Source organism: Anabrus simplex, chromosome 1, assembly GCF_040414725.1.
Source record: "Anabrus simplex isolate iqAnaSimp1 chromosome 1, ASM4041472v1, whole genome shotgun sequence".
Classification (NCBI taxonomy): domain Eukaryota; kingdom Metazoa; phylum Arthropoda; class Insecta; order Orthoptera; family Tettigoniidae; genus Anabrus; species Anabrus simplex.
The window spans coordinates 883,091,098-883,163,186 of NC_090265.1; the positions used below are offsets into that span (position 1 = coordinate 883,091,098).

Below are 72,089 nucleotides of genomic sequence, written 5' to 3' on the forward strand. Positions count from 1 at the left end.
GCACTCTTTTAAATACACACGGGCTATCCGCCATCATCTCAATATCACCAGCAATATAACAAATCTTATTTCCGCCTCCAATGGGCTCAACCTTGATAATACAAAGGCACAAATCAGTAAGCAATAATCACATGGCCATAATAAGGCATCTCAAATGCATCCAATACACTCTTAAACTGTGCTGGGCTTTCTCATATCAATTCATACAGTCAGCTACATTCATAATGCTCACATCTCTCAAACATTCGGACTCGCTCGCCCTGTCAGTAAAGCTAGGTGAATTACGGGGTAAATCCTGGTCTCAACTATACAGCCTACGTCTGCAGAGACAAATGCCTAAACGCGACACAATAAATAGTGCCGGCCTGTTTGACTAACCTACCATGACCAAGGGAGTTCGACCGGACCCATGAAGATAACACGTACGCTAATATAATACTATCGAAATGAAATATAAACACACCAACAAGGAATCTACAAACTATCATCTACCCTAATGTGCGGGGTTCGAGCTTGAGGCCTAGCTCTTTATTACCCAGAATTTTCCTACCATAAACTAACATGCTGGCTGACGGCCCCCTATTCCTATCTAAATTTAAATGACATGCTTGAAACAGAATTGGAAAGCTCTGACCTTATATGATTGATGACATGACGGAGCGGCCCTTCCTGTGGACCACTGAATTTACCGCATCATGACAAACTGCGACGCTTGCAGCAGATACTGGTGAACAATTGGAGACATTCTGTCTTGCGTGAGTCCTTCGTACAGCTCCTTAGATGGTTGGAAGATGTCCCCTTCGACGTCGCGCTGATCAGGTACGCCCGACGTTCCTGGATCGATTCCCGATGTCGTGCCGGCTTCAGCTCCCGTTGTGGCTTCCTCGCAATGATGATGTAGAAGCTCGTTCTGGCTTGATGCAGGGGTAACTGAAAACAAATTCATTTATTACAGACTGTCCAGACTCGATGCTTGTTTCCACTACTATCGTGCCTCACACGTTACATTGACCAAGTCTTGTTCTGAATTTTAAACCTGGTACACTATAGTTTCTTCACCACTCTTAGTAACACTGTTATTCCATCCTTTCACTCGGACATCATGTAGTGCTATAAGAACTACCCTGTGCCTATGTTTATTCTAGCAGTTACAACTTGACCTCACAGAAATATGAAGCTACTAGTTCATCAGTCTATTATAGGCAGTACCTCATCTCACCACAGCATATCAACACAGGTAATATCAAGAATTTAGCTGAATATGCAAGTTGATTACTTACTTCCTCGCAGATTCAGTAGTACTAGTTGTATGTGCAGCTCGAAGATAAAACGTTGTTCGCGGTGCAGACTTGTAGCATGACGACTCCTTTCAGCAGCCTTACGGTCAAAGAATGAGGCTGATGAGCCAGGCGGCCTTGCATTTAAAATCAGGTTAGCGTAGCCACGCCGCTTGATCGCGTGCAGGATACGCGCGCCCTCGACTCGAAGTTTTCCCGCACAAAGCACGTCAAGTACCCTACTTAACGAATGCATTTGTGATTGCAGCCCTAATGCATATCAAAATTTAGCAGAAATTATGCAGGTTGCAATTCTTGCATCAGATCCAATGCATCTCTTCCTTAACCAAAAATATTAATTTAATTCTTTCTTCCCTCCGAAGGTTAATTTTTCCGGGATCCGGGAAGCGTCCCCAATCTTCATTAACAGGCTTGGCTTGGGACATAACTCCCTTAAATGAGGTTCTGGAGATTTTCATAATGACGCTCTAGCTCTCTTCACACGAGAACACTTCTTCTGGAATCTTTTATGAAATAGACTATAAGACAATGACTTCATGGGTGGTCTTATGTAATCCCAATATCCAATACTAAAATCTATACTATTGGTCCATGAACACAATGGTTCATAGCCCTCCGTGAACGACAAAATAAAATGTTGTCAAACATTTTATTTTCCTCAATGTCGAGATCGTCTTCTCATCGCAATCATTTATGCTGTAAATTTTCAAAACCTCATGGCACGGGACTCTCTTCGGCTACAGACATAATAGCCTCCCTATCCTTCCTAACTTGGTAATAGGCATCTAGCAGGGCTAGAAATCTCCGGTGGTTACTTTCGCAGCCTTGACATTCCGTTTCTTCTCGCTGCTCAGATAGCTGTTTATGACGGTTTCTTGAAGAAATCATATTTACTTCTTCTTCTTCTTCTTCTTCTTCTTCTTCTTGTCCTTCACCACTGGGTACCTCTGGTTGTTCTTCTCCGCCGTCATGTTCATCTTCTTCCGGAATGACAACCTCCTCTCCTGCAACATCTTCGGTGTCTTCCTCCCCAAGTTCTTCTTCCTCTTCTTCGTCTCCTTCTTCTTCTTCTCCTTCCTCTCCCTCATTGTTTAATTGGTATTGGCCGGGTCTGAAAAATGGCTTAAGATTTTGCCGAGTTAAAGACCTTAGTCACCGTAGCGTCCAAGCTTTGTACCTTGTATGAGTTATTTTCATAACTATGAATTATTCTATACGGTCCAGTATATAGCTCAGCAAACTTGTGGTAGTATATCTCTGTAGGGTTGGAGACAGTGGGTGTCTTAACTAAAACCAACTCGTCCACTTGTAGTGGTCTATGAAACCTCTTGTTCCTTGTTCTTCGCAGCCGTTTTTCAGCCTGTGTTTTCAAGTGATCTGCAACGTTTCTAATACACATCTCTCGTGCTAGTTGAGGATCCCTAGGGCAAGGAATTACATTCTCCCAAGGACGTTTGGGCAGCACATTATTGTGAAGCCATGCCGGAATCATACCGGTGGATTCATGTCTGGTTGAGTTAATACACTCAGTAATAATGGGCACTACAGTGTTCCACTTATAATGTTCTCTGGGGCAGTATATCCTACAATACTTGGATATTTCCCTCATGACACGTTCACTCGGGTTAGCTTGCGGATGTCTGATACTGGATAAGACATGCTTAATTCCTAGTCTTTCTAATTCACGCTTAAACCCTGCAGCAGTGAATTGGCTCCCATGATCACTTAAGATGCTCTCTCGCTTACCCATAATGGGTATTATCTTCTTCTTGATCTGCGATAGTGCCGATCGAGTATTTGCCTTCTGAATAGGGCATAACGTTACAAATTTACTAAACACGTCCATACAGACAAGGATGTACTTTAAGCCCCTAGTAGCAGAGGGCAAGGGACCGAAGAAGTCTATTGCATATAATTTACGTGGTCCTGTGGGTATCAGTGGTCGGGGTGGTTGCTTCAGAAGGTAAGGATTTGGTTTCACCCTCTGACAGATGTCACAGGTACGCAGTATGCTTTGTGATCTGTGCTAATCACTACTGGGTACCCGTACACATATTTTCTCCAGTGTGCTAAGGCCGTAACTATGGCTAACATCTCCAACTCGGTGGTAGTGTATTTCAACTCGTGTCCTCGTAATTTTCTACTCATGAAAACCAAATAGGATATTTTATGCTCCCTCTCGGGTGTTTCCTGGTAAAGCACTGCTCCGACTCCTACTGCAGAAGCGTCCGTCTGTATTATGAATTTTCTATCGAAGCCAGGGTACCCCAATTTTACGGAATTCTCTAAAAGTACTTTAGTATTTACGAAAGCTTTTTCTTGCTCTTCTCCCCATTTCCATCTGTTATTAGTCTTCAACATGTCTTGAAGTGGTGCCACGGTTTCCGTGTAACCGGGACAATGATTGGAGAAAAAGTTCGTTAGGCCCAAGAACTGCCTAACGTGTTTAACCTTGACTGGCCTAGGAAAATTCTGTATTGCTGCAATTTTAGCTGGGTTAGGCCGAATGCCCTGACCGTCAACAACATGTCCCAGGAACAGTACCCTGCGCTGACAGAAGTGCGATTTCTCAAAATTCACCTTGAAATTGCATCGCTCGAGGACCTGAAAGAGTAAATTCAATTTTTCCAGGTGTTATTCTAGTGTTTTAGTGCAAATTAAAATATCGTCAATGTATCTAATCGTAAACTCTTTTACCTCGGGACTGAGGTTCGATTCCAGTGTCTGTATCAAAGCGGCACAATTTGAAGCCAGGCCAAAGGGAAGCCGTAAGAAAATATACGTCTGGTTATCAAATAAGAATCCGGTTAGCATATTAGTACTTGGATCCAAGACGATATGGTGAAAGCTTGAGGTCATGTCTACCGTGCTGAAGAATTCCATACCTCCGAACTTCTTAAGAATGTCTTTAAGGTTAGGAGGTCTCTCATACTCGGGGACTAGGCGTTGGTTCAAAGCACGTGCGTCCAGGCACACGCGGACAGTCCCGTTTGCTTTGGGCACTGCACACAATGGGTTTAAAAACGGACTCGGGGACTTGGCAATTATCCCGTTCCTCTCCATATCTTCGATTACCTCCCGGACCTGGGGTAGCATTTTCTCTGGAATAGGATAAGGTCTCTGTTTGAAAGGCTCCCAGTTATTCACACACAATTTGTACTGGTAATTAGGGATCTTTCCGGGCCTCGAACCAAAGACCGTCTCATGCTTCTTCAATAATTCCTGCAGCCGCCCCTTGTCTTCCGGACTAATCTTCGCTTCTTCGATTTTGCCCGGCAACAGATCTAAAAAATTTTCTCTCTCTCGTTGTTCTTCCAGTTCGGATAACATGATTTCAAACTCCGGTATTATTTCTTCATGACCCTGTAGCCACCCTTCTGAACCAAGGTCTTCCGTCTGCATGTCCATTGTCCAAATACGTTCACCGGGATGGTAATCCTGGTTCTTATTTAACTCTACTCGTTCCTGGTTACCATTCAATTTTAACAGGATAGAGTTTGTACCCATGTCAATAACAGCTTCGTATTCTCTTAAGAAATCGGCTCCTAATATAAGATTATATTCCATTCTGGGAAGCACAATACATGGATGGGACACCAGAAAGTCTCCAGTGGTTCCAGTGTATGGGACCCTCACCAGGAATACCTGATTCAAGAACTGGAAAAATCCAAAGAAAAGCAGCCTAAGTGGTATGTTCCGAGCTGTCAGCGGAGAGATGGCGTGGAATGACATTAGTAGACGAATAAATGAGAGTGGCGTTTATAAAAGTAGGAAAGATCACAATATGAAGATAAAGTTGGAATTCAAGAGGACAAACTGGGGCAAATATTCATATATAGGAAGGGGAGTTAGGGATTGGATTAACTTACCAAGGGAGACGTTCAATAAATTTCCAATTACTTTGAAATCATTTAGGAAAACAACAGATAGGGAATCTGCCACCTGGGCGACTGCCCTAAATGCAGATCAGTATTGATTGATTGATTGATTGATTGATTGATTGATTGATTGATTGATTGATTGATTGATTGATTGATTGATTGATTGATTGATTGATTGATTGATTGATTGATTGATTGATTGATTGATTGATTGATTGATTGATTGATTGATTGATTGATTGATTGAAATCCCACTCTGAATGGCAGACCTTGTTATCTCTTATCATAAAGAGAAAGCTGCATTTCTTCGGGAGTTAGTTACGGCTGTAGTTTTCTGTCATTTTCAGCTGTGTAGCAGTATCAACACAACTAAGCTATGTTGAGTATTATTACAAGGCCATAGAAGTCAATCATCTAGACTGCCGCCGTTGCAACTTCAGAAAGGCTGCTACCCTCCCTTTCGATTAACCATTCGTCAGTCTAAACTCTCGACAGGTATCCTTTCGGAATGGTTGCACCTGCGGCTCGGCTATCTGCTTTGTTGGAACGTGCAAGCCTCCCCGACGCAGCAAGGCATATGTTCATATAATAATAATAATAATAATAATAATAATAATAATAATAATAATAATAATAATAATAATAATAATAATAATAATAATTGTAACAAGAGTATGTCCTTTCCCTAGTTTCAGGAAAAAGGTTTAATGCCTGAAAGTAGTGAAATGTCACGGAGACAAGCTGAACTCTACTATCTCCATGTAATTTTAGGTGTATCACAAAATATCACTACTGCTGTGTTTACTTATTTGGGTATTGTTTCTATATTAGGTGATTAATCCTGAGCGATTGTCTTTTGTTTCTACGTTGCCACTGCAATCTTATCATGTAATAGTAACCCAGCCAGCTTACTGCCTTGTGATGTCAGGATATACCAATCAGAATACTGTGTATTTACGTCATTTTCTACCAGACCGCACCAAGCCCGTCCCTTTACCAAGAGCTAGTTTGAGCTTTAGAGGGCGGTCTTGATAGAGGAGGTCTTCTCCTTGGAGACGAGGTAACGGAGGCTGGGGTAACGGTAAGGTAGTGACAGCTAGGTATGAAAGAATCTTCCCTAATATAAACTTTATCTACATGTGGCAAAAGGAAGAAACCAGCGCTCCTCTTTAGCATGTGACAGATGGGAACTGCTGCTATTACCTTCAATTTTAATGTAGGACTTTTTGTTTATTATGTAGGTTTTTCATACTGTTTACCGACATGATGTAAATCCCCTCATGGAGACTACGTACATTTAAGAACGTACGAGCGTGTACCCTCGTGCCCCTTATTTCACTTTGATTTCTGGTGACTATGTTTTCATCTGTAAATTTCTATCCTGCGTTTAGAACTTTAACCTAAACTTCATTCTGGTCTTAGTAACCTGGTAGTATGGCTTATCGTCTGTGTCACCGGACGTTCAGTTACTTCACCGAAACCTAGAAAATCAGGAACTAGTATATGAAAATGATAATGGATTATGAGGATTCGTTGTCTACGAAGCGAGTTTTTTTTTGGTGTGATTGAGATCCTGTCGTATGTTAACATTTTGATGGCAGGCAGATCTACTACTTTTCGCGACCCATGGTATTTCGAAATCATTCAAGCGGTAAAAGAATTAAAAGAGTATGGCTAATGTATTCTCCGTTCACAAGCAATGTGCATTGATTCCCGTGGGTCCTCTTTGGTGGAGCAGTTAAAGTCAGCATTCAATTTTAGATGGATTATCCAACTGGAAGGACGCTTTGGAGCGATTTAAGGAGCACGATGACAGTACAACGCATCACACATAATAAATGTACTAACACCGATCAGACATGGTCGCATCGAATCCTCTTTGGGAGTTCAGTTCAATTAAGAGATAGAATACTGGTTAAACATTCTGCAATGAATAGCAGCAGTGATCACGTTCGTCTCATCATGTTGTTTAGCTGTCGGTGGTCATACAGAATATTTTTGTTCTTATCATAATGGCAACTACTTTGGTATATTAAAGTAGAGCGCAGAGTATGGCCTCATTAAGTCCTCACTCTTCGAAATATGGTAACCAGTCTCGAAAGAAACCCCTTCATATGCTTTCCACTATTAGTCTAGTGCAAATCGAAATAACGGGTGATGAGGTTAGAATGATTTTGCAGAACAAGGATGCCAAATAATTTTTCCTGAGTGTTGATTTAACACCAGACATATTTCATATTGACCAGCTGACGGTAGTTATTAGGTATTGCGGAGTAGCAGACGGTGAAGCAGTAGAGCGATTTCTCAATTTCATCCCAGTAACAAACCACACCTAGGAAGCGGTCACCATGTTTGTTTTAGCGTGTTAAAAGGATTGCGACATTGGCATCAACAAGCCCGACAGGACAGTCATTTGACAATGCTGCAAAGAAGACTGGGTGCTACAAAGGTGTGCAAGCATTTATTGACAAGGTAAATATTTTTTACATATTACATACCCTGCGCAACACACTCGGTCAAATTAACAGGAGTATGCTGTACACGATTGCGTTGGTGAAATCCCATTTTTCAAACTAGTACAGGCAGTGTTAGATATTTCCTCGGCATCAGCACCGTTCTGGATATAATTCTCGAATTTCTTAGTGACAACGTTGGAGAGTTCCGTCAAGGCTCGACCCTCCTTTGAAAGGGGTTAGTGGCAAAAACATGGTGTGCAAGAGCCGAAGCAACAAAAGATATTTCCCAAGGCTACGCCTACTTCCAGAATTCTCTGCATGTTTTGCTGAAGTTGGGAACCAAAAGCGAAGTACAAAGGTGAAAGCAGGCGCATTCACATTAGAGAAAGACCCTACGACAATGGTAACCCGGAAGATGTACTTCGCGGAAGAGGAAAAGCTGGAGTTGTAAACATATCAAAAAGGACTCAAGAGTTTTCACATCATATAGAAGTATATATTAAATTCTGTATTTGGATTCATGATTGAATTCATAATGAAGGAATATGCCGAGATTGTAAGAGCTGCACAAAGATTCAGAGAGTTTTATTCTGATGACGTAGAATTAGATGTTTTTTAACATTTAAAACAGGTTTATTCACGGTCAATATCATATACATACAGGGGTATTAAGAGATACAGTGTGAATCCCACATAAGGTAAACTTGTGTGTAGGCTCCTCGAATACAGCAGCTAGGATGTCGGGTGGAAAATTTTGTAACCTGATTGGTCACCTGTGATTGCACGATTTCCGGCTTCGTGCTCATCGTGAGAGCGAAGCAAGCTTTCCGCGTCTTTGACTTCTGATCGGCCTAGAGTGCAGGCGCACTCGTCGTCTATCCAGTCATAAGGATACCTGCCCCTGGGGTAAATGCTATTTCTATATTAGAACTTTAAATGTAAAATATTCTTAGTTCATGGGAGTTTACACTCGTTACCCATATTCGCCAAAATATTCGTTGTAAAGATTTAGCTTTACAGTTAGTCATTAACCTTTTGGTTTTGGGGGCAATTACCCTTTTTCTTTTGGTTATACGAACTGTGTAATTAATATGTCAATTTTAATTTCTTCCGGGATTGCCTCCCGTAATTCTGTACCCCTCGATTTATACTCAATTATCCTCTGCTCCATACTAGAAGTGTTTTTGGTTTGGGTGCAAGTATACTTGGCCCCTGCATCGAGTTTTATAATTTTTCATTTTTCTTCTTAATGTAGTATGCAAACATGTAAGCCCCTTTAATTTTCATCTTGTAATTTAATTTCTTTGATGCGTGTATTTTTTCCTTTTTCAGGTCTAATTTTCGCTTTCGTTTAATGTGTATTTTCAAATTACTTTCGCTGGTAATACATACCTGCCAACTCATGTTATTGTGAATGAATTTATTTATTTCATAATTCCGTTCATTTATTTTATTTGTCAGTAAAATGTTGAATACAAGGGTGAGATGACATATGGCTTTTAGTGCCGGGAGTGTCCAAGGACATGTTCGGCTCGCCAGGTGCAGGTCTTTTGATTTGACACCCGTAGGTGACTCAGCCTCTGTACCAGCGAAAATAACGAATGATGGTTAATCCCCGTCTACATTTCTTACCACAACGCCAAGTAATCATTCACTCTCTTAGGGACCCTAGCCACTTCCCATCACTGAGCTCTAATATATACTGGAGGTAGCACTGCATGATGGAAAACCGTGACGACAGAGTTAGCGGTCCGCCATGACAGTGAACGTATGTCTGTCTCTCTCTTACTCGTGTCCTGTGTATAGTCATGCAAACATTACTGGAATCATAGAAAAATATTGGCCTTTTTAAACCACTATTATGAACAATATTTTCAAATTTAAATGACTTGATGTTTTTAATGCAAGTTGTGACGAAAATTGTAATACCAAAGCGGTTTGTTAACATTATTCGTGTAATCTGAATCTGGTGTGAATGTACCTTGAAGGTAAACGGTAGTAAATAGTCGCATTTAAAAAAGCGGAAAATAGCTTTTCATTACAAACTTTGTGATATTACACTTTTCTTGGGCACTAATAATTTAATTATCTTGAAGCTGTCTTAAGATTCTTTAGCCCTTTACATGTGTTAAGTACTTGCAACCAACCTTATGTGATCGCCCAACTAGGCAGGTTCGATCCTGGCTGTCCGGTGATATTTAAAGGTGTCGAAAGTGTCAGCAGATTTACTGGCACGTTAAGGAACTCCTGCGGGACTAAATTCCGACACCTCGACGTCTCCGAAAACCGTCGAAGTAGTTAGTGGGATGTAAAATCAATAACCTTATGTGATCAGCACACTTTTGGTAATGACTATAAAAAATGGTTGTTTGTTCTATTATTATTTACACTGACTGACAGAGCAAATGAAACACCAAGAAGGAGTGGTCAGAACTTTATGCCAATTGCAGGGTAGACTGACGTCACTGAGGTATGCTCATGATGTGAAATGCGCCGCTGTGCTGCGCACGTAGCGAACAATAAATGGGACACGGCGTTGGCGAATGGCCCACTTCGTACCGTGATTTCTCAGCCGACAGTCATTGTAGAACGTGTTGTCGTGTGCCACAGGACACGTGTATAGCTAAGAATGCCAGGCCGCCGTCAACGGAGGCATTTCCAGCAGACAGACGACTTTACGAGGGGTATGGTGATCGGGCTGAGAAGGGCAGGTTGGTCGCTTCGTCAAATCGCAGCCGATACCCATAGGGATGTGTCCACGGTGCAGCGCCTGTGGCGAAGATGGTTGGCGCAGGGACATGTGGCACGTGCGAGGGGTCCAGGCGCAGCCCGAGTGACGTCAGCACGCGAGGATCGGCGCATCCGGTACAAGCGGTGGCAGCCCCACACGCCACGTCAACCGCCATTCTTCAGCATGTGCAAGACACCCTGGCTGTTCCAATATCGACCAGAACAATTTCCCGTCGATTGGTTGAAGGAGGCCTGCACTCCCGGCGTCCGCTCAGAAGACTACCATTGACTCCACAGCATAGACGTGCACGCCTGGCATGGTGCCGGGCTAGAGCGACTTGGATGAGGGAATGGCGGAACGTCGTGTTCTCCGATGAGTCACGCTTCTGTTCTGTCAGTGATAGTCACCGCAGACGAGAAAGGTCAAATCCGGCAGTAACTGTGGAGCGCCCTACCGCTAGACAACGCGGCATCATGGTTTGGGGCGCTATTGCGTATGATTCCACGTCACCTCTAGTGCGTATTCAAGGCACGTTAAATGCCCACCGCTACGTGCAGCGTTTGCTGCGGCCGGTGGCACTCCCGTACCTTCAGGGGCTGTCCAATGCTCTGTTTCAGCAGGATAATGCCCGCCCACACACTGCTCGCATCTCCCAACAGGCTCTACGAGGTGTACAGATGCTTCCGTGGCCAGCGTACTCTCCGGATCTCTCACCAATCGAACACGTGTGGGATCTCATTGGACGCCGTTTGCAAACTCTGCCCCAGCCTCGTACGGACGACCAACAGTGGCAAATGGTTGACAGAGAATGGAGAACCATCCCTTAGGACACCATCCGCACTCTTATTGACTCTGTACCTCGACGTGTTTCTGCGTGCATCGCCACTCGCGGTGGTCCTACATCCTACTGAGTCGATGCCGTGCGCATTGTGTAACCTGCATATCGGTTTGAAATAAACATCAATTATTCGTCCGTGCCGTCTCTGTTTTTTCCCCAACTTTCATCCCTTTCGAACCACTCCTTCTTGGTGTTGCATTTGCTCTGTCAGTCAGTGTAAATTTAAATCTTCCAGTAAAGAAGGGAACATTTTAATCTTCATATGTTTTAATAATAATAATAATAATAATAATAATAATAATAATAATAATAATAATAATAATAATAATAATAATAATAATAATAATAATAATAATAATAATAATAACAAAATTATTGGCTTTCGTCCCACTAATTACTTTTACGGTTTTCGGAGACGTCAAGGTGCCGGAATTTAGTCCCGCAGGAGTTCTTTTACATGTCAATAAATCTATCGACACGAGGCTAATTTATTTGTGCACCTTCAAATATCACCATACTGAGCAAGGATTGAACCTGCCAAGGAGGGGTCAGAAGGTCAGCGCTTCAATCGCGTGAGTCACTCAGTCCGGCAATCATAATATGTAATGTTGCTTCACATTACATTACACTCCCAATGTTCGTGGCCCTTGATATTTCACAAACCCTACCTTCCTACGGTTAAATGCCCTTGTCCAATATAAGCATGTCATATCTGAAAGAAATATATGAGAAAAGTATTTTCTATACGGTATGGATCAGGGATTTAAAACATAGATTGACGTACCTACATAATTGTGGATATGTAGGATCTGGCTATGACAGCAGAGGAGAAGGTACAGATTTATTCCCTGAAATATATGTCCTAAATGAGTAAATTCATAATTCCAATATAAATGGTCCGTTATTGGAAATGATAAGTTTTCCAGCAAAGTCATTCTTGGTTGCGAGCATTTCACCCCAGTGTGCCAATTTGGGCCCATCAGTTGGTAACTAGCACACCTACCAATATACATGGCTAATGCATGTAGTGGAGGCTATCTATTCAAGCTTTAATTCTTCCCCTACAGGGTGAGACAGGCCACCTAGTACGGGGGGTTTAAGGTGATCTGTTAGATGTGGAGGAGGGTAAATAGAGATGATAGGAGTGGGAGAATGGATTGTTTGCGTCTTAGGTAGGGAGTCTTGCGGTATACATATTTTTCTGTACGATAGTCTTTCTATTTTTCTCTCTCGCTCTCTCGCTCTCTTCTGGTTTGTTAATTTTTATTTTTACTGAATTAGTTTTGTTGTCTTCTACCATCTACATGTGAACAAAAGATTTTGCTTGATTACACATATCAAGAAACAATAATACAATAATACAGGCTTATTTCTGCAACCTCCTAAGAAAATATTGAATGTGAAAAAGTACTTAAACATAACATGAAGGCCATTGCTTAGACTACCTGGAGCTACAGGAAGTGCCAATGCACTATGAGAGTCTTGATCTCTCTTACAAAAATTAATGCCTGCTAGGCCATCATATGATACAGATTTTGATTACCATGTAAGTATATTGAGTATTCAGCCCAAAGGCTGGTCCGATCCCGAATAGCTCCACCATCAGCTGTCGTAGATGTTGTAGGAGTCACTGAAGAGGTATTCTACAGAAATGAGGAGTGAGGTCGTTTCCTGTTCTTTTTCTCACCGGGCCAAAAGTTGCTATTACATATTAGCCTGCCAAGACAACTGAAATGCATGAACCAACCGACTATATGAGTAACATTTTTACACCATTCATAGCAGGGACTGGCTGCGTAAGGAATGGCATTACCAGCATCACTCATACCTCAGTCACTTTCATATTGTCAAAGGCAAGGATGAGACTGAGACAGATCAATGAAAGTAAAATTTGTTCTAGCCCATACCAGATGACACAGTGCACTGTAAACGCTAGGTCTCACCAGCAAGAACATTAGTTCCCGTCGGGAACCTGAAAGAATTGTCCTGAATGAGTAAATTCATAATTCAAATATCAATGGTCCATTATAGCAAAATATAAATTTTCCAGCTAATTAATTCTTGGTTGACATAATCTGATGGCCTACCAGGCATCAATTTTTGTAAGAGACAAATTCTCTCATAATCCATTGGCACTGCAGGTGCCTCAAAAAAGCCTGCGCAGTGGCCTCCACTAATTGCACTAGTCATGCGTCTTGGTGGTGTGCTAGTTATCAACTAATGATCCCAAATTGGCACCCTGGACACAAATGTTGGCAACCAAGAATGAGTTAACTGGAGAATTTATAATTTTCAATAATGGACCACTTATATTGAAAACACAGAAGAAGTTAAATAAAAAAGAAAACTGCATAATACAAGAGCAAAACAGTGGTGATGACAAAAGGAGAAAGAGGAGGAAAGGTATCGTTCGTATCACAGGACAATATCTTGAGTCTGTTGAATGCTTCAAATATTTGAGAGGTGAAAGAATGCAAGATGCAAGGTTGGATAAGATGATCAGCAGAAAGGTACAAGTGGGAAATATCTTCTACCAGAATGTAAGGAACTAGGTATGAAATGTAAAGAGATAATGTGCAAGATGTATTAAACTCCTATATTACTGTATACATCAGAGACTTGGACACTGGCAGCAAGAGATGAGAGTAAAATTCAGGTCGATGAGATGAAGTTCCTGAGAAGTATGCTAGGGAAGACGAGGAGAGACAGAGTAAGAAATGTTGAGGTCAGAAAAGAAATAGGGTAGAAGAACAGAGGATGGAGAAGAATAAATTGAGACATGTTATGAGGATGGAGGAGGGAAGAAATAATAATAATAATGTTAATGGCTTTACGTTCCACTAACTAATTTTGCGGTTTTCAGAGATGCCAAGATGCTGGAAATTCATCCCACAGGAGTTCCTTTATGTGCCAGTAAATCTACCGACATGAGGCTGACTTATCTGAGCACCTTCAAATACCACCGAACTGAGCCAAGATCGAACCTGCCGAGTTGGGGCCAGAAGGCCGCGCCTCAACCGTCTGAGCCACTCAGCCCGGCTGGAGGAGGAGGAGGGAAGGATATCAAAACAAGCGTTGGCGGCTAAGATAGAGGGCAAGAGGGAGGCCCAAAGAAAGCTGGATATACTCTGTCAAGAACAATATATCAAAATGTAGACTGGAATGGAATACAATTACTGAAGAGTAGTAGTGGAAAGAGAGGCAACGGTGGAGAAGTACCACCATCATCCTGACCTGGCAAGAGCTGGACAAGGGAAAATGAAAATTATGATGAATAAAAGTTCACATTTTATACCATACCTATTGTACATTACTATAGCAAAACTGAAAAATTTAACAAATATTTAGAATTTCAGAAAGAAAAATTACATATTACAGGAGTGGCATACATTATTCAGCTGTAAACTACACATTAGAAACTAAGATGAGCTTTGTCAGCTTTCGTCGTACAGTAGCATTTGTATCACTGTTACTGCTCTTGAATGTGCTCTTAACCTAACTGAAATATACTGTATGTAGAGACAATGTCTTTCAATACCTTGGTCTCATGTAAATCTTCAACATCAATAGCAGAATTAATTGTGTGGTTAATCTGAACAATATTTGGGCAATGAAGAGCAAAATAGTGACACACAGAATAAAAAAAAGTGAGCATGCATATATGGTTGCTCCAATCTGAAAACATCATAAGAGAGCGGAACCACTTCTCTGAATACTGTATTATTTTAAACACTGGTTCTGAAGCAAATTAAGACCACCTCTGGAAACTTGCTGTGTGAAGGCAGTTGGATCTGATGTAGGAGTTTTAAAATAAGTATGATCTATGGTCTGGTTAATAAACACTGTCAACATTGCAGTTCATTCACAGCATTGTATGGTCTATTTTTGCAATTGTCTTTACGTGGCACCGACACTGATAGGTCTTATGGCAACGATGGGATAGGAAAGGCTTAGGAGTGGGAAGAAAGCGGCCGTGGCCTTAATTAAGGTACAGCCCCAGCATTTGCCTGGTGTGAAAATGGGAAACCACGGAAAACCATCTTCAGGGCTGCCGAAAATGGGGTTCGAACCCACTATCACCCGGATGCAAGCTCACAGCTACGCGCCCCTAACCGCACGGCCAACTCGCCCGGTATTGTATGGTCTTCAATAATTTTTTAACAACAAAGCCAGCTATATAATAAACAATGTTGTTTACATAATCACTCAGTTCTCCTGCATCAGTGCATTACAATAAACTAAACATTCTGAATCCAAATAGTTATCATTATTTGATTCTGATTGCACCTTACGAGACATGAACTGCGCAACAGAGATTTCACAGTTTGATTCTAAATTAATCACTTTGGCATTTGAACAAGCTCAACAGTGATTTGAGAGCTGACAAACTCAGTGGCGTATACTGAGGGTTACCAAGGCTATCGGTGAAGCCCACACCCCAAATGAGAACGATGGAAATCTAAAGCACATTATAATGTAAGCATCTGATACGGTGTTCCGTTGACAAAATATCAAAGCAACTGAAAAAAAAGCCGCACGTATTTCTGAGAGCAAGGCATCGGAGGCAGATATTGCAGCCCAGGCTCTGCGTCCCTTTCCCCTCGACCAACCACGCTCGGCTTGCTGATGTATGCCCGATAGGTGCAGGGACTGGGGGGAAGGGGGTAATAGCTGTTCTAGGCTTCGGTCCATCAGATCGTCACTGCTTACTAACAGCCATGCTTTCCTAAAAAGAAATGCAATCTTTCAGGTTTAGTGTTCTCTTTTGTTGGTTAGAATCGAACCCGTGATCATGGGTTGGACACCACCACTTATCTCCCGATGAAGCTAATAAACCAATGAATGATGTGTACTATCTCTGGTAATGCTGTAAGATTCAACATTTGTATTTAATAATAATAATAATAATAATAATAATAATAATAATAATAATAATAATAATAATAATAATAATAATAATAATGGTCCATGGCATCTGTATAGGATTGCAGGTAACCTAATGAAGATGAAATGAATGGCAAAGACGTCATAAACACTCCGTCCCCAAGCCAGGGGAATTAGCGGTACAATGGGTTTGAATCTGAGAAATGACCCGGGGCCATTAGACCAAAGGCATGCATTCTATCCATTTAGCCACAAAGCCGGACTTTAATTTGCTAAACCTTAAGCTACCATCTCCACTGATCAGGCGTTGAGTATTGACACTAGCAGAGGCCAGGACAGTAGCTTGTGAAGGAGCCTAGACAACACAGTAGGCTACAGGTCAAAACTCTTAAAAAGGCATGAAATTCACTAAATCAACCATCGAAAAGGGGTAACGTAAGTAGGGAGTGGTAGCCCCGTCTTGGACTCAGCATATGCTACTGCTGAAACTGTGGTGTGCTTGGATTATTATTCCAACTACCGCACCTCTATCTCGAGTACAGAGAAAAAACCAATTCAGTATGATCTTGTAATACCTTGTATGTCAAAAAAATATTTGAATGTGTCACTCTCTCTGAAAAGAAATTCTGGTACCAACATGCCTGTACTTTTCATACAGAACAGGAAACCCAATGCGAATGTTTTACGGGGGTGTAACAAAATAGGAGTATCATCAATAGTCACTGACTTCAAGAAACTTTCCATTTTATCAAAATAATTTTGATAGAAGTTCACATTTTCTAACCATCCTACGTTGTTTGAATCCTTGACTGAAGACATTTCGGAATTAAGGATGTCAAACAACCTAACTTATCTATTTTCCTTATGAAAGAAACTGTTGCAGCTGAACTTTGAAAATCAGGACGCTTATGCGCCTCAAGGAATTCAAGTGCATCTGCAACACTTGAACTCAAAGTCTGAGCAGCAAAGGACACATTCATTTTTTTGTTATAAGATTGAAAATGCAGTTTAATAATGAATTGTCAAACTTTAAGCAGTCACTCTCCTGTAATCAATGACATTTGACAATATAGTCCTATTTCATATCTCCACCCACAGTTTTAATTATTTTCCTATATGCTAGAGTATTTCTTGCTAATTTCAGCATATGACATGGATCCAGTACGGTATTGCATAAAAATTACAATAAGTTGATGGGTGTTTAAAATTAGTACAGCCCGTAGACCGGCGTAATTTGTAATGTTACAAGTGAGTGGAATTATTGAAATCTTACTTTGAGAGCGTCTCAGAGGAGAGATGTGTTCTTAGCGATGTCCAGGAACCCACCATCCCGCCCCAAGAAGCACATTTAATTTTATAACCTAATAAAGATTATTACACGCCATGTTCATTTCTGAAGTAGGTACTTGTATTCTTATTGGCCAATGTAAAGTGGCACGTGATCACCTTCCCATCAAGTATGTTGATGATAATCCGTTACCAGCCGCAGCACAATAAAAGCGCAAGTCGTATACGAAACTAGGGGCCTAACGCCGCTTCTAACCGTCCAGACGAATGGTCTTGTCCACGGCAAGAATCCTAACCGTCGAGACCAATGGTCTTGCCTAGATCCTATCCTAACCGTATACGAAACTAGGGGCCTAACGCCGCTTCGCGGCTTCTAACCACCCAGACCAATGGTTTTGTCCACGGCAAGAATCCTAACCGTCCAGACCAATGGTCTTATCCACGGCAAGAATCCTAACCGTCCAGACCAATGGTCTTGCCAAGATCCTGTCCTAACCGTATACGAAACTAGGGGCCTAATTCGGCCGCGGAACAATTCGAAGCATAGTTCCTAAGTACAGAGGTTGGCAGCACTGAGCACTGCTGCAGAACATCCTTTCCAAGAAGGCCGCGAGCGAGAAAACAAACGACAGTCGTTACGCGTCTGTGTGAATAGCGGGCCACGGGCTGGACTAATGATGTTTAAAATGAGATATACAACACACTCACCTTCATAACAGCATCCCAAGTTTTTCAGAGGTTGAACATTAACAAAAGGCCCATCACACGTAACAATGCGTATCACAACACCAACTTCATACAATTTAATATGACAAGTTTTTATTAACTGTGCCAGTAGATCAGCAGGAAACTTATTTACAAAAAAATAGGCCACTGGTCACTTACACTTTTTCCAGTGTGTCATAATTTGAAAAACTAGAGGTTCCCTAGCCAAATCATCTACCTCTGTTGAAACCATCTGACCAAAATTAACATAACCTCTTTTAAGTTTATTACTATCATCACATAGTAACTGTTTCTAATCAACATACTGTCAAACACTAAAGCACATTCTTTTAAATGTGATAACTTATCACTTCTTTCAAAAATTCAAACACATCAGAAACAAATCCTGGTTCACAATTCACTGATGAAATCCATGACCTAATGCGGTTAGGGTGTATCAATGGAAACAGTGTTCTCGCATATTTTTATGCTCTTGGGGAATGAAAGTGCAATGTTAAATCAAATTGTTTCATGCTTTCACTGTATATTCTTGCTGGTTCACCTACTTCAGAATTCTTAAACTGGTTCATTATGAAGTGCAACAGAAAGCCACTGAAATGAAATTTCAAAATGCTTTCTAAGTCAGTACTTAGATGTCCCTTCTTTTTCATAATTGAAATTAATTCTGCCATGTTAATTATCTTTTTATCCTGCTATAAACAATCATCTGAAGCCTTCTGATCTTCTTTATCAATTCTTTTTTTCACAGGGGATTTTGGGAGACTAGCTGTTTAGTCTGTTTGTCTATTTTCATATTATCAGGAAACTCTTCATCTTGTACGGAAACACCTGCCACTTCCTCTTATTTCTGCAATGAAAAACATCAAACATTTACATGCATAAGAATAATACGTTTGCAAAATGTATTTTTCTATACAAAATGTATAGGTCTCATACTAACCAGATTAAGGACCGGTCCTTTCAGAACCAGCTGTCTCCTTGTAACAATCTTTCTTTGAAGATGGCCTGGAAAATTGAAGATTAACGGCACAACATCTTACGTCAGTAATTTTACAGGTGCGCAGGTCTTGACTGATAACTATTAGGCCTAGGTGTAAAATGTTTGCTGCATAATGTATTTTTCTAAAATCCTGGATGCTATGGGTAACCAATATCCTCTGCGTATTGCTTGAATCTACTTTTTTCAGAATATCAGGCCGAGAAAATGGAAACCTGTATAAACAAGAAAATCATACAAATAAATAAATAGTCTTGGCCATGTACCGCTTGAGGTTATGTCCGACATTAACCAGTTTCCTCCTTTGTTACGTACTAAAATAACTTACCTGTGAAACTGAACTCCACATCCTTTTCTCTGGAGCTCTTTACAACCATACGCCACGCAATATTTCACTATTTTATCATTCAAAAATGACGAAAACTCATGTAGAAATATATTTTCCAATAAGAATCACAAATGACAAATTCGCATTCAGTACGTACATAGTTGCCAACGTAACCAAAAACGAACGTCACGATTTTTGCCATTCCAAAGCATAGCTGTTGTATATCCTGTTTATATATTGAGATCACTGCTTCCCATGTCCTTCTGTAGCTGTCATGTTGGTTAACCTGTTTTTCACCATTCAAACTACTTGAGTCTCCGAAAACTTGCGAGTGTTGTAACTGTTGTTTTTTTATTAATCTCATCCGCTTCATTCTTATTACTATTCTATAATTATGTATTGTTTTATTTAATGTTAACCTGTAAACAAGGTTACGAATTGTTTTATACAAGCAATGTTAAGGAGAATATTGCACCTAAAGCGCTAATTTTTGTTTTACGAACAAACTGGTTTAACGACAATATGTTGTATTATTTAAGTAACTATGTAATCTGGTTTTAATGCATTTCTCTAGTAAATTTTGAAAGGTGGGTTGAGAGAGAAATTGGAAGATAATTGTTTACCACTGTCTTATCGACTGATTTTTGGATTGAGATTATGATAGCAATTTTGAATGACCTGGAAATTATCCATAACACGTTAGAGGAGAGATCCTCACTTGGACTATGTGCAAGTAGGGTAGGATCCTGCTTCATGAATTTACCGAGCTCAGAACATTTTAAGCAAGCCTCGGACCTATGGGAGTAACGGAGTCCCACTACCATTTGATAGGCGAGGGACTCCTTGGAAATAACTTGGCGAATGAAATGGAATTCGATGGGGAGCTATCAATATTAATGGGGCTTATGGAAGAAAGAAAGTAGAACTGGCTGAGTCAGCAAAGAGGATGCATCCGGATGTGTTAGAAGTAAATGATATTCGGGTAAGGGGAGATAACGAGGAAGAGATAGGAGATTATAAAGTGTACTTGACGGGTGTTAGAAAGGGAACGGCAGAGTCTGGGGTAGAGCTCTTTATAGGAATACCATTGCACGCAACATAGTTTCTGTTAGGCAAGTAAATGAGCGAATGATGTGGGAAGATTTGTCAGTTGGAGGAATTAGGACTAGAATTGTCTCCGTGTATTCACCATGTGAGGGTGCAGATGAGGATGAAGTCGACAATTTTTATGAAGCATTGAGTGACATCGTGGTCAGGGTCAACAGCAAGGATAGAATAGTGCTAATGGGCGATTTCAATGCGAGAGTTGGGAATAAAACTGAAGGATACGAAAGGGTGATTGGTAAATGTGGGGAAGATATGAAAGCTAAAGGAAATAGGAAGCGTTTGCTGGTCTTCTGTGCTAGTATGGATTTAGCAGTTACGAATACTTTCCTCAAGCATAAATCTATTCACCGCTACACATGGGAGGCTAGGGGTACCAGATCCATAATAGACTATATCTTAAACGACTTTAAATTCAGGAAATCTGTTAGGAATGTACGAGTTTTCCGGGGATTTTTCGATGATACAGACCACTATCTGATCTATAGTGAAGTAAATTTCTCTAGGCCTATGCTAGAGAAAGTGAAATATGTCTGCAAACGAATAAGGGTAGAAAATCTCCAGGACGAGAAAATTAGACAGAAGTACATGGATATGATCAGTGAGAAGTTTCGAACAGTAGACAGTAAGCTGGTTCAGGATATAGAAAGTGAATGGGTGACATACATGGATGCTGTAGTAGAAACAGCAAGGGAATGCCTAGGAAAAACTGTGTGTAAAGATGGGAAAAGGCGAACACCTCGGTAGAATGATGAAGTGAGAGCAGCTTGTAAACGTAAAAAGAAGGCTTATCAGAAATGGCTCCAAACAAAGGCCGAGGCAGACAGGGATTTGTACGTAGATGAAAGAAACAAAGCGAATCAAATAGTTGTTGAATCCAAAATGAAGTCGTGGGAAGATTTTGGTAATAACCTGGAAAGGCTAGGTCAAGCAGCAGGGAAACATTTCTGGACTGTATAAAGAATCTTAGGAAGGGGCGGAAAAGGAAATGAACAGTGTTTTGAGTAATTCAGGCGAACTCATAATAGATCCCAGGGAATCACTGCAGAGGTGGAGGGAATACTTTGAACATCTTCTCAATGTTAAAGGAAATCATCCTAGTGGTGTTACGAACAGCCAAGCTCATGGGGTAGGAGGGAAATTATGTTGGTGGAATTACGCTTGAGGAAGTGGAAAGGATGGTAAATAAACTCCATTGTCATAAAGCAGCAGGAATAGATGAAATTAGACCTGAAATGGGGAAGTATAGTGGGAAGGCAGGGATGAAATTGCTTCCTAGAGTAGTAAGATTAGCATGGAGTGTTGGTAAAGTACCTTCAGATTGGACAAAAGCAGTAATTGCACATATCTTTAAGCAAGGGAACAGGAAGGATTGCAACAACTAGCGAGGTATCTCATTGATTAGTATACCAGGCAAAGAATTCACTGGCATCTTGGAAGGTAGGGTGCGATCAGTCGTTGAGAGGAAGTTGGATGAAAACCAGTGTGGTTTCAGACCACAGAGAGGCTGTCAGGATCAGATTTTCAGTATGTGCCAGGTAAATGAAAAATGCTATTAGAGGAATAGGAAGTTGTGTTTATGTTTCGTAGATCTAGAGAAAGCATATGACAGGGTACCGAGGGAAAAGATGTTCGCTATATTGGGGGACTATGGAATTAAATGTAGATTATTAAAATCAATCGAAGGCATTTATGTTGACAATTGGGCTTCAGTAAGAACTGATGGTAGAATGAGTTCTTGGTTCAGGATACTTACAGGGGTCAGACAAGGCTGTAACCTTTCACCTTTGCTGTTCGTAGTTTACATGGATCATTTGCTGAAAGGTATAAAATGGCAGGGAGGGATTCAGTTAGGTGGAAATGTAGTAAGCAGTCTGGCCTATAATGACGACTTGGTCTTAATGGCAGATTGTGCCGAAAGCCTGCAGTCTAATATCTTGGAACTTGAAAATAGGTATAATGAGTATGGTATGAAAATTAGCCTCTCGAAGACTAAATTGATGTCAGTAGGTAAGAAATTCAACAGAATTGAATGTCAGATTGGTGATACAAAGCTAGAACAGGTAGATCATTTCAAGTATTTAGGTTGTGTGTTCTCCCAGGATGGTAATATAGTAAGTGATATTGGATCAAGGTGTCGTAAAGCTAATGCAGTGAGCTCACAGTTGCGATCAACAGTATTCTGTAAGAAGGAAGTCAGCTCCCACACAAAACTATGTTTATATCGGTCTGTTTTCAGACCAAATTTGCTTTACGGGAGCGAGAGCTGGGTGGACTCAGGATATCTTATTCATAAGTTGGAAGTAACAGACATGAAAGTAGCAAGAATGATTGCTGGTACAAACAGGTGAGAACAATGGCAGGAGGGTACTCGGAATGAGGAGATCAAGACTAATTTATGAATGAACTCTATGGATGAAGCTGTCCGCATAAACCGGATTGGTGGGTGGGGTCATGTGAGGCGAATGGAGGAGTATAGGTTACCTAGGAGATAAATGGACTCTGTTATGGAGGGTAAGAGAAGTAGAGGTAAACCAATGCGACGATGGTTAGACTCAGTTTCTAACGATTTAAAGATAAGAGGTATAGAATTAAATGAGGCCACAACACTAGTTGTAAATCGAGGGTTGTGGCGACGTTTAGTAAATTCACAGAGGCTTGCAGACTGAACGCTGAAAGGCATAACAGTCTATAATGATAATGTATGTATGTATGTATGTATGTATGTATGTATGTATGTATGTATGTATGTATGTATGTATGTATGTATGTATGTATGTATGTACTGATGGATTAAACGTGTATTGCACGGGCTGTAGTATATATGAACTAATTGTCTTAAGTGTTTTACAGTACTAGAGATGTTGTCATAGCCACTGGCTAAGTTATCTTCTAGTGCAGCTATATGATATTTTATTTCTGTCATGGTTGAGGTATTGCATGGCTGTCATATGTATATGTGTTATTAGGTTCTTTACTGGTATTGATCATTTTTCAGCGAGTTCTAAACCTATACTACTGAAATAATCCACGATTTTGTCTGCAGTGGTAGTTGGTTGTGTTGTTTCTTGTGAATCTGTATGATTTATGCTGTCCATAGCTGAATTTCTGTTCGTTTTCTACATGTTATATCATTCATGTTTATCTATACGACTTTAAAATTGTTGGAGCTTAATATATTTTTTTAGATCAGTACTTCCCTTTTGCTACTTCAATGAGCCTCTTTATTAAGTTTCGGTATGTTTTTATGTTTCTTAATAGTGTTTGTGATCTCGTCGTTGTTTGAGGATCCCATCTTTTGTTTTACTATTTTCTGGTATAATTTGCCCCTTATTATAATGGAAGTTAAGATTCCAGTTGTGATCCACGGTGTTAGCTTTTTGAATTTTGTTCTTGTGTTAGTAGTGTTCAGAGATATATTGATTTAATAGCCCAGTAAAACTACTGGCAGCTTTGTCGAAATCGTGTTCAGTCAGGACAGATTCCCAATTTCCCTTTTCTAAGCGTTTATTTAAATCTTCATACTTTATTCTAGCATCATGAATGTATTTTCTCCCATTTGTAGAACGGTTTATGATATTTCTGGGATTAATTTTGTACGAGAAATATAGGACTGTGATCTGTGATACTGGGATGTTATTGTTATTCCTATGGGATTTAACATGTATGTGATCTATGCATGTTCTACAATTTGGGGTTATTCTGGTTGCAGAGTTGATGTATGAATTGGAACCATTACCACTTAAGCTAATCGCGCTACCAGATAGGTTTCCAGTCACATTTCAGTGGTAGCATAAAATCCTCTTGAGCACAGCACAGGAAACAGCCGCGCGAGGGGTCTTCACCTCCAGCAATAGAGCTTCCCGCTCCTAAGACTGCAGCTCGATCTTGAAACTTCAAAACTCGCCAGATGAGCTACACCAACCACCATAGAAACGCGCAATTGAGAATACAACTCCTCAATATACGGTTGACATCAGGAAGGGCATTCAGCCGTAAAGCTGGGATTAATTCACATTACTATTTATCCCAGAGAATTGGGAAAAGGCCAGAGAATAAGCAGGAAGAAAGATGTCCAAGAAGATGGCTACTGACTCCATCAAACTTGTCGCAAGATTAAATAAGGTAAACCTTTCTTTGTTGAGATCAAATTTAATTCCTGGTAGCGTCCAACAGAGATGGCAGATTGAGCTAAGTAACATTTCCTTTCAGAGCCATTAAATTTTCCAACTTTGTCCATCATTTCCCTCTCTCAGGGGCGTGAAATTAAACCAACATAATTACCATAATTAATGAATAGAAGCCAGGATTTTATGCAGTAATAGGTTAGGTCCAAATATATTTAAGCGAATAGCAAGTATTTTCTAGCCTACATAGCGGTTCTTTTAAACATCAGTTAAACAGGTTCCCTACAAGTTATGCAAATCTTTCTGTATAATAGTACAGTAGGTTAGACGACACTTGCTATTTCCATCTTAAGATAGAATAAGAATTCGGGTAGAAATACGTTTGTCTTTATATTTAACAAAAATAATGCCAATTTTACAATTATATACTACTTGATTCGAAGACTAATATTCTCGAATAATTTGCTGTCCCATAAAAATTTTACTTACTCTCCATCCCAGAGATATTAAGACATAATTAAGTGGGGAAAGAGGCACAGAGGAAGAGGGTTAAATGGATTTTCTGAAAAACATATACTCTCAAGACAGAAAATGTACAGGTTAGTTATGTTTGATGTGGTTGTTACTGAATACAAATAATATACAGAAGATTTGTATTAATAATAATCACGGTGTATGTATTTAAGCAACTCCTCTGTAGATGAATGGTAAAGAGTTGTCCTTCGGAGCCCAATATCGTGGGTTCAAACTTGGCAGAGGCAGGCCGATTTGAAGAAAATTAATTCGAAACTTCATGTCGTACGATGTCGGTATGTAAAATATATCTAGTGACAAGTTAGATGTTTACCCACCAAAGTGAATTACAACTCAGCCATAAGTAACCCAGCAGAAATACGGTTTAGCCTGCCACCTGGTAGAGTAAGACAGAACGTCGAGATTGACGCGCTGGCAGCTTAAATAGCGTCAGATTGAAATGCATACAAAGGATACGCGACGCAATCCAATTATCATTACACATTAAGATTGTTCTTTCGCGTTTATTAATTTATTCATGTTTAGGCCCTTTCAATCTGAAATTATGAGCGTTTCCTGAGTGTTCAGCGGGATTTAGGATTGTACAGTCACAATTGTGTGAAACGCTGGTAGTTTCACGATGTTTGTATGTGACAACTCCGGCCGTATAGACAACGCATTCCACGTCCTGTTTTAAAATATATAATTCTGCGGTCACTTTAATAATACAAATATACGTTTAGGGCCTACTAACCAGTGCTAGTATTGGGGCTATTCCAGCGTCCCCGTCTTTTCCTTTTGCATAATATATCTATGGGTAGGTAATCTGCAGAGAAAACTTTTGGTTATAAAGTCACTGTGTGAGATTGTTATTTACGTTTTTTTGTTATTGTATTAGCCTGTTTATTTATGCACACATTGAACCCGGAATTGCTCCGATCACATAAGCCCTTATTTACGAGTTATTTATTTATTTATTTATTTATTTATTTATTTATTTATTTATTTATTTATTTATTTATTTATTTATTTATTTATTTATTTATTTATTTATTTATTTATTTATTTATTTATTTATTTATTTATTAGAACTAACTTACCTGACTGTTCACCTAGGAACACGGATGGCAAATTATACTGCCGAACTGCAATAGAAATCATTCCGTACTGATCAGCACGAGTGATCATGTAAGTCGAAAACCATGTAACTTCTGCTCTGATTGTCCTAGGACTACTGCACTTGTACCGTTATGTCGGGTGAAACAATAATTGTTCAAAGACACACCCACTGAGTGTCGGAATTTAAATTCAGAAGTCAACATAATGCAAATTAGAAAAATGACCACATCTTCCATATATTTGTCCCTAAGGGTCGTAGAGCAATCGTTTTGATACCCTCATGTCGGCTATATAAGCAGCTTTCTAACAGTGCTCCACGTGGGTGGTCAGAATTGATAAAGCGAGCTACCCGAGGAACAGAATTGTGACACTCACTTTCCGAACATGGGTGGTTGAGTTGTAAGACACTGTCGCCTGAAAATTGGGTTAAATAGCATATTTTTGTTAGTTTTTATCTCAAATTTATTTTGTAAATAGAAATTTAATGTTGTGTAGCGCAGTAATAAACGAGGTAGCAAATATTTTCTCAATAGTCAGTAGTGCCATATGCACGTGCTAATGCTGTAACTATACTGAGTCTCAAGATCTCTGAGATGAACAGAAGTTATAATAGTGTTCAGATGAGAATTCCCCTTCTATCCACGCTCATTTTTAAATATACGTGTTTTACAGTGTCGTAATGCAAAATTATTCTACACTTAAACTACAACATGCAGCTTGAAATGCATAATCTGTTCATCATTTTGCAATGGTTACGATTATTTTTATGCATACCAAAATGCTTTCCTAGTACTGAGCACATTTACTTGAAACTGCTCTGAATTTTTTACTGTAACAGTTTATTACTACCAGTGGCATCTTCTTTGGCCCTAAGGGTCGTAGGGCAATCGTTTAGATACCCTCATGTCGGTTTTATAAACAGTTTTATAAACAGTGCTCCACGTCGGAGGTCAGAATTGATAAAGCGAGCTACCCGAGTAACAGAATTGTGACACTCACGTTCCGAACATGGGTGGCTGAGTTGTAAGACATTGTCATCTGAAAATTGGGTTAAATGGCATATATTTTAGGTTTATTATCTCATAATTATTTTGTAAAGAGTAATTTAATGTTGTGTAGCGCGGAACTAAATGAGGTAGCAAATATTTTCTCAATAGTCAGTAGTGCCATGTGCACGTGGTAATGCTGTAATTATGCTGAGTCTCAAGATCTCTGAGATAGACAGTAGTTATAATAGTGTTCAGATTAGAATTCCCCTTCTATCCACGCACACTTTAAAACATAAGTGTTTTACAGTGTCATAATTCAAAATTGCTCAACACTTAAACTACAAGATGCAATATGAAATATAGAATCTGTTAATTTCTTTGCAATGGCTGCGATTATTTTATGTATACCAAAATGCTTTCCTAGTAGTGAGCACATTTACTTGAAACTATCCCGAATTTATTACTTTACCATCTTCCTACCAGCAGCATTTTCTGGACATACAATAAGCAGAAAATCGGGCCTGTCTGCTACAGGATAAATGTCTTCTTTATCCCCTGGAACATCTACACCCAACAAACGTCACTTTGATTACAGAATACTGTGTAAGTTGTGCTACATTGAATTGCGTCTTGCTTTCCTGATATCTATATAGTAGAGCGGATGGCTATTCTGAGGCACTGCCTATAGGATGAATCGTGTCATTTCTTTACTAAGAAAGATCAACCTTGTGGACAAATTTACTGTATCCACCTTTTAGATTTAACTGCCAGTCAACAAGTCCGACGTGTGCACTAAAGTTAAACAGTAGTTTTACAAGTAATTTACATAGATTAGAAAGTCACTGACTAAAAATATCAAATAGTAAGAGCAGAGTTAACAGTGGCATTCATAACAGGGTATTGACGAGGATTGTGATCATTCAGTTATTACCCTTGTGGCTGATTGTGAGCTGATCTTTCATGATTTGGTGACTTTCCACTTCCTACTTCGGTTGTCATAGTGCACTCTTGCTCGCTGTCATCCGATTCATAGCTATAATGGCTATTATAATGGTGATGTTTCAGAATCACGAATTTTATTAGCCGTCTTGTTAGAAATACTATGCCGATAAGTAGAGCCATGGCCCCGAACGGAATAAAACACCTTATCGCTAAGAGAATTAGAGATGATTCCTCAGTAACTTCGACTGAAGTTTTTTTAATATTTTCAGAATCACTAAATTTGAGATAACGAACCATATTCCAGTCCCCCTGCGGACTCCTACACTCAGCTGAACACACAATATAATTTCTTTCGCACCATTTCCAAACCATACGCAGCATTCTGTTGCACTTCAATGGATTATCAGACATGTTCAAATACTTCAACGATTTGAGAATATCCAAAGCATCTACGTCGACGTCTTCAAGATTATTACTAGCCAAACTGAGACTACGAAGATTACCAATTCCTACAAATATGGCACTATGGTTGAGGTTGCCAATATTACATGAAGATAAGGACAATTTCGTCAAGGAAGGTAATTCAAGGAAAGGAGTTCCACCCAAAGATAGATGGTTACCACTAAGATCTATCTGACTGAGACGTACATTAGTTTTAAAAATGTGTGGTTCAAGATACCTGATTTTGTTGTATCTGAGACTTAATACACGAACATTTTCTAAATAAAGGAAGGAGTCATTTCTTATTACAGTCAAAAAATTCCAATCCATATACAGTTCCTCCACGTTCGTAAGATTCAAAAAATGTTTTGCTGTTATTTCTACAATACCACACTTATTCAAATACAAATATTGAAGTGAATTACTATAAACGATTGGCTCATGTTTTACCATGCTCAGAACATTACCACTGAGATCTAGAAATACGATGTCTGTGTTAGAATGAAACGTATGTTGGTTAAGAGAGCTAATTCGGTTGTAATCTACTTCAAGTCTGCGTAGATTTTTGAACTCTTCAGTATTCAAATTTATTAATTTATTACTGCTCAGTTTCAGTAACTGTAGTTTACTACTATCCAGGAGGAGAGCCTTCGGAAGAACATTTAAATTACAGTCGGAGAGATCCAGAGTTTCTAGACCTCGAATATTGAGAAAATGCTCGCTATCAGGAATTTGGATTGGATTGCCTCGTAGTCCCAAGTGTCGTAACTTAGAGCAATCCTTGAGAATATTTGGACTGAGTGATGTGATGCCATTGTTGTCCAAACTGAGAATCTCTAAATCTACAAGTCCCTGAAAGGCTGATTCTTGCACATATTTTATGTCATTATCCCTCAAATCAAGGGTGAGAAGTCCAGTTAAATGTAAATATTCGAAAATGCTATTATTTAATTTGCCAATGTTATTGGACGAAATTAGAAGATGCTTCGTGTCAGGATCCAGATATTTTGGAATTGATTCCAGAGATCTTCCCCTACAATCGGTGGTAAGTGTATTTTGGTAGTTATATACCATAATCAACTGTTCATCATAGTAGCGGTCGCAAAAAGATGCATGGACAGAAGTTACTAACTGTAGTACAACCACAAGCACCAAGATGAACGAATCCTTTCTCCATCGCATTATTTCTTTTCTTCTCCGTCTGAAAGAAAAAATCATATTTAGATTATTTACACGCTGATAATTCTCTACTAAATTACTCAGATCATACCATATCATTTACAGTATATCATACAATATTTCCAAGTGAATTGGCTACGTGGTTTGAATCACGAAGCTACCAGGTTGCATTCGAGAAATAATGAATTTCAACCCCATCGTCGGCAACCCTGAATATGTGTCTACGTTGCGTTCTCTTTTAACGCCAGAAAAATGCTGGGGCTGTATCTGAATGACGGTCACTGTCACTTCCTCCTCAGTCCTACACCTTTCCTATCCCATCGTCGCCATAAAACCTGTCTATGTCGTTTCGAGACATACATACATACATACATACATACATACATACATACATACATACATACATACATACATACATACATACATACATACATACATACATACATACATACATACTCATAATCTGTCATGGCTTTCAGTGTCCTTTTTACAAGCCTCTGTGAATTAAATAAACTCCTCCACAATCGTATATTTGTAACCCTGTGACTTCAACTAGTTCCAAACCTTTTATCCTTAAATCATTAGAAAATGAGTCTAACTAACGTCGCCTTGGTCTCCTTCTAGTTCTCTAACCCTTCATGGCCAAGAGTATAATTCACGTAAGTAATCTTTTTTTTCTCCGTATCACAACGAACAACATATAGGTAGTTAAAAAAAGAAAAAGAAAGAATTCATGTGTCATATCATAGTGGCCAGTAATTTAACATAACTCTAGCACATGCAGATTTTGGGACGTAGAGAAGAGAAAGGAGTACACCATGAAAGGTAGAGGCCGCCGTTACCTTGGTTAACCCCCTAACAAATCATTAAAAGAAAAAGACGTTGGGGAGAAAATTCCATTTATCTTGTTGAAATTTCATACGTATTATAAACACACAATAAATTTTGGAGAATTATAATTTTAAACAATTCCACGAAGAATGTATTTAGACATTTAAATAGAACATGTATCAAAAGCCCGAATGAAGTGGCTGGTCTTAAAAATAAGAGCAAATTTTGTGACGATGAAATACCTTCAGCAGTGAAGATTTTATAAGCAATTACCGTTTCAAAAATCAGTGACTGTGCTAAAACAAATGTCAATGAAAGAAGGCAAGGAAAAACAAGTCTCATTATATTGAAAAATATCGATGAAAAACAAGACGTACAATATCTTAAAGTTGAAGCTTCCACGGTGTGTAAAATTTAGTTTATTTTCCGGGTTGAACCATGTTGCTGTTGTTATCTGTACATCACGTACAGTTTGCCGACGTTTCGAATACAATGCAATATTCTTTTTCAAGGCGCACCTTTTAGCGATATTTCTTTGTACGGATAGGAGGAGTAAGGAGGAAGCTCTCCCGGTTCCATTAATACTGCCAACTGAAAGGAAATGAAATCTGAATTGAATCGATAATATGATCGATCGATATGAATATTCGAAACCTTTATTTTCTTAAGCCAATAACTGGGTCATACACACATTATATAACATTATATAACATTTCTCGATGCGAATCTTGTTCCCAGCATGAATTCTATAGCTTGGATTTGCTGTGTAAACAACAACAGTACTAGTACGCAAAGTGTACGCCAGATGTCGCACAGCGATGCATAAGTGATTCTTAGTTTGTGTTTCAAAGGTTGCCAATACGAATCTCGAAGATACCCGAGGCCGACCTATTCAGCACTAGGGTGTCCATGTATCGCTAAAAGGTGCGCGCACGGTATCTAGATTTCTTTCCTGTCGTCTTCTCCTTTGCAATTTGACGGAAATTTGTCCAAGAATTCGAATTAATCAATCACTACAGATCTGCATTTAGGGCAGTCGCCCAGGTGGCAGATTCCCTATCTGTTGTTTTCCTAGCCTTTTATTAAGTGATTGCAAAGAAATTGAAAATTTATTGAACATCTCCCTGTGTAAGTTACTCCAATCCCTAACTCTCCTTCCTATAAACGAATATTTTTCCCAATCTTTCCTCTTGAATTCCTGATCTTTCCTTCTTTTAAAGGTACCACTCAAACTTATTCGTTTACTAATGTCATTCCACATCATCTCTCCACTGACACCTCGGAACATACCACATAGTCGAGCAGCTCGTCTCCTTTCTTCCAAGTCTTCCCAGCCCGAACTTTGCAATATTTTTGTAACGCTACACTTTTGTTGGAAATCACACAGATCAAATCGAGCTGCTTTTCTTTGGATTTTTTCCCAGTACTTCAATCGAGTAATCCTGTATTCGACGTAATAACTCGCCCTGGCCAGTTCTGAGTTTCACAGTTCTGACGACACCATCCTTATCTGGTGTAACTTCAACTATGTGTCCCAATGACAAGTCTATACGCTTGAGATTATCACATCCAATCAACACAACGTCCCCGCAGCTACAGTACGCGTGCCCTCTTTTTCACGATGTGACACTAACTGCCCCAAATATGACTTCTGAATCTTTTCCTCAAATCCCGTTTCCAAATTTGTCGGTACTTAAACCTCCTTTTGAGGCTCTGTATGTATATCGTAACGAGATCAGGAACACCAATCTCCTTCATATCTTGCAGGAATAAAGAAGGGGAGAGAGGCACTAGTTCAGAAGCTTCTTCCATTATATAAGTCAAAGGTTGAGAATTAATCAAACTCTCACAGTCATATAATGAATTCATAATCTCCTCGTAAGTAAGACATGACCTACCCAATATCCTCTTCAATAAATCTTTGAGAAGACACATCATGCGCCCCCACCATCCACCCCACCAAGGTGCAATGGGGGGGGGGATTAAAACGCCATTCAATGCGCCTAGCAGTGCTGTACTTATCTATATCCTCCAAGTTCAGAGTTCGAAGCAAATTAAGAGCCCCGGTGAAGTTCGTCCCGTTGTCACTGTTGATAACAGAACATCTTCTTCTGCGAGCCACAAATCGACGGAGTGCTTGCAAGAATGCTTCTGTCGAGGCTGACGATACCAATTCAAGATGGACAGCTCTAAACACCGCGCAAGTAAAGAGGCACACCCACATTTTAATTCCACCTTGTAGATATAACGGCCCGGTTAAATCCAGCCAAATAATCTCGAACTCGGCATTATTCCGTACTCGACTGGATGGAAGTGGAGGTGAAATAACTTCAAGATGTTTTTCACTGTGTCTCTTGCACTTGGACAAAACTTACCTTATAGCTTTCCGACCGTTTAAAATCCGATAGCGTTCCCTGAGGTTATTTAGCAGCATTTGCAACCCTACGTGTTCTTGTATCTTGTGTTACGTCATGATTAACCTCTTCACTACCTCGTGTTGTGATGGAAGTACTGCACGCTGACGAATGAAGGCGATCTTCGTTTTCAGCCTAATTATTCCTTCATGCTCTTGAAACACTCTGAGCGTTCACAGTCTGTCGTCCCTCAATCCAGAAAAGGAGTCCTCTTGTATAAACCGAACAACTTTTCTCTCTGCAATGGCATACACTTCCACAGTTAAACAATTAATTCCATTCTCTGACGCAGTTCTGTAGGTAAACGGCTATTATGAGTAAACCTTAGCAATATCCCAACATGCGGACAATTCTTACAAAATTAGAGATGTATTTTGAAATACCAGTCCTCTTGATTCTACGAACCAAACAGTTAACATTCCCAACACCTGAGGATCTAACATTTGTCCATGTTGAAGCAACTAATTGTTCAGTTTTACAGTCACTGGAAAGTAAATCAGCAGGGCTAAGTTCCCCTGGAATATACTTCCAAGAATCAGAGTAAGTGATGTTCCTAATTTCATCAACTTGATTTATGACAAAGACCGGCCATTTGTCTCCCCCTGGTAATCCACGCAATTACTGTAGTAGAATCGCTCCAGAACAATGTCTTCACATTTTTCCATCCTAATCCGTCCAGAACTGACTTCGCAAGCCTTGCTCCTACAGTTGCAGCCATAAGCTCAAAACGAGGCACAGAAATCGTCTTTATAGGAGAGACTCGTATCTTGGCCGCCAACAGATGAATTTGAACATTGTCGCTTATCTCTTCTCTGAGGAAAACTACTGCTGCACATGCCTTTTGACTGGCATCACAAAAGGTGTGTACAGCGCTTTCGTCTATATTCACTGGTTTCTGTACCCATCGGGCGGTGGCATTTTTTCTAATTGAGGGAGTTCTTCATACCACAACAGAAATTATTTCTTGATAGTATCGTCAACTTCTGTATCCCAATCAAGTTCCATCTTCCACATTTTCTGCAGAAGCAATTTAGGACACACCATAACAGGACAGCTAAAACCTATAGGGTCAAAGACTTTGTCAGAGATCGACATGATTGTTCTCTTGGTACTGGTGTCAAAATGGTAATCTCTAATCCAACTCATGTTAACTTTGAGTTCATCACTTTCTCGATTCCACAACAAACCAAATACTGCAGAATAAGTGTTATCATGGGCACTCTGACATTTTTCACTTGACCATTCCCAATCCCTAAGCTCGAATTTGGCCTTTGCCATGACTTTGACCGATTCTGACATGAATGCATTGAGTTCGGCTTCAGTGTCCACACTAGAAACAACATTATCGACATAAAAGCTGTGCAGTAACTTTTCTTTAAGACAATGATTTGAGTTCTCTTCTTTCAATAAGTGGTGTTAGATTACAGATCCTAAGAGGAAAGGACTACATTTTACACCAAAAACCACACTTGCATGCCGGAATACCCTAACCTCCAGTTTTTCGTAACAGTTCCACCATAAAAGGGAAAGTTCCTGTCTTAAGGGTGAATACCAATCTGTAAAAATTCCCGTTTAATATCAGCTACCATTCCTATCTTCTATTCTCTAAATCTTAACAGCACATTCGGGATGAGTGCAATCTGATTTGAACCAGTTTCAAAACATTGATTTGAAGATGGAGAACTGCCTCGTTTTTCCGAAGCATCAAAAACATGTCTGATGCTTGTAGTTGCACTGTTTTCTTTTACAAATGGTCTATACAATAAGTAGTGACAACAATGAACACGATAAGATTCAGGCACACCTTCTATAATTCCATCCTTCAAACACTTCATTGCAATCTCGAAAAAGATCTTCAGATAACTTCTTCCTCATCAAACCCAGTCTTCTTTCAGCGATAGTCAGATTTGATGGCAAGACGGAATGCCCCTCATTCCAAGGTCTTGATATCGACCTTCTTCAGTGCGATGAACACTTTGGAGGAAATTATCTTTCGCTGCAATTTCCCGTTCCCTCTTCGTAACCTTCTCTACAGGATCCGAAATGCCTATTACATCCAACCTCCAAAAATCAGTGATACTTGCCCCTTCAATAAACATGGACGTTACAAGCAAGCCTTCATTTTCTTCACTTCTCTTGATATTAGGAAACTTTCACATCAAATTCCAGCCTAACAATGTCTCTACTGCAACTAATCCACACGAAAGCAATTCTCTTCATCCTGTTAGATGTTTGTCATCCATGTCTGCCCCAATAAGTATTTATATGGGTCCCAAACCTGTCTCAATATCGGTGATATCTATCTTCAATTTCTTCAGCTCGTTCGTCCATTCCCCTTCCGTAACATGTGAAATGACTCCACGGATCACTTCTTGGTCTTAAGCTTCAAAATTACACCGAAATTCATCATTCAGGTCCACTACACGCACCCTGTAAACTTCATGTACATTCCGTTGTGTTGTCACACCACCAAAAAGAGAATGTGTCATGATTTCCTTTCCCAGTGAAGTGTAATCCGTCTTTAAAGCCGTCTTTCGCAAAATGTAGGACTTCTGGGATCCCGTATCCACTAAAGCACGAATACATTCAGTCTTTCTATCAGATCTTACATTTACATGAAGGGTTTGTAACAACACCTTAAGCGAAGTGGAAAAAAATTTGCCAACGTGAGTTCCTGAGTAGCATTTTCTTCACTGTTTCTAACTTCTTTGGGGACAGCATGTTATTTTTCCAACAACTGTCTGCACATTAAAACAATATGCTTCCCACCACAAATTATACATTTTATATTTTTCGCCTTACAATTCTTTAGCATATATCCTGATTTCAGATACATGCCCTTTACATTTTCTGCTTACTTTCCCTGGACTTTTTTTAGCGGACAAGCAATCTGCACTAACAATGTCTCTACAAAACACACATTTGTCACCCTTACGTTGATTTGATATTAATAACCCCATTGCTGTAGGAATGTTGTCGTCTGGATCCTTCCCCTTGTGCTTGAATTTTTCTTTTGTCCCTTCACACTTTAAGTGAAACCTAGATGTAGCAAGGTTTATTGTCTGTTCACCCTCCACCTCTGACTTCGGGAATTTCATTAATCCCTCCAGACGGTCTTTCGCATTTGTAGCAGAAGAAAATGGAATACTACTTTGCCAAATTCTTAGTAAGTCTTCGGGGAGGCACGATTCAACAAAGGGAAATAACATAGAGGCACACTTGTCTGTTGTGACACCAAGTGATTCTAGAGATCTCAATTGTACTTCCAACTGATCACAAAGTTGAGACAATGCAATTCTGGATTTGGTTTGCGAGGCCTTGTGTAAAACTAAACTCAGCAGCTCACGTACATAAACCTCTTGGCCAAAACGAGATTTTAGGCTTTCACTTGCTTTGCTGTAATTTATTCGTGGGGAACTCTCAACTACCTGCCGAGCACGTGATCATTTTTCTGTTGCCTGTATTAAATATATGAAATTTATCCTCCACAGCTATTTCAGGATCTTAATCTATTGTGGAGAACTGACTCCAGAATGGTAACCACTCCTTTAAATCCCCTCCAAAAGTGCGGAATTCTAACATTGGCTATTTGAATTCCTTGGTTTGTTGGTTGCTGAAACTACTACCAACAGTACCCGCTTCTCATATGATTTGTTAAACCTGTATTCCCGAAGTACGCAATTTAAGGTCCAGATACTTTTTCTGATACTCATCAGCCCCTTCTATTTCCTTGTCAGTTTCAGCTCGTCACCATCTAATAACAAACCAAGCACTTTCGAATCCAGTTCGTTCAAAATTGCTATCTCACTTTCTAACAAGGTGGATAATGATTGAAGTTCCCTAATATTAACGTTTTCCTCTTCAGTCAAATCACTAACCTGTTTAGAAATGTTCGTAAACGTAGACTTTGTCGCTCTCCTTTGCTTCAGTAATTTATCGAGGATTTCGCGCCCCACATTCCACGTGGGTACGAAGATTCTACATTCTTCAAGTCGTAAATATCCCGTCGCGGTCGGCGCTAAATGATGTGTAATACCATTACACAGGGGTGGCCGTACTTTATGTGCTGAAGTGCTGCAGCACATTGCCTATTTGAAAAATAAATTAGTTTAAAAATATTATCTGCAATCAAATACAATGCACTGAAAAAGACGTCAGCCAAAGAATAAGAAACGATTCTACTCCCCTCACAACCAGGTAACTAGTCGTGCGCTCCACGCCGGGTGGCTGTGCTGGGCTGTGCGATCACAGCTAGCGAGAATATCTAAACTTTTTGCTAGAAAGCAGGAACTCTTCCCTTTGCGCATGCATGCCCAACTTTTCCGATAGACTGTGGAAACAACAACCAAGACCGCCAAGATATCACTTCAGAGAGATGCATCGTTCGACCACAGAGAGGCAGCACTAGTCACACTTGCATTACGACCGAAATGAGAACGTGGCAGGTTAATTAAGAGGGAATCGCTCAAAGCAAACGGGAAAACAAAATACTGTAGAGCTGTTCCCGCCAGGTCTTTTAATACCAAAGAGATAGAATACTCCCAACTTGCCTATTCCATAGCCACATTCGTAAATCGATGAACTATAGAAATTGTACTTTTCATGTTGTCAAAATAAGGACATGATATTGTGATTTTCTTTATAGATGTCACTATAAAAACATAACATGTCATTTTGCATTATGACGTTGCTGGTTTTATTTCAATGCTTTTGGTAACAATGAGAAGTTCTGTTTTTGAGCACTCACACCAAGTGTTTGAATTCGTGAATATTCTGCCATGGCAGGTGTTCTTGTGTGTTTAATCATATAGTTTTATCATTTTTATGAGGAATGTGTATTTGTTTTGGGGTTGCTTGCGGGTTTGTTCAGTGTGGTAAACTCAATGGAGAGCCTCTTGAAGACCGCATACCGGTATGTTTCTAAATATTTTTTTTTCTTTTGGAGGGCGGATGGGTTACGGCTCACAACTGATTATCTGCACAAGGCGCCACTGCCATTATAAGCAGAAATATATTTTAAGGAAGTCTTACAATGGGTATGCACTGAATTTAATGTTAAAACACTTTTTCATACAGCTACATCACTTCATACTTTACAAAACGTAGCGGACAATACTACATTCAATTGTAACTTTCTTAACTGCCAACAGATGGATCTACCGGCAAATGGCCGACAGTATCGATAGCAATGTCTGACGTAACACCCTCATAACCATTTGCAGAGATCTGTACCCTTTGTTTATAATCATATTTATGTGATTACCCCAATGAAGATCTTTCCTTATATTAACACCTAGGTACTTACAATGATCCCAAAAAAGGAACTTTCACCCTATCAACGCAGTAATTAAAACTGGGAGGGCTTTTGCTATTTGTGAAACTCACAACCTGACTTTTAACACCGTTTATTATCATACCATTGCCTACTGTCTATCTCACAACATTATCTACGTCATTTTGCGTTGCTTACAATCTTGTTACTCTATACAGAATAACATCATCTGCAAAAAGCCATATCTCTGATTCCATTTCTTTACACTTAACATTGATATATATATATAAGAAAACATAGGGGTCCAATAATACTGCCTTGAGGAATTCCCTGTTAATTATTACAGGGACAGATAAAGCATCGCCTACTCTAATTCTCTGAGTTCTATTTTCTAGAAATGTAGCCACCCATTCAGTTACCTTTTTTCTAGTCCAATTGCACTCATTTTTGCCAGTAGTCTTCCATGATCTTCCCTATCAAATGCCTTAGATAGGTCAATCGCGATACAGTCCATTTGACATGTTGAATCCAGGAATCTGCTATAATTTGTTGAAATCCTACAAGTAGAGCTTCAGTGGAATAACCTTTCCTAAATCCAAACTGCCTTCTATCAAACCAGTTATTAATTTCAGAAGCATGTCTAGTATAATCAGAAAGAATGCTTTCCCAAAGCTTACATGCAATGCATGTCAAACTGACTGGCCTGTAATTTTCAGCTTTATGTCTACCACCCTTTCATTTACACACAGGGGCTATTATAGCAACTCACCATCCATTTGGTATAGCTCCTTCATGCAAACAATAACCAAATAAGTACTTCAGATATGATAGTATATCCCAACCCATTGTCTTTAGTATAGCCCCCGAAACCTCATCAATTCCACCTGCTTTCCTACCTTTCAACTTTTGTAACTTATTATAAATGTCACTGTTATCATAGGTGAATTTTAAGACTCCTCAACTATTAGTGAGCCAACGGCCGTAGCCGTGTTGAAACACCGGATCTCGTGAGATCTCTGAAGTTAAGCAATTTTGGGCGTGGTCAAGATTTGGATGGGTTGCCACGCGCTGTTTGTGGGGGTAAGGGAATGGAGGAGCGGAAAGGAAATTGCCACCCTACCGTACGTAAACTCCGGCTCAGGCACACATCTACGGAGGTTCGGACCTGCCTTCGTGCAGAATACACCCTTAGCTTACCTAGTATTAGTGACCACCTCTATCTGGACATTATATTTGTAACCAACAACCTTTACATACTTATGACTTAATAATACTTCTGCCTTTTAAAGATCCTCGCAAACACCCTCCCCTTGTTCATTAATGGTTCCTGGAACGTCCTTCTTGGAACCTGTTTCTGACTTAAGTACCTATACATACCTTTCCATTTTTCACTAAAATGTGTATGACCACCAATTATGCTTGCCATCATGTTATCCTTAGCTGACTTCTTTGCTAGATTTAATTTCCTAATAAGTTCCTTCAATTTCTCCATACTTCCACAGCCATTACTAACTCTATTTCTTTCCAACCTACACCCCCTTCTTAGCATCTTTACATCTCTGTTATAATGTAGTGGATCTTTACCAATCCTTACCACATTTAAAGATACAAATCTATTTTCACATTCCTCATCAGTTCCTTTAAACACATCCCAGAGTCTGTTTATATTTTTATTTACCGTTTCCCACCAATCATAGTTACTTTTTAAAAACTCCCTCATGGCTGTTTTATCAGCCGTATGGTACTGCTTAATAGTCCTAATTTTATTACCTTCCTTTCTTTCACATTTATTTTTAACTACTACAAAAACAGCTTCGTGATCACTAGTACCATCTATTACTTCGGTTTCTCTATAGAGCTCATCTGTTTTTACCATCACCACATTCAGGATATTCTTCCCTCTACTTGGTTCCATCACTTTCTGAATCAGCTGCCCTTCCCATATTAAGCTATTTGCCATTTGTTGGTCATGCTTCCTGTCGTTCGGATTACCTAAAAGTGAATTTGTATGCAATATTATGGTTACTTAAGTAACTAGGTGTATAACCATTATATTGGGGGGTTTTAAGTTTATTTACTGCATAATGTTAAGTTGTCCGAATATTCTCTGGAAAATTAAGATCCTGAGATATATTATCGTGTTTTAAGTTAAGATGTTAATGTATATACCAGGAATTTTCTGGTGGGAAAATGAAGAACCACAGAAGGACATTTAAATTTCAATCGGAGGGATCCAGAGTGTTTAGACTTCGAATATTGAGTACAATGCTCGCTATCAGGAATTTGGATTGGATTGCTTCGCAGTCCCAAGTGTCGTAACTTGGAGTAAACTTTCAGAGTTTTCGACCAGGATTTCCCAAACTTTTTGCGTCTGAGGCCCCTGAGTATATCGTATTCATGTCTAATGACCCCCTGTCCACAGAGCATAATACTGAATTGAGTGAACAAAGGAGAGAATTTTATAATGTTACCATGTTTGATTGTATGCGTGTAATTTAGGACTAATATTAACTTTCCTTTAAATTTAACTGCAACTTCATTTTCAGCAGATAAAGATAATTTACATGTGCATAGAAATTATAAAACATTGTTACACTTGGCTAATAATTACAACAGTCTGGATCTGGAAACTTACTTCAGAGAATTCACTTGGTATAAATGTTGAATCAATGGGATCGATGGTGCTATTTTCCAAATACCAAGCGTTTTACAAGTGTAGTCACCCGAACCGAAGATCAGCATCAAATTTAGTTCCGATTATGCACTTTGTTGTCATTTGTATGAGATCAGAAATGGTACAACCAGGACAGGTATGTTGTTACGATAAGCATTAAACTCAGTATTTCCTTTCAAGTTGTAGGATATAGAGGATGCCATGGATCCAAAAGTCGATCAGAGACGTGGAGTTGTGATACAAGGTCTTCACAAGATACTGCCATCTTGTAGGCCTACCATGTATCGTCCAAGAATTGCATATGCTGTATGTAAGTTATAACGGGCGTCAGGAAATGTTCTCCACAGTGCCTTCGTGGTGCTGTGTATATAAGGTAGCTACAGCAGTTTAGTCTGCAGCACGGTGTCATATCTGTCACGCTCACTCGTCGACACGCCAACGTCAACAGGGTAACATTACAGGGGAGGCCACACGTCTGAACTGTGAGCTGTCGAAATCGTCAGTGTGTATTGCATTAAGCCAGCGTTCAGATAGATTATTGGAATAGTGCAACAGGATACGGGCGGTAATGTTTACTACTGACAGCTTTTTTTAGTGGAATACGTTTTTCGCGAAGGCGATCCGTTTACAGAAAACGTAAAACTAATCAGGCGTGGTTTCTTAAGTCAAAGTGTCCAAACCGGGATACCGTTTAGGATTTCATAAGTAAATTTCGTGTGTCCGGCTCAGTTAACGATGTACCGGGAACAGCCAGGCCTACTCTTTTAATACACGAAAAATTTGATGAAATTTCCGATATAATGCTGTGAAATTCTTCGACAATATGTGTAGACGTGTTGAAGTTTGTCTTTGAACACAAGGACAACACTTCCAGCATCTGTTATGAATTGCTGTGGTGAGTACAAAGTTTACTGTTCACTGATTGTTGTTTATTTGTTTTGTTTTGATACAAGCGGCAGCAGCCGTGCTGCCAACTTAACTACCTATGCTACTTCACGCAGCAGCACGTAGGCGCTGCGGAGAACATTTCCTGGCGCCCTGCACAACAGTAAAGGCATATGGAATGTTTTTAAATTTAGAATAATAATCTATGAATTGTGTGTGTACAATACAATTTCGCTCTTTAAATACTTACAACATACATTATTATTGCCTACCCCTTGGATTATAATAACATGCCACTTTTATATGGCAAACAGCTACAACAAAAGGAGCGCACTGCATTCACTGCCATCATTATGAGACACGCATTCAACTAACAACTGCCACTGCCTTCGTGACATTACGAAGGCAGTACAACTGCGCATGTTCGACTCGAAGAATAACTGGACTTCATACGTAGGGCACACGAAATAGCACATAGTAATATTTACAGCAAAATGCAGTCAAGTTCCATCATACGCTGTAGCAAGCAAGAATATTGCTCACCTCTACCGTACTCAGATATGCATTAACGAAGTAGCTGGTCATTCTGAACATTTCCTTCATTAATCGAATGGCTATGCACAAGCCCATTGCATATCGGTCGGCAATAGCTTATTTTACTGCAAATAGCTCTTTTAAGAGCTACCTAGAAATGAACATAACAGAGTACCTGCAACATGAGAACTGATCATAATTTACATTTTTCTTCAACAACGCCACTCACACGAACATTTAACAGCGAAATAGAACATGGTCCTATCAATCAATCAATCAATCAATCAATCAATCAATCAATCAATCAATCAATCAATCAATCAATCAATCAATCAATCAACCAATCAATCAATCAATCAGTCAATCGATCAATCAATCGATCTCCAGTAGAATAACGCCCACGATATCTCCTGCCTGTCGTAAGAGGCGACTAAAAGGGGCTGCAGGGACTCGTATATCGGGAACGTGTGTTGGCGACCACGGGGTCTTTAGCTGAGCCCTGGCATTGCTTGTGCCAGGCTCCTCACTTTCATCTGTCCTACCCGACCTCAGTTGATCAACTCTTGTTCATTTCATAACCCGACGGTATTAGGTCACGAGGCCTAGGGAGTCTTTCATTTTCATGCCCGTAGTGGATTTTGTCTTTCTTTGTCCGATACCTTCATTTTTCTAATTGTGCCTGTAAAATAAAGTTTCTCCGCACAAGATCTTGTTATCTTAAGTTTTAAAAGGTGCATTGCCTTTATGACACAGGGTGCCCGTCATCCTCGAAGGGTCTGCCGTACAAAGGTTGCACCGCTCTTAGTAATAAGCCATACAAAATACAACCTGGGGTGTACAAAATTCCCTGTACTTGCGGCAAGGTATACATTGGCCAAACATTCCGGTTCCATTGGTACTCGTATCAAGGAATACCAACGTAATATCCGTCTCAACCTGCCAGACAAATCAGCAATAGCTGGAACACGCCCTATCTATATCGCGTTCCAAGATGTGCGACTGCTATTAACATTTTTTCATTCCTTCCTTGAAGAAGGAGGTGAGCCTCTTAGACGGTTACACCGTCTCTCAGACCAGGAGATGCTTGGAGAAAGTGAGGGGGTAGGCGTTCGATGCCTATACTAGGAACTGTCTCGGCATGCACCTTAGTGCAGGAGAATGGAAAACCACGGACGACGGTTTTCAAGACAGCCGAAGGTGGGGACCAGTCCCTCTCCGTCTCCCGAATACAGGGGAACCGTGGCCATCCTTCCTCTGCTCGGTTGGCCGGTCAGAGTTCCGAGCTGTCGGACCACGGACCAGCGGTGGCCACGTGTGGGCCCAGACTCATTCGCCGACCCGATGTTCGAGCTCTTACAGTAAACACTACAGGTCTGGGATTATACGGAAAGCTGTGGAAATAAGCATTTCAACAGGGACACTGTCTGTCACTTACGTAATAGGCCTGCGTGGCTGCCAGCCATTAAGGATTTATACAGGTATCCTTTCACTATTATTATTTCTTTCCGATTTTTTCCAAATTCTTATTCTCCTCATCACGAGATGGTTCACACTTACAGTGACTCTATATGTACATATAGTTCACACTGCGCACAGGGAGCCATCTAGTGGCGAACGAGAGTACCACTTACTATAGACAACGATAAAGCATTCTTAAGTTTAAGTTATTCAAACCTTCATTCATTTTTAGAGAAGTCTTGCTCGTGAACAGACGAGATTATCTTTTCAAGACGCAGAGCAAAGTCTTCTGTGAAAAAAACCCAAAAGCTTATTTTCCTATCTACATACAAACTATTATTATGTATGTAACATCATCATTCATTGTGCAAAATTTGAATCACCAGTATACTTTATTTCAAGGAAAGTGTGTGTTTGGTTCATATCGTAATGGCAATTCAATATTATAGTGAGCCCTCGTCGATGACCTCCCCACTTCCTAACCCACCAAATAAGGATGTCGACTGTACACACCTGTTGTATATAAGAACAATTATTTAACTGGAACATACTGTAAATAATCCAATTAACATTGTTATTGTCATCTTGTCTCTTCTACGTCGTTTACTGTAAAACGTTAGTCAGCTAACATGATTGTATTTACCGTATATATGTCATTTATAACTATCTAGTTGGTGCATTATTGTTAATAGTCCAAATACAACATTTATCCTAACTTTTATTGTAAAGACCTTTTCATCCCATCTCATTGTATATACCGGTACTGTATTCTTGTAAATATAACTCCATAATTGGTATCACATTGTAAATAGTCCCATTACAAGATGGGTTCTACTCATAATATGTAAATTCCTATTACCCCTGCTCATTGTACACTGACTGACAGAGCAAATGCAACACCAAGAAGGAGTGGTCAGAACTTTATGCCAATTGCAGGGTAGACTGACGTCACTGAGGTATGCTCATGATGTGAAATGCGCCGCTGTGCTGCGCACGTAGCGAACAATAAATGGGACACGGCGTTGGCGAATGGCCCACTTCGTACCGTGATTTCTCAGCCGACAGTCATTGTAGAACGTGTTGTCGTGTGCCACAGGACACGTGTATAGCTAAGAATGCCAGGCCGCCGTCAACGGAGGCATTTCCAGCAGACAGACGACTTTGCGAGGGGTATGGTGATCGGGCTGAGAAGGGCAGGTTGGTCGCTTCGTCAAATCGCAGCCGATACCCATAGGGATGTGTCCACGGTGCAGCGCCTGTGGCGAAGATGGTTGGCGCAGGGACACGTGGCACGTGCGAGGGGTCCAGGCGCAGCCCGAGTGACGTCAGCACGCGAGGATCGGCGCATCCGCCGCCAAGCGGTGGCAGCCCCGCACGCCACGTCAACCGCCATTCTTCAGCATGTGCAAGACACCCTGGCTGTTCCAATATCGACCAGAACAATTTCCCGTCGATTGGTTGAAGGAGGCCTGCACTCCCGGCGTCCGCTCAGAAGACTACCATTGACTCCACAGCATAGACGTGCACGCCTGGCATGGTGCCGGGCTAGAGCGACTTGGATGAGGGAATGGCGGAACGTCGTGTTCTCCGATGAGTCACGCTTCTGTTCTGTCAGTGATAGTCACCGCAGACGAGAAAGGTCAAATCCGGCAGTAACTGTCGAGCGCCCTACCGCTAGACAACGCGGCATCATGGTTTGGGGCGCTATTGCGTATGATTCCACGTCACCTCTAGTGCGTATTCAAGGCACGTTAAATGCCCACCACTACGTGCAGCATGTGCTGCGGCCGGTGGCACTCCCGTACCTTCAGGGGCTGCCCAATGCTCTGTTTCAGCAGGATAATGCCCGCCCACACACTGCTCGCATCTCCCAACAGGCTCTACGAGGTGTACAGATGCTTCCGTGGCCAGCGTACTCTCCGGATCTCTCACCAATCGAACACGTGTGGGATCTCATTGGACGCCGTTTGCAAACTCTGCCCCAGCCTCGTACGGACGACCAACTGTGGCAAATGGTTGACAGAGAATGGAGAACCATCCCTCAGGACACCATCCGCACTCTTATTGACTCTGTACCTCGACGTGTTTCTGCGTGCATCGCCGCTCGCGGTGGTCCTACATCCTACTGAGTCGATGCCGTGCGCATTGTGTAACCTGCATATCGGTTTGAAATAAACATCAATTATTCGTCCGTGCCATCTCTGTTTTTTTTCCCAACTTTCATCCCTTTCGAACCACTCCTTCTTGGTGTTGCATTTGCTCTGTCAGTCAGTGTACATACAGTATTCATGTAAGTATAACTATCAAGTTGGTGTCATATTTTAAAATTCAACATCTGTGTTACATGTATGTGAAAACACTTAGCTCACATCATTGTATATACCATTACTCGAATTCACCAGTTGCAATCGTAATTTGTAAATAGTAATATGAAACGTTGCAAAGTCTGACAAGTTGTAAATAAAGCGCACAGCCAGAGGAAAATCCCCCCACCTCCTCAACCATGCCAAATCACCCTAACCCAGCCTCCTACTGCATTAAACCCACAAACCCCGCCGAATCTCCTGGCCAGAGAGAAAGTGTTATCTTCTAGGTGGCCCGCCCCTCCCCCTCAGGGAGGGGAATAAAAACTTTCATTAGTTACTTAGTTAGTGTGTTTGGTGGTTACTTACACTAATGCGTGTTTTAATGTACATCACCCTTTAATTGGTCGGTTTTATTTGTAAATTGTCTGAAGGAATGCAGTTTATCAAGTTTCTATTGACTCAAGGAAAAGTATAACTGGGCAACCAACCTAAGCAAAATATGAAAAGTTTCAACAATGCTTGGAATGAATGTATTGACCAAAGAAATACAAGCACCATAAAGGGCTTGAAAACGAAAGACTCCCCAGGCCTCGGAAACCTAATACCGTCGGGACGGAAAAAGAACAGCAATTGACCAAGGGAAGTCGGATAAGAAATTTGAAAACAAGTAGCCTGACACAAACAACTGGAAGCAATGTTAGGCTCAAAAGTGCTACAAAAATGGAAGCCTCTGGGACCCCTTTTAGTCGCCTTTTACGTCAAGCTAGAGATACCGTGAGTGTACTCTACCGGCCCCACCCAAAGGGGAAGTACCATTATTATTGCTATAATTATTCCTGTTCTATCACTAAATTCGTTAGTCAGCCCGTACCGTAATTAAATCTAGTTTTACGGCTGAATATCTTTCCTGACGCCAACGCTGTGTGGTGAGACGTCATCAGTATTACGTGTTTCTGTGGTGGATGGTAGTGTTACGTGTTTTGTGTATATGAAGTGTAGGTATGAAGATGATGATATGATAATAATAATAATAATAATAATAATAATAATAATAATAATAATAATAATAATAATAATAATAATAATAATAATAATAATAATAATAATAATAATAATAATAATAATACCAGGGGTCACCGGCTATTTAAACTGCGCGCCTTGTCTACGGCCACCTATGCCAACGGACTTGAACTTGTAAACTCCCAAGTAATTTCGTTTTCTACAGTTAGATAACTCTAACATCAATTTGCTAGCTCACTCTTACGCACTAAAAACGAACCTAGAACTTAGGACATTTCATTTTTGTTATTAGTAAATCTTTTTCTAAAGATTGCTTTTGTTAATGTACCGAAGTTATCAACACTTCAGCTGGTTCCTTCTCTACTATAATATAACTATCAGATGCGTATAAATAAGTTCTCTAGGCAATCAAAACCGGGGCTGTGTACAGGCATTCAGCCTATCAGCAAAGTGTGATTCAATTTAATCGGGAAGCTTCCCCTTACAGAACTACATAAGCAGGGCACTTTAGGGCCGTCTTGTCTGAATTGCTCCAGTGCCTGGGAGTGTGACTTGACGGAGGTCTAGGAGGCAGGGGCGCGGCCTGCTTGAAGAATATCCAGCGATACAAGGTAATGGCAGAATTTTCCTAAACATGTGATAGCACCTGGGGGTAGTTTGAGAGGAAGGTTTTAGCGTTTTCTTTTAATGTAATTTTTTAAAATGTTGGTTTAAATGTAGGATTCTCGGCGAAGTCACAGGACTCTGTTCCTATTCCGTACCGGGAAATATGTAATGACCCTCTGCCGTCTCCCATTCAACCTTGCAATTGGGTGACAAGTTTTCAAACTCTAAATTTTGTAAATCTCGTCTTGGCTTTAAAGGTTCCTCCTTTAGTCACCCTCTTGTAGTATGGGATTAACCTCTGTATCTTTGGACTGTAGCCCACTTAGGTTTTTTTTTAGTAATTTCTATAAGGAGTGTTGGAGTTTCGTTCCTTGCCTTTTGTTAATGGCCAGTTATGTGCAACCTTTTCTATTTTACTCTTAAGGCCATGTAGTATGGGTAAATATGCCCCTGTTTACCCTGTATTATCCATAAGGCAACGGTTCTTCGTTGAAGTTCAAAACGCTTAAAAGACTTGTCATTCACTGACCAGCCAGTCTAGTGGTAGCCCGCGTCTTGGACTCAGCATACACCACTGATCTGCGGGTTGCATAAAACCTAGTGAATAGGGGCAGCTGCACCACTCAGTACCTACAGTATATTATTATTATTATTATTATTATTATTATTATTATTATTATTATTATTATTATTATTATTATTATTAACTTAGGGAATCCGCACGAATCCATTATTACTCTTAATAAGAGCCAAGGACATTCATTTCATTATTGGGTACTCCATATCACCTAAACTCTCTGGAAGTTTGGACACCCACCAAAATATAATTCTGGATGAAGACCTACACGTAATGCAATCTCCCCCACGGTCCAACTGAAATCCTGGCTTCGCTACTGGGTGGTGCCGCGCCTGCATCAGTCATACATACCTTGGAGAATCCTTTCCATTTCCAGCCACTTTTACTCACGATATCCGGACCCTTATTCAAGTAGCAACGGGTAGATTGGGTTGGGACCACGGGCCCCCTAGATAAGTCTGGTATAATATCCACTTATTTGTGCTATGCTCCTCATTTTCGTATTTCCTATCGGATCTCCGCTCTCTCATTATGACCCCGATGACATTAGATTTGTGAGACCTACGGAGTGTTCCATTTTCACGTCCTTCATGACTCTTTGCCGATAGCTTCATTTTTCGAACTCTTCCATTTGTTTCCTCTCATTAGGGGACGGTTGTCTAGTTCTACTTTCCCTTAAAATAGTAAACACCAATATCACCTTAATCAAGCATCAGTTTGTAGAAAGCATCAGTCTGCAGGAATATGTCTACTACTGAAGGAAAAACAGTAATCACCGCCATCAATTTAATCAAGCAACAACTTGTAGAAATACGTCTACGGGTACTGCTTTAGGAAAAATTGCAAACATAATAAAAAATCGCGTCCGTTAAGATGTCCCTTATTCTTACGTCATTATTTTACTATGGGACACGTTAAGAAGTAAACACAGAGGTGTTGTAACAGCGAAGAATATAAAGAATATGTTTTCTCAATAAAATTAAAGACTAATGGGTGTATTCCTAACAGACGAACCGTTACAACAATTTCTCAGGTCAATATAGGGCAGTCTTTTACATAATATTCGTACTGGCTACATTCGCTCAGTGCTATTTACGCCTAGCATTTTGAGACGTTGACCACATTTTACAGGTAGGGACTCTAGACATGAAAAGCCACTTAAGTGGTGTAGTTTGCCGACACATTCTCACCATCACTAGCCACCATGAATGTAAGAGGCCAACAAGTTTTATCGATAGAGAGGAACGCATTCAACATTGCCTATTTTTCTCTCTATCCTTTGACATTTACACACTGAGAATAAATTATTTCTGTAATATTTACGATTTTGTTTACATTAAATAGTTTTACAAAGCAAAATGAAATCTTTCTCACCGCAAGTTATCCATCCTGACACATCTCCCATGAAATTATCAAGCTTTCTTCATTACAAAAACAACATTAGCTTCTAAAAGTAAAATAAGATTTTTCACTGGTGTATCAAGTTGTCAGTATACTTAGAAGACTGCCCTATCTTGACCTGATATCAGACATGATCTTAATTCTTTCAAGATAACGACTGCTAGTACGCCTAACCAATAGGCTAAAGACGATAACTAATGAAAGAAGTCTAGTCAGCGGGACTTCCAGCGATAAGACTACACTCTTATCTTTTACTTCGGCACATTTCTTCTTTCTCTTCATGAATAGCTCTTAGGGCATGAATCATCTGTTAAACTGTTCATCGTGTGTTAGTAGACGGCAATACAAATCGTAGAATGAGGACAGTCCAGTGGCGTATGCTGGGATCAAGACGAGAGCTACCAATAGACCTAAGTTACGGTACCCTTTTTCGACAGGTGGTTTAGTGAAGGTCAGGCCTTAAGCGTTTTGAGCTCCGCCAATAGCCAACGGAGTAGCCTGCTGTGTTGACTCAACACCCAACTTTCTTCAGCTTATCACAGTTATTTCAGGGGTCGTTGGAGCCACCCAGGCTCATTTTGACTCTGGCTGGGGGTTTGTGACCGGATGCCCTTCCTGACGCCAAGTGATTCTTGAGATGAAAATCTCGACCCAGGATCGACATAGATTTGTACCTCAGCCTTCCTGGTGGGAAGGCAGAAGCTAAGCCACCGAGCTAACTCAACACCTGATCAGTGGAAATGGTAGGGTTTATGAAACTGAAGCCCAGCTTTGTGGCTAAATGGATAGAATACTTATGTTTGGTCCGATGGCCCCGGTTAAATTCTCATTATCAACCCCCTCGTACTCTTAGTTACCCTGGCTTGGGGACTGGGTGTTTATGACGTTTTCGCCATTCTTTTCATCCTCGTTAAGTCACCACCAAGCCTATACAGATGCCATGCATTACTATTAGTATTATTATTATTATTATTATTATTATTAAAATAAAAGTTTGAATTTTACAGTATTACCAGCGGTCGTACCCATCGTTCACTGGTTTATTACCTTCTGGAGAGATCAGCGGTGGTGTCCGAACCATGATCACGGGTTCTATTCCAACCAACAAAAAAGAACATGAAACCAGAAATATTGCATTTCATTTTAGCAGATCTACCTATAATAAGACAACTATCCCTGCAGTGTCTTCCTACAAGGATGTACAGTAGAAGTAAACGGGAGTGAAATACCAGCACTCTCTTATCTATATACCCTAAGTCAGAAGTATGAGGGGAGGGAGTACATACGATGAGTATAACGCATGGTGGTTCGTTCGCAGTAGCGATCTGACGGAGCGAAGCCTAGCACAACTATCCCCCCCCTACGGTCTCCGCACCTGTCGGGCATTCAGAAGGAAGCCGCACGCGGTGGGGCGATGGGAGAGAGACGCAGCAGTTGGACTGCAATATCAGTCTTTTCAAGTTGTATACATGGAACAATGTGTCAGATGCTTCAATTATAATGTGCTTTAGAATTCCGTCGTTTTCATGTGAGGTTTGGACTTCACCGATAGCTTTGGTAGCCCTCAGTATATGTCACTGGGGCAGTCACTCACAGCACACAATATTTTATCTGAGGAATTCTCGCCTTCGGATCAATCTACTGCCGCGAATAGGTAACGAAGTACGGTATTGTCCCCTCTCATGCATGTGAGACCCAACTACCTAGCACATTAGACCCTAATTATCTAAGAGTTTGTGGTCTTCGTATATGGTCTTCCCAGTCCAGGTAATAACCTGGACTAGGATGAGCTAGAGTCCATAGTTTCAATGTTCCGGCGTGTCATTCCCCCCCCAAAAAACACACACACTCTCTCTCTCTCTTCATGACTCTCAGTCATGACTCACAAGTAATTATCGTAACCAACATTAGGTAAAGTCAGTCCATTTCTGGTGAAGTGTACTGTAGTGTTCAGGTCGTCTGACATGTGCTAGAACAAATCTGTTTTACCGGGCGAGTTGGCCGTGCGGTTAGGAGCGCACAGCTGTAGGTTCGCATCCGGGAGATAGTGAGTTCGAACCCCACTGTCGGCAGCCCTGAAGATGGTTTTCCGTGGTTTCCCATTTTCACACCACGGCCGCTTCCTTCCCATTCCTAGGTCTTTCCTCCCCCATCGTCGCCATAAGCCCTATCTGTGTCGGTGCGACGTAAAGCAACTAGCAAAAAAATAAAAAATATGTTACGTATATCGGTTTTGGTAATGTAAACTGAGGTGTGAGCGATGCTAGTAACCCCATTTTCTTGCGCATCAAGTTCCAGTGGTGAATGATGAATAAATATAACCCACCTAGTCAATTTTTGATGCGTGCGTTTCCGTGGATTTGGTAGACTAATATGTAATAGGCTTTTCTGGCTCTGTGAAGAAAGTAACAGGAAACTGTCTAACTTCTTCATTGGAGCTGAGGATTTCTATGACAGCTGAAGGCGGAACTGTTGGGGATTGAACGAGCCTTTGGGCTCAAGGAAGTTACACGGAGTCCTTATCCTTAAAACAAGGAACAACTTAGTCGCGCTGTTCCGATACGTTAACAAGGAAACCACACAAAGTGTTCCGTCTACTTTAAACATACAACACAGATGAACATGCGTCCAATATCCGGTGGATACTTTACCTATGAGATGGAATGACTGAACGAGTTGGCCGTGTGGGTAGGGTCAAGCAGCCGTGAGCTTGCATTCGGAAGATAGTGGATTCGAATCCCACCGTCGGCATCCCTGAAGATGGTTTTCCGTGTTATACCATTCTCACACCAAGCAAATGCTGGGGCTGTACCTTAAAGGCAACGGACACTACCTTCCCAATCTTAGTCCTTTCCCATCCTTCCGTCGCCGAACACCTTCGATGTGTTAATGTGACGTTAAACAAGTGGCAAGAAAAGATGCAATGAACATGCAGTAAAAGGAAAATTCAATGAAGAAATGTCAAAGGCACTATGTGGTAGGGTTTGATTATGGATGTGCTTATGGCCAGATCGACTATAAAACAAGAAATCTCAATCTGCCAATGTGTCCAATGACAGTCCGCCAACGTCGGTATACGGCTGGTATCCACCATCGCAGGCCTGCCAGAAAAGAAACCCTTACGCTGAGGCATAAATACTCACGCATGGCCTTCTGCCTCCAATACCTGCCAGCGACGCAAGAGTTCTGGAAGTCGATTATCTGGAACGATGAAAAGGTTTATTCGTCGGACGAGAACGGGAGAATGTCTCTGGAGACAATACACACTACTCCCCGGCACACGATGTCGCCACGCCACGGAATCCTGGAGGAGTGCATGCAACCGTCTGTCCCAGCTCTATGCCCGAAGAAAGAGATGCCTACTGTTAAACTTGTGCAGGGTAACAGCAGCGTAAACACATCGCACACTACCAGAAGTTGGCTCCAAAAGCATCGAGATATTTCAACATTAAACTGGGCCACAAAATCACCAGATCTCAATCTCATCGAGTAGGTCTGGACGTTGACGGTTCAAGACTGGGGTAGTCGCGTCAGGATCACACCACTGAAACTCTCGGTAAGCATGTTCGTGAAGCCTGAGAGGGCATCAGGAGGGGCCCTCGTATGTGTGCATCTTATCCGTCCTTCGGTGGTTATCTTATTAAAGAACGAAAGGACTTTTGTTTTCATTTTCTCCCGTTATTTCTTCATTACTACCGGTACTTACTCAAGAGTCGCGTTGAGTAACTGAGACGGCAGTGCGCTGGTCTGAACTCCAGTTGGCGCGTTCGACCATGGCTAATATCGAGTGCTATTTGAAGGTGCTCAAATACACCAGTCTCGTATCGACAGGTATACAGCGTGATTCAGTTGCTCCTTCCAATGTAGCTTTATGCAACCCACAATATTCATTCCGTCTTGAAAACATTTGCCCTGCCGGTATGCTCACACAACACAACCGAATATCTTGGTATTTACCACCTCACTATGATAGGACGCCCTAATGTTATATATATATATATATATATATATATATATATTCGTATTAAACACTGGAAGATATGCATGTGCCTTCTAGATCATAATGAACCTGACACGCCGGCGAAACCCTAAATTGGTATTGTGAGCGCAGTAAACCTAATCTTAATCTAATTTTTATATTTTCTTGCAATGCCCAATAGAAGAAGCTTCTTGGGGACCAGGAAAAATAATTTAAAAATATGGGATGGCTGACGCTTGCAAAATCTCATGTACCCTGTAGAGGACACTGGGTCTTAAGCCAGTATACGTAGCCTCATATTTAGATTTTGAAAAACACATTTTAAAGCATTTCTGTTGTCAAACTATGACACATATACTTAGACAAAAACACAAATATCATGGTTACAATAAAATAAATTCAAATGGGTGACTTCTGAGTAATTTCACGTGCCCTACATGGGACATACAGTTTTAACGAAGGATTGGTTAGTCACGTTTTCAGATTTGTGAAAACATTTTAATCCACTTCTGTAGCCAAACCATGATATACTGTACATATTCAGAAATAATAGAAATATCACTGTCACAATAATTACATTAACAATAATAATTAACATAATAGAAAATCAGAAAATTTATGTAATAAAAAACCTCAGAAAATACAAAGTCGAAATAGCCCAGAACAGTAATTTACAGCTCATGAAAGCCACTTGAGATTCATAAGTCACTTACAGCACATGATAGTCATTTTCATCGCATGATAGCCAACTTCAGTCCATGGTAGTCACCTACATTCACAACTCATGGTACAGTTTGAAACAATTCCTTGTATCCTGCAGACAAAGAAACTCTTTACATGTTGAGCAGCGAATGCGAGCCTTGTTGGCATTGCAACCAGGAAATCGGCATCTATTCTTGGTTACGAGGGTTGAAAACTCAGGCATGTGCAAAATATTATTTTGTCCTGAGGCTATCTGAAGGATGGGATACCCTGGTCTTGGGATGCTTTGGCGGAGGCCGTTCTGGTTCATAGTCCGACCCTGAATCAATTGTACTTTCTCCGTAAACTGTAGGTAATCCAGAACATCCTTCTTCGGTGTACCTAGGGCTGCCTGGTCTCTTCTGTATTCGATCCAGGAGGCTGCAATAGCGAAGTCAAAGAGATGGAAGATGAGCCTTACTGTCCATTTTTTGGTTCGTGCACAGATCCTGTAAATGCTGATAATCCTATCTAGAAAATCAACACCACCCATATACATGTTGTATGACGTGACAATTTGTGGACGTTTAACTTGAATATACATAGCATTCTTTTTCGATCAACGTTGACATTCATCAAAGGAAATCTGGCCTTCTTTACTCGAGATCATGGTCACTGGTCTGTTATCATTCCATTTTACTAGTGTTATCTGTCCATCATTTCGTACGGATTGAACCGTTGATCCTCGACCTTCTTTCTTCATGTCTCCATCATTCTTGAGATTGCACGATTCATGGAATTCTACACTTCTGGATCGTACATGTCGCTTGACACTCTGCCCTAGCATGCAGCATGTCAAGCAACTGAATGGATGTGAAGTACCGATCCACATAGATGGTGATTCCACGGGGTAGGGTTTCGGTTAGACGCATGACCTCTTTACCCACTAAATCAAGCTGCTGGTACTCCAGATCATGTGTAATGGAATCTCCTTTACCTTGATAAATGAGGAAATCAAGGGGAAGGCCATCTGGCGCAGCTGCAACGAAGATTTTCAACCCATATGGTTAGGCTTCCCTTTCACAAACTGCCGAGCAGATACATGGCCCCAGAAGGGTACCATTTCTTCATTAATGCATACACGACTGGGCCGAGGATTTTGTAAACAGACATTCTGAACTGACTGGATAAGCGGTTCGACCTTCCAAAACCGATTGCTCTCTTTCTCTTCTGTTGTGACCCTTGAATCATCTCGCAACTTAAGGTTATTTCTGATAATAAAATAGCGATTTCTGGACATTGAGTCTAAATTTGCAGGAATTCTTGTTTTTCCTGCCCAGTACATCCTGATCCTAGGGAATTTCAAATATGACATTATGATTGTGATACCGAAAGATTTTTTCATCTCCTCGACAGAACAGTACAATATCATCCCAGTATCCTTGAGGTAGCGCTGATTTGTGTGCATGGCTAATGCTTCAAAATTTGATGAGGAATATATTTATTAAAATATTCTATTGGAGGAAGATTTACTGGATTGGTAGGTATCCCGATGTGATCTGGAGCTGGAGGCAAAGGGCTGAAGTCTTCGGTTCTCTTCCAATATGTTCTACGAACTGGACTTGGCTGTGCATGTCTTGCTGTCTCATCAACACCTTTATCTCCTTCCTTATCCTCTTCCATATTTTCTACAGCTGACCCGCCAATTAATTCGAAGGATGGGAAATTCTTTTCATTATAATCATCATCAGCAGCAGCAGCATCCGGCAGGTCATCACACTCTGAGATGTTGCCCTCAATCTCCAAATTAACAAAATTAGCGAAGATCTCAGATTCTAAAAGAGAAAAAAAGACTTCTGTAACACTGCTACTATCAAAAAGTGAAATAACCTCACTCATAGTTTCTACTTTGCATTTGATGGTTCAACAATTACCATGTATCATCACAAATATATGTATGGAATAAATATAAATTCCAGTTAAATGATAATACTTGCATTTAGTCCATTACGTGACAAAAAAAAGACCCTACTGAGCTGCAAACGAAGCCCAAATCACTTTTGAGGTTAACATGAAAAATTTTCTGCAGTTTATAACACTGAGACCCAACGTCCCCGGTAGGGGACACCATATTTTCCTTACTTGTATAACATTGTCAGAAGATGTTTCAACAATTATTTTAAAGTAATTCAGTAGCAGAAGCCTTGTTGATAAATAACTGATAATTGTGAATTTCTACATTAAAATATAATGATTCCACAAATAAACTTACCTAGAGCTGCACCTGAAAACGTGTCTCTGCTAGAAGACGCCATCTTGATGATTCGCTGTGTATTCCAGAGAAGCTAAATTTCCTCGTAGTTTGGCGTGTGCTGCCATCTCTCCTTGCAAGCTTGAACTGATATGGTAACTGTTAGTTTCCTGGCTTGTCCACTAGGGACTTTTAAACAAACTGTTGTTTTGTGTCAGGTCTGAGGAGGATAAGCTGCCCAACGTGTTGTACGCAACTGTAGTGTAGTTTGTAAAGACGTGGCGGAGCGGGCTTGCATGTTAGGTGGGAGGTTCGAGTCCGGGGCGAGGATTACAATTTTTAAAATTATTTGTTTGATATGTACCGCACGTAATGTAAGTTCAATACCCGCCTTCATGCAAATTGTGTGTGAATGAATGTGTTTCTGGCCATAAGAAGGGCCGATTAGTTAGCAAGCCGGACACATACAGACCTGAAATAGCAGGAACACAACTGCCCTGACAATGTTTTATCGCAGCAAATGTTCGATGTGATGACCGTTTTGGTTTATTCACATTCGGGCCCGGTGTCCAGTAGATCGGCCTGAGTGCTGAAGCATTCCAGGTGTAATTGTTCGGCAGGCGTCCGTGATGAGTTGCCACAGCTGTCGGGGTTTTCCGACACTTGAGTGTAAATGACGTTCTTCAAATGTCCCCACAAGAATAAGTCTAACAGCCTTAAATCTGGTGATCTGGCGGGCCAAGAAACAGGGGTCTCCTCATCCTATCCATTTCTCTGGCATTCCTCGTCCAGATGGTTACGAAACGGGCAAAGTCAAATGTGGTGGAGCTCCATCAAGTTGCAACCACATCGTCAAACGATCATGCAAGGGTACATCCTCCAGCAGCAGTGGGGTTCCTGACGTAGAAAGTGCAGGTAGCGTGGGCCCGTCCATTGGCCCTCGAAGAAATAAGGTCCAATCAGGCGATTCCCCAAGATTCCACAGCAAACATTCACTCCCCATCGTACTTAATGGGCCGCCTGTCGCAACCAGTGAGGATTGTCCGGACTGCAATAGTGCATGTTGTGGCGATTGACGTTCCCATTATTGTGGAAGCGCGATTCGTCCGAGAAGAAGATATGCGATACGAATGCTGTATCATTGTCCTGCCTGCCTAATAGCCACCGACAGAACTCCATTCGACCGTCGAAATCCCGCCCATGGCGTTCTTAGTGTAGCTGAAGATGGTATGGGTGAAATTTATGTTCATGCAGTATTCGCCAGATGGACGGCTGGTTGGTGTTCACCTGTCGTGCAATCGCCCTTGTACTGATGTGTGGATTATTATGAGCTGCCTCCAGAACGGCCTCTTCTGTTTCACCCGATGTAAGGGCCTATCGCGGACTGGTGGCTGGTTAGAAATCACGCCTGTTTCCCTTAGGCGATTTTCAACATGGCGGAATGTCGTAGCAGCCGGGTCTCGCCTGTCGGGATACCGTTCCTGGTACAGACGTAGTGCCTCGCCGTTTTGTCTTGTTTCCCCATAAATGAGGAGCATGTCAACGTATTCCTCTGTGGAAAACATGCCGAATAACAGCAGATATTAGAGTACATTCAGGCCCTAACCACCGGAGTATGCGCAGGGCACATGATGAATAACAGCGTCATTCTACCGTTTGAATGTGGCAAACGTGGGCCTGTGTTTACCTATTCAAACATCATACCGATGCAAAAATATTTGAACGATCTAAGATTCGAACCGCCGCTGGCACATTCCGTCGATTGCTAGACGAACGTCTAACAACATCCGCTACGCTGCACTGCTGGAAACATGCTGGTAGTACGACGAGAGCAGAGTACCTACGCCATCCGGTTCGGTCTTTAAGACGTTAATTACTGCACTGTTACCTATTTTTTTGCATTCATTTCTCTCTCCGTTACACTCAGCCACGAGGCACGACACATTAACATAGTTACATGGTAAAAGGACGTTGCTACATTAGTTCAAGGCGTCATGTTTTGCGAACGGATGATATAACGTTTCGCTAGAACTCAGACTCGTGTGCAAAATGTGGTCACTAAACATTAGTACCATACAGTACGCCTGCAGGAGACACACAGAGCACTTCTCGACAACACGCCTCCGTCGTCTGTCTCTACAGTGACTGTCTTCTCCATTACCTCATCCCAAACTATTTTTGATTCGGCCGGGTGACGCAGCAACTCTAACATCGCACTCAGCGGTCCCAACAAAGCATATCGGCCAGACACCAAGTTGGAAGTCGGCCTTCCCGCCATGTATTATACCTGTATAGTCCGTGATGTTGACCTTGCGATCACCGACGAGGCCATCCATACCGTTTTACGCATCCTCGGCGTTCATAGTGCCGCACGACTCTACGACAGCCCCGCACTATCACCGGATGTACTTTTGTATATCGACTCTGCAGATGGCTACTTCAACATTCACGATAATGGTGTGTTCATCCAACATCGCCTTCACCGTGTGGAATCTACTCCTTCCAACGTCTTCGCGCAGCTCATGGACAACGTGCCTGCTACAGCCGCTTCGCCCATCGCAACCCCTCCATCCCCGTCACCACTAGCACACGCGTCCTCTAGTTACACCACTCCCGTTACTACTATTACTACCACCACCGCCACTACCACCTCTGCGCACACCTCACTCAACACTTCTATTACCACCACAACGATGTCCCATCTTTTCCCCCTTACATAGCTGCCGACATTTAGAAATCAAAAATAGGAAGATTTTTTATCCTTGGAATTCGTCACATATGGTTCATGCGCCCATGGACGTATGATTTATTGGCAATTCTCACTATTTTCGGTACTTTTCTACTTGTTTGAATTTGAGTTTGATGTTGCGCTTACCTTTAATTATGTTACGTCTAGTTATTTTCCGTTGATTTATAACAAGTTCCCCTTGGCGTGCAATCATGTCACAGGTCATACTAACACTGTTTGCTTATTTTCTTCTCACTTCGCCCTGCTTGGGGCCATTGACATGGGCTTGCCCTCTTGTATAAACGATAGTATGTCAAACCGAGTACCTTCTACTCCGCACTGGACTCCGCACCTGGACTCCGCTCCAGGACTCGACTTGAGGACTCGGCGCGAAGACTCGGCTCCTCACTTTGCTTCGGGCAGCTCACTAGAATTGCCAATTCTCAGCAATGTCCATGCGGACTACGCATCCAGCCTGTTAGCCTCGCCGCGTGTTTAGAAGCGGCATTTCTCACAACATGTATTCACTTCGCCCTGCTTGGGGCCGTTGACATGGGCTTGCCCTCTTGTATAAATGAAAGTATGTCAAGCCGAGTACCTTCTACTTCGCACCAGCTGGCCTGTTCAGCAATTCTATTTTATTAAATTTCATTAATGCCAGCCTGGAGTTAGCATTCTGCTTTACTTCTATGAACATTTTAAATCTACGTTTGTAAGAGAGTTAGTAATTATTGCAGTATGGAAAATTGAATACACATTACAAGAACGCACTGATATTAAACTATGATTCTGCACACGTTTACTGCACTTAAATTACAGATTCCTTAACATGAGACACAATTACACACACATGCCGCCATTTTACTTTTCTTTTCACAGAGATTATATACATCCCCCCACCTTGCAATTTTAAAAGTAACACAAAATTGCAACCTTTTCCAGTTTCCTCACAAGTTCAGTCTGTCAGGTATTTTCACACAACGCCCCGATCTTGTAGTTGTACGTATCTTCCCTCCAACCTCAGACACCTCGGAATCTTTTGGCTGGACGTTCAAGGAAGAATCAGGTTCCACAAGCAGTGGCTTCATTGTTGCACACACCTCCAAAGGATAAAGGCGCTGAAGTGGCCTAATCCTTTCACTATGAGCAGTCCTTACTCTCGCCACTCTTACGTTGCCATCTGCTCCTGGGTAGGTTTCTAACACCAGACCGAGGGGCCAGTTGAATTTCTTCACCCCATCTGACTCGATCAGCACAATCTCTCCCACCTGTACAGTTCCCGACTTCTGCACCCTCTCATGGACAAGCATGGCCAAATATTCATTGCGGAAACGCTGACGGAAGTCATCTCGGAGCTTCTGAAGATATCTCAGCCTTCTGTTCAGGCTGCGGGCATCCATTTCATCCAAGTCTACGACATCATTTCTTGGTAGACCTTACACAAACATAGCTGGAGTCTATGGGTTCAGTGTCTCTGCCGTGTCTTCTATGAAGGTCAATGGTCTAGAGTTTAATGTGGCTTCACAGTCACACAGTACGGTTTCCAACTCTTCAAAACTTACAACCTTTCTGCCTAGGATTCTTCGCAGGAGTTCTTTTACCATGCGGGTTAATCTCTCCCACCATCCCCCCCACCATGGTGCGGCCGAAGGATTGAAGATCCACTTGATTTTCTGTATACAGGACATAGCAATTATTTCCTGCCAATTCAGTTGTTTCAGGCTGTTGCTCGCACCTACAAAGTTGGTGCCGTTGTCCGTGTATATGACCTGTACTCTTCCTCGTCTGGCAATAAATCTTCTCAAGGCCATCATGAAGCATTCTGTGGATAGGGACCTGGCAAGCTCAAGGTGCACTGCTCGATAGACAGCGCACGTGAATAGTACAATCCATACCTTATCTCCCGAGCTCAGGTATAAGGGACCTGCCATATCAATGCCAGTCACTTCAAATGCCGCTTCACATTTAACGCGGTCTTTCGGTAATGGTGCAGAAGGGGGTTCCACTGGTTTGCTTTGATATCGTCTACAAATTACACATTTCCTCACTATGTTCCGTACTAATCTCTTGATGCCAATAATCCAGAACCTTTCCCTGATGTTGGCGATCATTATCTGGCATCCAGCATGCTGCATTTGACAGTGTTTCTCAAATACCATTCGATGGATTATGATGTCTTCCTGTGGTAGGAGTATTGGGTGCTTGAATTCGTCTGGTTCATCGCTAAGCAATAACCTTGTTCTGACTCTAATCAGCCCATGTTGGTCTTTGAATGTCTGGAGTGCCTTCGGGATTTTGGATTCATCATCTCTGAAGTGCTCTAACTGGATGCATTGTAACAATGTTATTTCCGCTTTCTCTACTTCTTCATAGTGAAGTTCTCCTGTCCTCTTGCTCGAACTGGCACAATTATGTCGAAATCTCAGTATCCAACCAATCATTCTTAGAATCTTCACATAACTGGAAAAATAATGAAGATCATCACTGAATCTTGAGTTGCCGCTGGAAACAGTCGTCTTCTTTCTTTCTTTATTCACATCTTGTTCTGGAGCAAGTATCTCTTGTGGCCACTGTCCTTTCTCTTCCTGAAGCCATGCAGGACCTTCCCACCATCGGTTGAGGAACAAAACCTTTGCATCGCACCCCCTGGAAGGCAAGTCGGCCGGGTTGAGAGCACCAGGAATGTAATACCATTCATCTGGAGTAGTGTTTTGTCTGATCTCTCTGCATCTATTACTGACAAAGACATTCCAATCATCTTCTCTCCTTATCCATGCAAGAACGACCGATGAATCACTCCAGCAATATGTCTTGCATCCTTCTATTCCTAAGCTCTTCTTCACTTCACGGCACAACCTCGACGCAATAAGGGCTGCTATCAGTTCAAGTCGAGGGATAGACCAGTCCTTTAAAGATGCCACTCTTGCTTTGGCCTGTGCGAGACGCACGGTTGTCTTCCCATCATGCTCTGTACGCAAGAAAGCACAAGCAGCGTATGCTTTCTTACTGGCATCACTGAAAACATGTAGGCTAACTGTTTCTAGCTTGATCGTGTCCTCTGCTAATCTTCGTTTTACGCGACATTTCCCAAGCCAATGCACATTTCTCAGCCATGCCAGAAATTTGCCCAATATCTCTGTCGGCAATTCTCCATCCCAAGTGGTATTTAAACTCCATGTTTCCTGTAGGAGTAATTTCGGCACTAACATCGTTGGACTAGCAAAACCGAGAGGATCAAAGACTTTCTGAGCGATGGACAGCAGCATACGTTTTGTAATTTGGTTACTGGTGAGCCCTATAGTATCGACATCACAGAAGATCTCATCCGCGTTAGTTTCCCATAGTAGTCCCAGCAATGGTACTGTACTGCTTCCAGTCTTTTCCGCATCCTTATGAAGTTGTGTGCTAGTCCATCCTCGGAGCTCAAATTTGGCAGTGGACATCAGTTCCTTTGCTTCTTTGATGAATTTTCTCTCAACTCCTGCTCAGAATCAACACTTGTAACGCAATTATCAACGTAGAACGATTTCTTCAGTTTTTCAGCAGTTTCCTTCACTTCCTCTGGTGCCTGTTCCAAGTGATGGCGCAGAGTAACACTTAGCAAGAAAGGACTTGGCGCAACCCCGAATACCACCCTACAATGTCTTAATGTTATCACTTCCCGCGAGTCACAGCTTTTCCACCAGAGAAATTTCAAAAACTGTCGATCCTCACGTGCCACGCTGATCTGTAGAAATGCTTTGGCTATGTCTGCAGTAACTCCAATTGCATTCTTTCTAAACTGAAGTAGCAGACTCGGAATCAATTCTATTAAATTTGGTCCTGTTTCCAAGCACGAATTCAGCGAGTTGCCTCGAGTATCTCGAGAAGAGGCATCAAATACTGGGCGTATCTTTGTTGTCTCACTAGATTCCTTGATCACTGCATGATGTGGGAGAAAGTATCCTGACCTGCTGTCTTCTGCGTCTGGAACTATCTCAATGATGCCATCCTTCAACCAATTTTCAAAAACTTCATGATATTCATTAAGCTTATCAATTCTGGAAAGATGTCTTGTCACCGACAGTAGTCTTTTCTCAGCTGTGGTCCGATTATCTGTTAACTCAGGATGTCCTTTCTACCATGGCAAGCAGACTTCATATCTGTTGTCTTCAGCTGTAGATAGCTGCAACAATTCTGAAATCTCTTCTTCTTTTCGCATCTTAGATTTCAGCTCTGCCTGGTCTTGAATTCCTATGACATCTAGTTCCCATAGTTCCCGTAAACTGAAATTCACATTGGTGAGCCCAACCACTTGTCCACCTTTTATATTCTTCCTGGATCCCATGATGGTCCATCCTAACCGTGTCTCAATTGCCATAATATCATCATCAATTTTCATGGTATTGCCAGTCCAAAGTTTACCGAGGACATCTGCTCCTAATATGATTTCAACGTCGGGTGCATTGTGACCTTGATCTGTGAGTGTGATGTTTGCCTCTTTCAACTGTGGAAATATGTTCTGATATATTTTCAGTCGAGGAACAAAATTACATATTTTACTTTGATCTAATACCGTCACTGAACACTCAAATGTCTGGTCTAAACTTCGTAATTTGATATCGTAGACCTTATGTTCCCGCTCCCTTAATTCGCCTCCACCAAAGAGGTTATGACTTAATGTCTCTTCCCCTAAACATTTCAGATTGAGTTCTCTGGGTATGTGATCCACAATGTATGATCTCTGTGAGCCGGAATCTAGAAGAACCCTTGCCAAGCGTGTCGTCCTACCAGTGACTATGGTTACGATAAGTGTCTGTAGCAATGTCTGTCCTCCCTGCTGAGATAGTAAACTGTCTGTTCCGTTGGTTTGTGAATCCCTGGGTGTATTGTTGGACACTTGTCTTACTTCCGTACACAACTGTGGACACATTATTGTAACATGGCGCTTATCACAGATCAAACATTTCACAAAACATTTACATTTCTTAGCATTGTGCCCTGCTCTAAGACACAAGTAACATCTTGCCTTTTGCTTTAGCAAATTCTTCCTGGCCTCTAACGTTAACTTCTTGGCACTAAAACACTCTACAGAAGTATGAGATGATTTATCACACCATAGACATGCATCCTTAGTAGAACACTTACTATCACTCGCTAAAATACATGCAGCAGTGGGTACTTTATCTATCTTTGACGCAGAACTCTTAGCATCAAAACTTAAGCTGAAACCAGATCTAGCGAGCGCAAAGCGTTCTTCACTTTCAACTTCTAACCTCAAAAATGCCAGTAGGCTAGCTAGAATATCCTGGTCATCTGCTTCACTCCTGTTGTTTCGTGCTCTTTCCCAGGCTAACATTACATCTTCTGGCAATGAAGATTCCACTAAAGGGTATAACATGGCAGCTTATTTCCCGGGTAACTCCTAAGGTTTCCAAAGCTCGCAGCTGAGTTTCCAGTTTATCATGTAAAGTGCTCAGTGCCATACTTTCCCCCCTAGTAGCTTGTTTTAAAACAAGGGACAAAAGCTCACGTACATAAATTTCAATAAGGAGTTCATCCTTTGCAAAGCGAGATTTTAACTGTTCAATAGCATGACGATAATTGGCGCCTGATGGAGGGAAACTTTCCACCAGCTCCCTAGCTTTCGAACCTGGTACCATCGATTGCAAAAGATACTGAAATTTATCATCGTCGTCTAAAGATTTGTCGGCATCAATTTTATTAAACTGGCCCCAAAATCCAAGCCAGTTCTTTACATTTCCGTCGAATTTCGTCAGCTCCAGTTTCGGCAGACGGAAATTTCTGTTAGGTGACTGTACTATGGCACTATTTATCTCGTAGACCTGGTCTGCAGCTACAGAATGCACTTGAATAACATTTTCATACCTTGTTTTGATGATAATATACTCATCTCTGTAGGCTTCTGCGTCATCGTAGTCTTTCTGGTAGGCTTCCTCTTCTGCTTTGTTCTCACATAACCAAGATTCACGGATTTCTTCATCCAGTTTGAAGAGACGATTTGCCTTATCTTCTAATATGTTGAACGACGACTCCAATTCTACTTTATCTACGGTATTTTCATGTACATTTTGTTTCACTTGGCCGATAGCCCGCGTAAACGTGCGTCTCACGTGCGATCTTTCTTTCTTCAATTTTTCCCGTCCTGTCACGGTCGCCATTATGTAAGAGAGTTAGTAATTATTGCAGTATGGAAAATTGAATACACATTACAAGAACGCACTGATATTAAACTATGATTCTGCACACGTTTACTGCACTTAAATTCCAGATTCCTTAACATGAGACACAATTACACACACATGCCGCCATTTTACTTTTCTTTTCACAGAGATTATATACAACGTTTGTCAGCATGTCTGATCTTGAAGATGACATTTTCTACTGAACTGGTTTGCCTAAAAGGATTTGTCTTTTACACTGCAGTGTTGGACTATTAATCTGAAAGCTTAATGTTTTCATTATTTTTAATTTTATCTCCCCGGTGGAGAATTTAATGCTGCAAGTCTGCCTCAAGTTCGTTGTTAAATTTCCAGTCCTTTTCAATCTATTGTTGAAGCAACCCTTTTTTTTTCTATTTAGCTTCGTCATTTGATGTTTCTGAATACTCATTTATTACTATGTTAAATTTCAATGCTGGTTTGGCTTGTGCCAGCCTTCCACATTAATGTAAATTTCAGATATTCTGAATTTTGTCAGTTTCAATTTATATTCACTATTATGTGCACAGCCGGTGGTCAGTTCGGCTCAAGGCTAGGTGTAAGTACGTTACTTGAATTTCGAATTTAATCATTGACCAAATTATTCAAATTATTTATTGTTGTTGTTTGTTTTTTTTTCTTTTTTTTTCTAAAGATTATAATAAATGTTGTTGACTGCTGATCCTTTATCTTTCATTCCCGTAAAACTGGGAATTACTCTTTGTCCTTTCCTGGTTTTACTAACATATATTGCACCACGATCTAAGTGAAAAGAGAACAGGAAAAAGGCATACATATCTACAGTTACAATGTGAATTGACCGTTAAGCTTAAAATCTTAAACTAAAAAATACTAAAATGGTTACAAGAAAATGTACCTAATCACTCTCATTTATGACATATACGAATAATAATACAGTCGAACCTCGACATCTCGAACCCGCATTACTCGAATTTTCAGTATCTCGAACTAACTTAGATTTTCCGGCCGTTTGCCTTATTCATCAAGTGTATTTATTTCTCTATTCTCGAAATTCGGTTATACGAATTTCTCGATTTCTCGAAGCAAACATTTCCTCCCTTGAAGCAAAAAATACTCTGTAACTCAAATTTTGTGCAACACTAACTGTGCAATACGGCATTTGTGGTTTGTGAGCAACAGTTAACGAGTAAAGAAAGGGTGAAGCTGGAAACTAATATGACGGCAACCGAAAAACTCGAACTTCTGGTGACCGGCAAATCGGCAAAGCCTCGCCGTTTCTCGGACGTCAATTACCGGTCACGTACGAAAGCAAGCCCGGAAGTCGCGGATGACAAGCTCCATTTACGAAATTCGGCTGCGTGGAATTGACGAGAAGTTTCCTCGTGAAGGGAGGAAAGGTTAAGCGCAACAAACAGAACAGACTAGCGGATTTTTTCCAAACGTGTTAACGGAAATATGTTTCTTGTTTCACTGCTGTATGTAGGCCTACTGTATCCTGTCTTCTAAAACGTTACTATAATAAGTGTTATGATTAAAGTGATGCCGTAAATTAGAGTTTCATTGTATATTTTTAAGTACCGTTAAATACCGTATAATGTAGGCTATTCAGTATAAGCCCGTAGATACATACGATTCACTTACCGGTATGTGCTATACATGCTCAAAAACTGTATTCTCGATAACTCGAAATAAGATTTATCTCCCGAGGTGATTCGCATAATAGTTTCCTTTATTAGACTGTAAAATGAAGGAAATGTAATTTTATAGGTATCTCTGAACACTTGGAGATAACGTTTGTTATGTTTTTGGCCACAACGTGAAGAGAAAATACCAGAAACTGTCACCGACACAACTCGCCTGAAATACATTCAACTCATCAAAAATATGAAGTAAGAATAAACAAAAATGCACTGAAATACGCTAAACTAACACATACAAAACAGATCGGTATGTCCCATGCATTATTGACATACGACTGACACGGGGAAAAGCATAGAACCGCTAGAAAAAACACGTGGCATACACCTCCAACGAAATTACGCACAGAAACGATGTTAATAGTGCGCGAACCACACAATAAGAAACTCATTATTTCGTCCCGATTAACTGAGTCGCTAGCCTCTCTTGCTTGTAGGACGATTGCCGTCCCGAAACCCCAGCCGTAAGCACACCTGCTGCTGTAGCGAGCAGAAAACACGATACACAAAGGCGATGGACGATACACTCGCGAAATAAAGCATCAAATAAAAACGCTTGAAAATGAGGTTGGGTAAATTACACAAGCACATACGAACTTTTCCTTCATCCTAGGGGAAGAGTATTGACTGTGCTGGAGATTATATTGGTCAAAAATAGGAAGAATTAAAAATTAATCGGAAAATCGGAAGACGAGTTAAAAAATGGAAAGTTTCCGGGTAAATCGGAAGGGTTGGCAGGTATGCCCTTATGATGTCTTCTCTCCCCATCCCTTCCACCCCTGATCTATCACGTCCCCAGAGCACATCTCTTCAGCCACCTGCCGAGGGAACTATTACTCCTGATACTCCTGGAAGTATGTTACGGTACGTCCACCATCGACGCCACCGCCTTCGGACCGTAATATCCTGTATAGCTGCGTCGTTCGCGGTGTGGAACCAAGTATACCAGCTGACGCCATCGCCCAGGAACTCCGCCATTCAGGACTGCCCGTGCGAAGAGCGTTTCGCATCCACAACGTCGACGGTCCAACCTTCTTAGTCAGACTCCATCTTCCAACTTCCGAAGACGCTCAACGCCTCATCGACAACGGGATAAACCTCTATGGCCGCCACCATCGAGTTGAACTATCTCGCTCGCCTCCCCAAACCTCGCCCCGACGTACCACATCTCGTCGCCGTCCCCGGCCTGCCCCTCCTCCTCAACTACTGAGTCCATATCTCCGAATATATCCACCCCCACCCTGTTACTTTTCGCCACCATCGCCGACCTCTCACCTCCTTAGCCTCCTACTCACTTCTCTTGTTAACTTCTCTTCCTTCTATCACATCCTTGCACCTCAAATTGTTCCTTGCAACCTTGGTTAAATTTCCCTCCTTGGCTTATCTCCTATACAAGTATTTGTAAATCTGTCCACAAAGCACTAAATAACCTACACATCCGTTATTCTCATCTCCTTAACTTCTTCATACCGCATTACCCACCTTCCTCATTTCTCACACCTCCCAGTTCTCTTCGCATCTCCCGGCCCGAGCGAGAGCGTCATTCTTTAAGGGGCCCGCCCCACCCCCTTCAGGGTGGGGAATGAAAACGTGATAACGTAACGTAACTGCAGGAGAGATCACACTTCCCGCAACGATCGCTGATCGCACCACACGTCGCTAAGGTGGATTACTCCGTACCCAACACCACTTCTTTTTTTTTCGGCCGGGTGACGCCGCATCTTTACTTACGCACCCAGCCGCGACAAAAAAGCATATCGGCTGACGCCAAGTAGGAAGTCGGCCATCCCATCACCACCATGCCCAGCTGCATCTTTCACGATGTCGAGCTCACTTACTCGGATGAAGAACTTCTCGACTACTTCCGCAAGAACAGCTACCCGATCACCAACGTATCTGGGGTACAGGGCAATTGTTTTCCCACTCGTCGGATCCTCGTTCAAGTTCCAACAGAAGACGCCATACAACTGCTCCAAGACGGTGTGTACCTCGACCTCTCTATGCATCGTGCGGAACGTTGCCCGCCATATTTTGACGGCGCTTTTGAGACCCTCGCCGCACTCATACTACCCCAAGGACTCCCGCCTTCTCTGACATCGCTCTCTTCCTACGAACCCCCTGTCACCACCACCACTTCTACCATCACAACTACCACTAACACTTATGTCCATGCTTCCTCTACGATTACTCGAACTACTACCGTTATATCTCATTCCTCCCCACTTATGACGTTTCCTTTCCCCATCCCGCCCTCCCTTACTCAACAACCCGCAACAAACCAGCAGTCTGCTGAGGAAACTGCCGACAGACCATCTACAGCTGTGTTGTTTGCGGCGTGAATCCGAATCTCCCAACTGAGGTTATCGCCCACGAACTTTGCCTGGCAGGGATCCCCGTGCAGAGAGCGTTCAGGATCCATAACGCCGACGGACCCACATATCTCATCCGTCTCCAATTTCCGACGTCTGCAGACAATCAACGCCTCATCGCTCATGGAATCCATCTCCATGGTCGCCACCATCGAGTAGAACCTTCCTGCTCACCTCCCCAACCTTTGACTCGACCTACATCACCACGTCGGCGTCCCTGGCCTGCCCCTCCTCCTCCTCTACTTACTCCCAATATTCGGTTTCATCCACCCCCACCCAATTACTTTTCTCCACCTCCGCCCTCATCAGACATTCTTTGCCTACTGCTCACACCCCTTCTCATCACAACTTTGCACTTCACCTATTTAATACCCACCCTCTCTCTCGTACTCTCCTCTGAATTTTCAATTCTTGCACACATCCCCTTAAATAATAATATCCACGCACACGCCTCCTTATTCCTTACTTTGAATCACCCACCTCTTTCTTCCACCACCTCTACCTGACCCGTCTGCATCTCTTGGCCAGAGAGAGAGCGTAACCCTCCAGGTGGCCTGCCCCACCCCTTCAGGGTGGGGAATGAAAACATCTGAACAGCAGCTGCAGGAGAATAGCACCTCCTATAACCATGTGCACATTAGTTGGGTTGCAGCAAACAGTATTGGAAGGGGATGCTGAATTACACTGTTTACACAGGCTCCTCATGCAAGATTCACGGGAAACAGCAGCCACGGGCTGCGAGGTGGCTGACGTCACTGCGAGGACCCGAGCGCGCAGTATACAAACGATGGGCGGTGGCGGTACCTCCATCTCGCATAACAGTGTAACGTCCAGAGTCATTACACACTACATGAAAACGGCATAGCCCTACTCTATAATCAATTTTAAGTGTATATATATATGTGTGTGTGTGTGTGTGTAATTTTATGCCCTTAATATGTATGTGTATATTTGCATATATATGGTATTCATCTATATACAAAAAACATATTCATAAAAAAACAGAATACCTTGAAAGACTAGAGATAGGTAGTTCATATTCTATTCTCAGGGCATGTTCATTAGTACCGGTATGCTCTGCAGAAACGATTAGCATTTCAGTCACCTAGGTTCAGCATGTGTCCTGTTACCTAGTAGGCTCTGGGTCCTTTATGGGCACTTATAACTTCTTCCATGCGTGAAGGCGCGAATTGTGTCCTGGGATATAGCTATACATGCTGCATTCACCTCGTTTCCCATTTCATCTTTGCTCATTGGCACTGGGTCACAGCGCCACACCCGTCGTTTCACTATAGCCCACACATTTTCGACTCGCGACAAGTCCGGTGTTCGGGCGGGCCAGAGCAACAGTCTGACATCCTGTGACAACAAGAAGGCACATATTCGTGCAGCAATATGTGGTTGTGCATTGTCCTGCTGAAATATGGCATCTGGGATGTCGTGCAGAAAGGGTATGGCTACGGGTCGCAGGATGTCATTCACGTAGTTCAAACTGGTCACAGTGCCCTGGACATGCACCAACTGTGATTTGCGGTTGTACCCAATACCACCCCACACCATAAGACCTTGAGTTGGCATTGTATGTCTTGTGCGAATGCAGTCAATGTGATACCTCTCCCGCTGTCTGCAGCGAACCAAAAAACGGCCATCATTTTCAAACAAAGAGAATCTGGATTCGTTCGAAAACACTATCTGCTGCCAATCCTGTCCCCAGTAACATCGTTCCATACACCATTGCAGTCTGGCAAGTTTATGCACATTAGTCAAAGGTAGGCGGAGAAGTGGACGACGTGTCGGTAACCCAGACCATAATAAACAGCGACGGACTGTCACTTCTGATAGTGTACAATGTGTTACACTGCTCCACTGTTGCGCCAGAGCCGAGGAAGACGCAGATCTGTCCTGCAATGCCACTCGGATGAGGTATCGATCTTTTCAGGGAGTGGTGCGATCAGACCCATCTCGTCGTGTTCTACGGCCTTCTGTGAACAATTCTGTACACACCCGTTGCACTGCCGACCCACTTCATCCCACACGATCATCAATTTCCCGGATGGATGCATCATGTTCTCTCATGCCAATAATGCGCCCTCTTTCAAACTCACTCATTTGATGGTACGGTTCTTGCATATGTCTGCAAAGCATCCTGCATGTTTGCTCAAGTTACACTGATCCATTACCTTCAGTTTATAGCAACAACGAGAACCGCAGGCACAATTTACCAGTCGGTGGTGGTGCGCCGAGATATCGATGTGGACCTTGAACCTAAGAGCCGACATGGTTCAAATGCTAATAATTTTTTCAGAACATACTAATGCACATGTCCTGTGAATATGAACTTCCTATCTCTAGTCTTTCAAGGTGTTGTGTGTATAAAATAAGAG

General features: G+C 41.4%; 1 protein-coding gene across 1 annotated transcript; it reads right to left on the reverse strand.

Moving 5' to 3' along the window:
* Positions 1-26,132: 26,132 nt before the first annotated feature.
* LOC136857681 (leucine-rich repeat-containing protein 15) lies at positions 26,133-49,925 on the reverse strand. The gene is made up of 2 exons (XM_067136530.2): positions 49,792-49,925; positions 26,133-29,862 (listed from the first exon to the last, which is right to left on the reverse strand). The coding sequence occupies exons 1-2, from the start codon at positions 49,803-49,805 to the stop codon at positions 28,206-28,208; spliced, it is 1,671 nt and encodes a 556-aa protein (XP_066992631.1). The 5' UTR covers positions 49,806-49,925; the 3' UTR covers positions 26,133-28,205.
* Between the last annotated feature and the right edge of the window lie 22,164 nt (positions 49,926-72,089).